This window comes from Phaethon aethereus, assembly GCF_964289735.1.
Source record: "Phaethon aethereus genome assembly, chromosome: 3".
NCBI lineage: Eukaryota > Metazoa > Chordata > Aves > Phaethontiformes > Phaethontidae > Phaethon > Phaethon aethereus.
This window is the reverse complement of record NC_138576.1, coordinates 40,803,720-40,875,808: the sequence shown is the minus strand read 5'-3', so window position 1 is coordinate 40,875,808 and position 72,089 is coordinate 40,803,720. Positions and strand designations below refer to the sequence as shown.

The 72,089-nt window shown below is 38.1% G+C and overlaps 1 protein-coding gene across 2 annotated transcripts; it reads left to right on the top strand.

Moving 5' to 3' along the window:
* Window positions 1-17,837: 17,837 nt before the first annotated feature.
* SNX14 (sorting nexin 14) lies at window positions 17,838-70,422 on the top strand. 2 transcript variants are annotated; one of them, XM_081998441.1, is made up of 28 exons: window positions 17,838-17,957; window positions 18,805-18,881; window positions 18,994-19,072; window positions 26,519-26,562; window positions 31,777-31,864; window positions 35,795-35,879; window positions 38,129-38,285; window positions 38,572-38,647; window positions 39,461-39,505; window positions 39,602-39,682; window positions 39,827-39,941; window positions 41,826-41,981; window positions 42,239-42,363; window positions 43,403-43,461; window positions 46,960-46,986; window positions 50,746-50,878; window positions 55,589-55,790; window positions 56,760-56,843; window positions 56,976-57,076; window positions 57,374-57,485; window positions 59,230-59,270; window positions 59,424-59,543; window positions 66,561-66,684; window positions 67,207-67,371; window positions 68,420-68,515; window positions 69,221-69,312; window positions 69,413-69,469; window positions 70,235-70,422. In XM_081998441.1, the coding sequence occupies exons 1-28, from the start codon at window positions 17,853-17,855 to the stop codon at window positions 70,271-70,273; spliced, it is 2,685 nt and encodes an 894-aa protein (XP_081854567.1). In that variant the 5' UTR covers window positions 17,838-17,852; the 3' UTR covers window positions 70,274-70,422. The 2 variants fall into 2 exon arrangements, with proteins under 2 accessions (XP_081854567.1, XP_081854568.1); XM_081998442.1 differs by lacking the exon at window positions 46,960-46,986.
* The last annotated feature ends 1,667 nt before the right edge of the window (window positions 70,423-72,089 follow it).

The window sequence follows — 72,089 nt, the reverse complement described above, 5'->3', positions numbered from 1 at the left end:
GTCATATGTTGAAAATGCTCATGGCAAACAATCATTTTGCATTCCTGCAAATAAAATTGTTTTATACTGTAAGCTGGAGGCGAGTGTAACTTATTTTTGTAATAAAGTTTTTATTTTTTTTATGTGTCATTAATATAAATGTGTGTTAGTACAGAGACCTTCTGGTTAAAAACTTAGAATCGCACACATTTCAGTATGTTTACTTGTATTTACATAATTTTTAGAATAGTGGTTGCCAATAGCCTGTATGTTTCACATTAATTGATTTTTTTTTGTTATCTTAATAAACCATTTTAGTATGTTGTATGTCAATTACTGGGATAGCTGGGACATGAAGTGTAATTTAAAATTGTCAAGTATTCATTGGAATATGTAAATGTGCCTTGCCAGTTTTGAACTTTTAAGACAAAGTGAGTGATGGTGAAATGAGTAGTCAATGCATAAGAGACATTTGCTACCACAGTTTCAGATACTGCCCTTGCTAAAGAAAAGTAACTTTTTCCTCAAATTTGAGCATAAAAGTATACAGTTGCGTTAGCTTCTGAATTTGCAAATCTAGTGTTAGAATATTAGACTTATGGAAAGTGGGTTTGCTAATTGTAGCCTTAAGTATAATTTTGAATAATTTTGAATTTCAATGTAATCCTTGGTGCTGGCATTCCCAGTGCCAAGGAGTTTAAATGCTCCCTTCAAAGAGGTTGCCATGCCTACTGGCACTTTTACTGTCATATGGTTTTATAAGGAACACTGTCAAGATGTGGAAACCAATCTTGAACTTGCTATAAAACGAAAACACTGGGGGCTGTAGGAGATGGGAGGTCCCCAGATTTCTTCATCTTGAAATCTCTCCATTGCTGAAAAACTTAAAACGCTTGTGGGATCACAAGTGCTAGTGACTAGTTCTTAGTCTGGAAATGTGTTGGGGGAGGGGGGAAATATATTTATGCAATTATAACAGTTGATGGAAGTGCATAAGAACATTGCTATTAAGGCACTGCATATGCTGAAATTGTGGGTCATATCCTTAATTTCAGCTCTGATAAAAGCATGGGGGACTATTGCTTAAAAAAAAGGCAAAATTGACAGGAAAGTGTTTTTAATGGCATGCAAGCAATGGTGAGTGAGCAAAATACCAAGATCTTGACAGTGTTCCCTCTAATTATGAACTCAAGCCATTATAACTTTTAAAATTAAATATTATTTGCACTGTTCTGATATTGGTGCAGTTTTTTAGCAAAATGATCAGAAAACTGAACTGCATGTGGTGATTAATATTGTGGAAAAAAACTAAAATCAAAAATGTTATTTTCAAAGCTTTAAATTTGATTGTGTAAAGAAAAAACAATTCATTAATAAGTCTGGAAATACTGGTGAGAATGGGCAAGTGCATATATATACAACATCAGTTTGGTTGCACTTGGGTGTTGGTAAACTTGAAATGTTCTACAGCAATAATGCATCTCTTACGGGGTGCTTTGGTGACAAGTGGACATAGAACACACAGTTCTTTTTGGCATGTTGAAGGCAAGTGTTGACTTAATGTATTGTGCTGCCTCTGTTTGTTCTAATAGGAGGCTTTCTTTACTGAAACACCTACAATGGTTTGAGTATAAGCTAGTATAGTTCCACATTGGTTTATCATGTGTTCCTAAATTTGAAGCCTAGTTGAATTCAGTAAGAAATTGGAAACTGCTGCTGCTTAACACTTCGGGTTTATAAACACTCCAATACACAGCTCTTTAAATTATGCTCTTGTTTTAATATTCATTTTTGTTTGAAGGATTTCATATAGGACATAAAACTGTACTTATAAAAATTTTGGTTTTAGGGGTGGGGGCTTTTTGTTTGTTTTGGTTGGGGGGATGTTTTAGTTTTTAAAGAGGAGATTTGTTATGACCCTTATGAACTTAATTTTGTGTGTTTTTAGTGTTTGGAGGAAGGCTGTTATTACAGATACTAAGACCAGTTTCTGAATTTCTGCATTGTACAACTCTTACCCAAGTACTGTCTTAAAATCTAAAATAAGGAGTAATTCTGTTCTTGTTGGGAGTAAGCGGTATGACATAGTCTAAAATAAACTTAGCCTCCTCTGAAGGTAGGATTCCCAAGTTAATATTTCAGGATAGTAATGTTATATATGGCTGCAACTTCTTCCCTTGTGTCTTTGATAATTCTTCAGAGCCTTAACTTCTCTGTTCAGCCGTGCAGTTATTTGGATGCTTCCATACATGAGTGAGGGGAGGCTTTATGGGTTTTCTGAAAAACTGAACAACAACATGGGCATAAACACATGTAACATTTTCTGCAAAGAGTGTGTTGAAATTTATATGTTCCACAAAATTAAGGCTGTTATTCCCTCCCTTGGGTTACTGAAAGCTTAGTGGAAAATGTTAATTGTTTAAAATGGAGTAGCAAGTTTTGGAAGTAGGCAATAAGGCAATAAACTTTATAACATAGTGTTCTAAGAATTGGAATTGGTAAAGTTGGAGCTTGAGCTTGTGTTCATAGCCTGAAGCTTATGAATCCCAACTTAAAAGTCTGTCTTTGCTGAGTGTCTTACTGAACTAACTCCAGCAACAGCACTTGACATCTCTTGGCTGGGGCTAGCTAGTTGCATTAGTTGGGCAGAGGAAACACCAGAGGTGTTGTACTTTGTCATTTGCTCTGTCAAATAAAAACGGTATGTGGCAACAGGAGAAGGAAGTCGAGGTGGAGATTCTTTTGATCCTTAATATGCGTAGTGGGGGGAGAAGGAATAAATTATTGTTACTTTACAGCCATCTAGTGAAGATAAACGTAAAGCTTCCTAGCAGCTCTCATCTTAAGCTTTTTTTCTGGGAGACCAACTTTCACGTAGTTATCTGGTCAACACTTTGTCAAGTGTTTAATTATACTTGTGTTATAAAATCCACAGGATGAGAGTGTGACTTTTGGTGCTCTTTTGCTTTGATTGTTACAATAGATAGATATGTTGAAAAGTGCCACTAGGACTAGTTTGTTAGTTTACTTGGAATTTGGACAGAGGGGTGATTGTGTCATGTAGTGATACCTTTTTCTTGCCAATATATAACTGGTTACTAATTTTTTCCACAAACATATATGTTTTTAAATGGTGGGCTCTTGAGTGGATGTTGCACAGCTGAGCTCTTCTGGAAACATTGGGTTGCCCTGATAATTTAAAGCTATTTTCATGAAAGCTTCTTTAGGTGGTCAGACTTTCAGGTACATGGTAAGAGCTTTTATTAAATAAAAGCATCTGTGACAGTCTGTCTAAACACAGTCACCATATGTAGGTAATAGGTAATGAAATATGGCTTGAATATTTAAAAGCTTGAATCGCACGATACATTTCAGTTCAAGAGTTGTTTAATTTCTGAATGTTCATTAAATGTTAGTGTCTACTCCAAAGCCGACAGTCATTTAGGTAAAACTATCAGTGTCAGAAATCTGACATTTGGCTGATTAATGGTGACAGTTCAGTATCTCTGTTTGCAGTTAGTGTGACAATAGTTTTACTTGTTTTGGTCTCTAATGTGTAGAAAAGACATTGAATCTTACCACTTATTTTCTTTGCACTAAGGAAGTTACGAAATGCAATTCTTAGTTCTGCTACACAGCCAGTAGAATAGCCTATGCCATTTGACTGCACAGAAGATAATGGTAAGTAAAAATGACATTCTGGTACATAAATGACTTGCAGTACCTAAAATCCAACTTCAGTAGACTGACGACTCATCTGCAGTTATTAGGAAGGTTGTAGGTTTTAACTTTTCAATTTTGGTGTGTCCACTTCAGTGCCAAGTAAATGTTCAATGTAAATCTGTTAAGTGTAATCTGATACTGTTTAAATACTTCAATCTGAACATTTCCAAAATGCTTCATAGATCATTCAGTATGTATTTTTAAACTGATGGGTTAGCAATCATAGTAGTTTAAGGGATTTTCCACGAACACAGTCACTGAACGCCAGAACAGAATATATTGGCTACTGCGTTCCTGGTGCCAGGTGTTGCATTTCCAATATTGCTCTGCTATCTAAAGTAACACTTATCAGATACTATTTTTTTTTCTCTTCAGTCGGATGAAGAATGCACCCAAGTCTGTCACTAGTAGTGCTTATTTAAAAACTATATCAGTAAAGGCAGCTAATTGGGGATTAAAATGCTTCCTCTCTCAGAATTCAACAAAGGCAATTTTATAGATATCCCATTAGTAAATAAGGGCTTTGCTTAAGGTGCAATTTCAGCATATTTAAGAATGAAGCTCTGTATTAGAAAACACTGGTGAGAGCTAGTCTAAAATAAATTACAATTAATATTTTCATAATGCAGCTGTATCACAATTTGAAGGCTATTTTAATCTTCAGTATTACAGAATTTGACGTGACAGATAAAAATACATAGTCCCTGCATCTGGAAAAGCTGAAGTGGCTATTAAAGAACTGTTCCTGTTTCACATTGTGGCCAAAGGCTTCCTTCAGATAATGCAAGGAAACCCTTGTTCTTCCAGTGCAAAGAGTTGTTCTAACAAGCTAACCTGTTTCCAATCTAGAGTTTTCAACAGAATTTGAGTGTTGCATATGTGCTTAAATCAGTATTTAATTTAAGTTTAATTTATTTATTATTATTTAATTATTAATACATATTTAATTGTTAATATTAATTTATTATTTAATTTAATTAATTAAATTAAAAAAACAGAAGACAAACCTCTAATGACAATCACTGGTGTATGTGTGAGTAGTGTTTTTACCAAGAAGCGACCAGTATCTAACTTTGATTTAAACTAGTGTAGTGAAACTGCCCTTTATTCATATTACCTCTAATTTTACAGATGTATGTTAGTTTACATTTGCTTTTGAATTAGTGGGATGCTTAAAAGCTACTTTGAAGAAAACAGTGTTGTTAATATGTTGTTAAAATCTGTCAGAATTTGCAAATGAAGAAATAGGCAGGTTTCATTCTAATGGAAGACTAGACTTGAATATAAAGGGCCGGGGGGAGAATGTCTTAACTTTATTCATTGGAAGTCCTGAAGGTACCAGAAGCTTTAGGTGGCTTTAAGCTTTAGCAGTGAGTACAACAGAAGCTGGATTCATGTAGTTGAGTAACCTCTGCTGCCTTGCTCCGCTATGTTTTCATAATGCTCACAAAACCTCTCAGAAGATTCTTCAAGAAAAAAATCCCATTATGGGATCAACTCCAGTGAGGTTGCTCTGGAAGGTCTTAAATCCATTGGATTTAAGGTAAATTGTGTGTCTGTGTGGTGTTTGTGACTTGGTTTTGCATAGAAGTGATCTTTGAATGGGAATGCTGTAAGAAGTGGCAGTTTGGATTTTTTTCAGTGGTATACTAATCTGAAGTACAGGGTTTGATTTGTTGATGTTCTGAGCCATTCAGGTGGTCATGTTTCTAACCAAGAAAATAATATTTGTGTGGCATGAACTGATGAGTGAGTCTCAGACCTGATAGTTGCTTCTTTGAAGTAGTTGGTCTTTTCTTAGGTTAACTGTTGAAATAGGCACAGGTTTCTAATAGGAAGCACAGAATTTTGTTTTCTTAAGAGCAGTATTTAAACTGTCACAGTTTATTGCCCTCAGTGTAACACTTCTAAGGAATAACACTTTCATTGAGTAATAAGTGAGGAGTATACAGATTAATCAGTGATGCTGTTTTGCCATTAAGCTTTTGAGAAGTGAAGCATCCCAGTTTGTAATGCACTTTGAGGTTGCCACACGGTCACAAATAGCATTGAGGTAAACCAGGTGGTGGTCACATCTCAGCAAGGTTAGCTCAAAGTACCTTCAATGATGGTCCATGCTAAAGCAGATTATTTGTTACTGAAGTATGCTAAAATGCTGCAGTTTTACCTTGGAGTTAAACAACAGCTAGGATAGTAACTCCAGTACAGCTGCAGGTAGACAATGATCCATTCTGATTTTTGTAGTCTCTGGAAGAACAAGAGACACTCATGCATAGTGTGTTTTTAAGCATCTCTTAAATTTTGGAGTCCCTTTGAAGCAAACTTTTTCTACTTTAATAACATGAAGAGGAAAACATGTAAGGTTCAAATTCTGCATGCAGTTTAGAGGTACAAGGACACATTAACTTAGCAATTCTGGTTTTAGAATCAGATGGCTGTGTAGTTAGAGCCCTGTAATCAAGGCATGTGTTTTAGAATCATCATAATTTTTTGACTGAAGAAAGGCCCTGCTATTAAACAGATAAGCTATTTTAGAATCTCTGTATCTAGCAAAAAATTGGGGGTGAGGGGAACAACACCCCCTGTCTCCCTCTGAAAGGTGTTTAGGAGAGGACTTGAATATTCAACACTTTCTACAAGCATGCAGGCTAAATAGGTGGTAAGTGCTGAATTCTTAAATATGGAGCAAGTGAGATGAGTGTGATAATCTTGGAACTTCTGCCTCTTAAATGCGTTAAAAATGAGAGAGATGTCAGGTTTCACAAATAAACTAGAATTGTTTAATGTTCAGTTTAAAAAAAGAATAGACATGTCTTGACTCAGACATCCTGAAGGGCAAAAAGTGTCCCTGTGAAAAGGAAAACTTACATGATTTTCTGTAAATACCTTTGTTTTTTCTAAAGCAATGATGACAACCAGGGAAGTTCCTTCTCAGAGGAATACAAAGGCATATATTTGTCTTGTATTTAAAAGCACCGATAGAACCACAAACACCACCCCACTTGGGAAAGCTCTTAACAAAGCATATTCCTGTTTGCTCCCTGAGAAAACGCAAGGTGATGGAGCAGTTGGGAAAACTGTCTACCTGTGGGCACAAGACAACAATTAAATGTGCCTGAACTACGCTACTGGCAAGTTTGTAGACTAGGGTTAAAGGCAAAATAGCTAGGGAAAGAACCTGGCAAACCACAACGTAGAACAACTTCCTTGAGCTGTGTTACAGCTTTTCTAGGATCATTGCTGCTATTAATCAGCGTGTCCTTCTCCGGTAAAAGGTGGGTATGCTCTAAGCCAGGTACCATCTAGCAGCCACAGCACGATGCAAAGGGAATGTCAGGTGATGGATCTTGCCCAGATTCAAACATCAGGTCGAAAGCAGACACAGGGTCCTTGGATTACGTGTCAAACGGTAAGAAGATCCTGTCCTCGCTGCTGTAATCCTCAGGGCTGCTTTATCTTGGTAGAAATTTCAGAAGAAAAAGTCTGTCTGGAAATATCCCTGTAAGGGAGGTGGTTTCAAACACAGCAAAATACAAAAATGGTGGGAAAAAGCCCAACTTACTATGCCTAATGCTGCTGCTGCTATTCAAAATCTGTTCTGAGAAGAGTGTGATATCCTAGAGCTGCTGTTTACTGTAAACGTGTTTTGAAGTGATGAACAAATGGTCTCGGGCCCCAGGGAAGCAAGAGCCAGTCTTAAATATCTGATATACATGTTCCAAAGATGGACCTTTTTTTAGTATAGGTGAGGAGTTCTTCCATCTCTTTTTACTGGTATAATGTGCCACTTGCTGCCCTTGATAATCCCTGAAAGGTTGGGCAAAAGTAGGGTAATGAGAAAAACAGGAGAGAGAGAGAGAGAGGAGAAAAAAGGGCCTGCTGGTGCCTTCTAATTGAGTGATGTTTGAGAGAATGTGGTGTTCATAGGAAGGCTTGCATGCAAAGTCTTGATTTGAATGTCTCTCAATGCAGGGGACAAAAGGAGAACAGGTGTTCTGCTTGTAAAGCTGGGGTGAATCAATGCCAACTCAGCATCCCCTTTACAGATACCCAATTCAGGATGGACCCAAAGAGGTCCCAAGTACACCAGTTTCTACCAAGTCGCATTTTTTTTTTCTGCAAAAGCATGCAATACAAGCTCAGCATCCTGAGGGGGAGGGAGAGAAGTGGCTGATTGTTTCTTGGGGCCAGGCCAGGACTGTTCACTAAAGGCCTGGTGGTGTGAGTAGCCCAAGTAGGTGTATTGAGCACTGGAGGTGGTCTTCATGTACTCGGAAATGAAGGTGCTTACAATGAACAGTGTGTGCTTGGAAATGCACATCTAGGACCTCAAGAGAGGAGGAGGAGTTAGGAGCCAGTATGAAAGTTGTTAAACTTAGTCTGAAGGTGTTCAGTTTCCTCAAGTCTAGGCTAGAGCTTACATGTCTTAATATGAGAAAATACAACAAAAAATTTTCTTCTAAGGCTGTCAAATGCAAAAGCCTGTATCAGATGCTAAGGTAGGAGACGGCTGAAGAAGGAATGTGGTAAGGTAGAATACACTTGCCAAACTTTAGTTTGCCAGGATGGTCTCTCATTACCAAGTTAAAGTTGAGGATCGAGTACAGGTAAGACTGTATCTTGTTCATCAGCGCTTGGGATATACAGAAGCATTTATTTTCATAGACAGCTTTCAGTGGGGAAAAGTTGTGATTTTCTCTGCAGGTGAGCGGCATCTCTGAAGACTCAATGGGAGATGGAATGTTCCTGACTGTAGAAGTAATGGGAAGTGAGCATCCAGTGGAGATTGGTGCATGTTCTAAGTTCTTGGTGAAACTCAGGTGAGCAGCTTTGAACTAAGACACCTTGGACTAAAGGCACTAACTCCATGTCTCCTTACTGTCAAATCTGCTCTTCCAGATAATCCATGATTTCAGTTTTGTTCCTTTCTTTTGCTGGATTTTAACTATTGCCCTTCGCCTTCAGGGAAGAGAAGAGAATCGAATCATTAACATGTAGGTAGCTTGACTTCCCCAGACCTAAGAAACAAGTGAAGGGGAAAATGGAAAAAGGGGAGCACAGCTGGGCATTGGTCCGCACCACTGTGGTCCAGAAGAACACCAGATACATAGGCTTTTCAGAATGCAGGCCAATATTCCAAGTTTCCTGACTATAACATATCCCAGAAACACACTGTATGTAGACAATACACCACAGTATGGTATTAGGTTAGTAATCTAATCTGATCTACAGTTTACCACATCCAAGCTGGATGGTAATGATCAGTGGAGAACTTACTACTTGTCCTAGATAAATAATGGTTATGAGACTCATATGTGGGCTGCTAAGAACCTGGGTGGTATTGGAGAATCCCTTCTCCGTTTTGCTGTTTTCTGAAGCAAAATCTACTTTCCCAAGATAAAAAGAAAAAAGATGTTTCTTCCCTCTTGCATCTGAACTGCACTGACCCCAGCTTGAGGTCTATCTGAGGCTTCCCAGTTCTGTGTGTGGCATTATGAGCTGTCTTGGGTGCATCTGTTGAAATTCCAAAAACCTTAGTTTTCACTTACAACTACTGTGGGGCGAAAGACTACAAACTGGACCTACAGAGAATACCCCAAACTAGAGATAAGACTGGAAGAGTCACAGCTGCTTAAGGGGAAGAAAATGTCATTCTTTACAGTTTGATATCAAAGACAGTAAGCTGATTTTAATACTAAAATGCCACTTTATTAGTATATACTTGAAAATATGTACATATCTGTGAAAGAGGAAAAACTTAATGCCTAGCATTTTAACCTGTTTTATACTTCTGTAGAACAACAAAGATAAGCCAGGTAGCTAATGCAGTAGCAAGTTACTCAGTCACAAATCAGAAATTGATTTAGGAAGTTTTAAATTATATTAGTAGTTCCCCATACAATATCAGACCTTACTAGCTCTAGTGCTTTTCCTAGCTAGAACACTGGTTACTTAAAATGAAAAATAAAAAGCAAAACTTCAAGTAATGGAGTTCTGCAGAAATTAGCTTTCCTAATTAGAAATTAGGAACTAGTCTTCCAAATAGGCCTAGTTCCTTGATTTCACAATTTGTCCCTTTTCCAAATGGCTCAAAGTTCTCCTACCTGCCTAAGCATGCGTTCTCCCTCCCCAAAGGACGCTTTAGGGAAAACCACTGTGCAAGTGGCAAGTGAGCACCATAACCAGGGACTGCATTTGCAGAGCATCTGGAGGAATCGCAAGTCACTGTTCTTCGCTGCTCCGGAAGAGAGACCATGGCTTTCTGTCCTGCCAAGGTACGTCTGCTAGTAGGTTCATGAAGGGATTGTCTGCTTCGACAGAAGCAGCATTAATGCCAGTGCTAGAGGTGAAGTGGTATATAATAATACACCACTTTTCTATTAAAAATGGCAGCATGCTGGGGGCGAGGGGGGTGAGTGGTTTGGCATATCTTCAGGAAATTGGGCAGCTGTCTGACAAAGGTAATCAGCTATGAGCTGTGAAGAAGCCTGGCCTTGCAGAGCTGGGTACTGAGACTCATTTCTTAATGAGAGAATTTAAAACTGTCATATTCCTTTTTGTAGTGGAGCTTTACCCGTGCTCATGTGCTCAAGTGATACCACAAAGTAAGTAATACAGGCAAGCTGCCAGTGTGCTTCAAAAAGTTTTTTCAAAAAACCTAAAAACTCATCCTTATGTATGAAGAGGAACAGCCCTCTGTTCAGGCTCTCTAATAGTATCATTTTGTGCATTCTACCTGTTAGCATAAATCAGAATTTGCTTTTGTTGTGTATTCCATATTCTTGCCAGGGAAACAACAGTTATGTCCTATTTTTTTTTATTTTCTCTCCAACTATTTTGAAAATGCCTCCTTTTTTGCTGTACATCACTTAAATGGAAAAAAATAGCAAAATCATTCCATAAATCTTCAGCCAACAAATGATAAATATACCGGTTATACAGAAATGTATACACTTCTGTAATGTTTGATGAAAGACTTCACTGAAGCACAAATAACTTTTTGAGAGTGATAATCAATGTTGCTTAACTCTTGCCCTGTGCTGCTTTTACATACTTGATGTTGTTGGAGAAACTGGTTGCTGGAACTAAAAATATCTCTTACGGAATTCTGACCTGACAAAACCACTCAAGGCATCTACTGCTGTATCCACAGAAGCTAATGGAATGGGCTTCAGGATACCAGCTCGCCAGTCACAACCCCGACACCTCTCATCGCTGCATCTGGGTTTACATGATCACTATCGGCAGACACAATGGACATGTTAGTATCAGTAGAATGCTTTCTCTGATACAAGCTAGCTTAAACAGCAACCTTTAGTTATAATTTTTCCCACTTTTGACAAGTTCACGTGTTGATTAGAACTTCCCGAGTATGTGAAGACTAGGTCGGGAATTGTTTTTCACTGTCTTGCTCCCAAAATGGAAAAAAAGAATCCGTCGAAAACTAGAGTTAGGTCCAAATGAGGAAAAAAGATAAATCCTCATAGGCTAAAATGTTAAAATACACTAAAATGGGGCAAAAAAATAGTTAAGGAACAATTTTAAGAAGGTACTAGTTCTAGTAATAATAATTTTGAATGCTATTTTGTTGAACAGTTTTGTTCCCCCTGTTGTAGCCTGTCCCTATGCCAGCACTACAAAACAGAGGAGATAATAAAATTGGAAAAGGATAGGAAGAGTGACAAAGATGATAAAAAGTACAAAAGTGCTCTCATGTGAGGAACAATTCACTGGAATGGGAATCTTCATTTTGGAAAAGACAGTTTGCTCAGGTGGCCAGAGTATTTTGATACAGTGATAAGCAGCAATTGTGCTGAGTAGGGAATGATTTTTCACCATCTCTTTTTATAAAATACTAAACAAAACACACGAACGTTTGGAGAGCTGTATCTTTACACAAGCATAAATAAGTGGTGGAACTACTTGCTGTATGACTTTGTGGATGTTCATGGCTGTTCAGAAAGCAACTTGAAACTTAGGAAAATAAATTCTTTCTCGGGATAGCCCCAAGATTGCAAATCCGAGTAAAAAAAAAAAACATTCCGAGAAAGCATTACTATATTATTGCTGTGCTTTTACAACCGTTTCCTAGGTATGTATTCCCTGATGGCCATCATCACAAACAGGATGCTCACCTAGTTGAACCTTTGCTGATCCAATACAGCTGTTCTACAAATCCATGAAGTATCTATGATGAAAAACTTTCACTAGCTTTAAATTCTCCTGGTCTCATCATAGTTATGAGGCATAGGTGCTGCAACACTTGGCAATGTTTTAACAGAAACACATGTCATCTTACCAAGGGGTTTCTTGACACATCCAGCTGAATCAAGGGAACATGGCTCAACTTCCTCCTCAAACTCCTTACTTGAAAATCTCCCCCACTGACCCAACTCAAAGTTGGTCAGCAGAAATTTCCTTCAGGACCTGACACAACTATTTTCACAAAGTGTGTATCTGGGGCAGGGTTTTCTTTATCCCCATAGTAAGTAAACGGCTTCATTTTCATTTAGACTGAGCTCTTAACTGTGCGCTGGCACTGTTTTAACTATTTGTATTGGTACAGCTCCTTACTTTCACAAGTTTTTTCTTACAAATTATTAACACCCAGCTACCTTTTTTTCCCCATTCCTCCCTGATCAGCTTAGTTTTTTTGTAAGGAATTATATTTTCCAGATCTTTCCACACCCCCCCCCCCCCCCCAATTCAGCTGCCTCACTTAACACTAGATTAAGAGGTTATCTTTTGCTCAGGAGAACTCATATAAAATTTCCATAGATTTTGCCTTTGCCAATGTTGCCACAATCCTAATAGTAATTTCTTTTAAGCATTTTTTTTCAGTGTCTCCTGTATAGGTCTAGTGCCTCTCTTTATGCATACTCCTTAATGGTGTTTTTTCTGTTTTCTTGGGTTTTTTTCCCCTCAGTTTTGCAGGCCTCTTTCTTATTGTCTATAGTCATCTTCTACATCTGGCAGCTTTCTGTTCTGTATCCTGCTCCTTTAATGTCCCATAAACTGTACTTTACAACAGGACAAGTTATTTTAATTTCTAATATCTACTTTCTCTCCAGTATCTAGTCTGTAAATGAATATATTCAGAAAAATCCTTTTCACATAAACAATTTGAAGAAAAGCTCTGTATGTATACACCAGTGTTGCTCTGACCCTTATTTCTCCTTGAGAGTTACAAGTTCCTCAAGGCAAAACTGCCTCTAGCACATTGCCTTTTTTTTTCTTCTTCCCACTGGTACATTTTCCTAAATGGACCTTGTTTGTCCCAGTGAAATTCTAGACATTCAGCACTCCTCAGCACCTCTTTGGTTTGCCCAGCATGGTTCCTGTTGGGCATACTAAACCGACCCTCTGGAAACTGTCTCACTTGCAGTGGGTTCTTTTACTTGAATTTCCTTCCCAGAACAGTCTCCTTGCCTTTTTTCCTTTGCAAGTCTTTATGCTACCTGGAGCCAGTCAGTGACTTTGTGGCTTCAGTCCTAAACACAGCCTGATGTAGGTATTTTCAGGTCTTCTAATTACATTTTTTTTTTAAAGAGACTGTAAAATACAAACACCAAAAAAACCCCACAAAACAAACCAACAAAAAAAAACCCAACACAAAAACTCCCAAACTTTTGGGAGGCCTGTTATAATTGAAACCCCTTAGTCCCTCCCCTTCAACTTCAATTGCCTGCTGAATCTGTTTCTAAACAAACAAAAAAGTTTCAAAATCTGTGTAATGTCAGTTGGCAATTCATCCCCTTGGAATTGTGGAGACCAGTGATCTTTTAGAAACATAGAATCATTTAGGTTGGAAAAGATCTTTAAGATCATTCAGTCCAGTTGTAAACCAAACTCCACCAAGTCCACCACTAAACCATGTCTTTTAAATACCTCCAGGGACGGTGACTCAACTACTTCCTTGGGCAGCCTGTTCCAATGCTTGATAACCATTTCGGTGAAGAAATGTCTCCTAATATCCAGTGTAATCCAATCTTTTGAGAAGTATGTCACCCATCTTTTTGTAAACAATTTCTCCCTTCTACCTACCGTTTTGTTCCTTGCTCTTCTGGAGCAGCTGAGCTCCCCTATTCTTCTAGAAGACAACTTGTGTGGGATTTTATCTGGGAATCCAAAGCCCCTGTCACTGTATCCAGCAGGCACTTTTTGCCCCAGGTTATCATTTCCTCATCTGGTTTGCTTTAATCTTATAATACTGAGGGTTAATGTACAGTCCATAACATGGCAGATGAGGAAGCAAATTTAAGAACCTGCACCAGCCACTGGCCACACATGTTCCCCTACAGCTGGCAAGCAGGGGCCTGTGTGGGTGGTGCAGGGAGCTGACTTCCAAATGCCCCAAATCTGGTCAAAAATGGTCCCAAATCTGACCCATTATTAACCCATTAGCAGACAAATGAATGTGACTATTTATAACAGTTAAAGTTAATTTTACCTAAGTGTTGATAATTGTCATCTGACCCAAATCAAACCAGAAATAAGAATCAAATGGTTAGCTGCTACTCTTCCCCCAAAGTTTGAATGTTCCTTCAATACAGAATTGCCAAGAAGCACTACTAAATGTCGATTTTCACCTTACGTTTTTTGCATACAACTGAATTAATCTGAACTCACAGACTGAAACCAGTAACTGGTGATGGATGTGCTTTAAGTTCTGAACTTAAGTCTAAAGTGCCTACTAATACTTAATTGGCTTCGGATCTGTGTCACCAACTTCAGTTTCACTTTTTTTATTTAAGCTTAGCTATTTGCTAGATATTTTAAATGAACTTTCTTTAATGTTTTCTGGTAAATGGCTGAAGTTACAGGTTAATACAAAGCCTTCAATTTAAACCTCTGGGAAGGGCCCACAAAAATAATCGGGGACTTGTAGGGAATAATTTCTAAAAGTAAATTAACTCCTTGTTGGGTAAATATGAAGGATTACAATATGTAAGTTAGCCTGGACAACTGCATCCTTGAGAAAGATAAATATATAATGCTTTGAAAATGAGCTATTATAGACTGACTTTTTTTTTAACCAGACTTGCAGAGTAAATTAAATGAAATCAGCTAGTGAGAATTGTGTATTATGGTTCACTGCCTGGTTTATAAAAACAAGCAAGTTTTTCTTTAAGATTAAAAAAAGGCACTTTGGAAATAGAATCTCAGCCTCATAACTGATATTATTCAGCCAATAGATGTAGTTTTCTATTTTAACTTATGTTGAAAAATCTACACTAATGTATGTTTTAAATGCTAGAATATGCATTCTTCTGTTGCTATTAAAAAAAAAACAAACTGACTCTGTAACAAAACTTGAATGACCAGTGAAAGATCCTTCTACATTTTAAATACTAAAATAAAATCTAGCTTTCCAGAATAACCCAGTCCTGGCCATGTTGCTTCAGAGCCCTTCTCCAGATGGATGTTTTGCCCTTCAGTTCTCCAGTTAACCAGAGAATCTTCCTAGGAACTTACGTGAAGAGAGAAAGACTTGCTATTGCTGGGAATAGATGATGTTCTTCTTTCTCACATAAAATCAAGAGACTTTTGAAAAGCTTCGTGTTGTTAATATCTCACTTTTGTTCTTCCATACTTTATTTTGTTGGAAAACAAACCTTCGCTACATCTTTCAGTGTAGCAGAACAACCCGAGTAGTCACAGGGGCAAGGGTTACAGATGCGCAATGCTAGCACTGCTGTCTCTAGCAGAGCAGGATGGGATAAAGCAGGTTGCTGTAAGCGTCTGCCCAGCAGACCTAAAGTCTGAGTTGAAGGAAATCACACAGGTTCTCAGATGATAAGGTACAATTAGTGCCAAATGTGAATGTGTCAATTTTACACTAAATTTACACTAAACACAACCCTGAACAACGCAGCTACAAATTAAAGAAACTTTCCCTAGAGCAGAGAGCAAATGGAAGTGCAAGTTTAATTTCTGTTCCTGCTGGTTTGGTGTGCAATGCCCTTCCTACATTAGATACATGATGTGGCGAGATCTTTTATGAAATATTTTAGGAATTACAGATTTTTAGAAGTTTTTCCTTACTAAAACCATTGCAAAGTAAATTACTAAAAACCACAGGCAGTAAAGCCGAGGATAAACTAAGCAGGCAGTAAAAAACCACATCTTCTGAGGAATGTATTTCCTCTGAATAGACCGTACAGAGATTTGCTGTGTGTATGCACCTTATTTGTTGTTTTTTTCTAATAGAAAACATGTTGACTGACATGAAATAATACTGTGCAGATGCTCTTAAAGAAATTCAAGCTGATCCTGGGCTTTTGCCAAGCTCTCTGAGAAAGGTCAACATACTGAAGTCAAACTGCAGCATTTCACCTGCTCTATAGGTCAAGGGAAGTGTTGCATAAAATGAAAAACATCTGAGAAAAACTCTGAAAGCTATTTTCAGCCTTAAATTTCCAGATATTGACTCACCTTCTAAATTCGGATTTTTCCTTAACAGCATTGAAGATTTGTAAACATGACTCTTCTGAACATATTCAGTATTTCATATTGATATTGCCTGTTGTGGGGCTAGGGCAATGAATATAAAAAGCAACAGCAACTTCTCAAAACAACTAAAAAATAAAAGGAGGTGTTTCTCCTTGAGCAGTTCCTTTTAGTATTTGCCACTCAGAAGCCCCTCTATCAGTAAAATTTCCTAGGGGAAGTTGTTTAAGCACTTCTATTTTGTCCCTTGAACTAGTCTTCCCATAACCAGTAGTGTCATAGACTGAGTATCTACAGACGTGCTGAAAGCATTCAAGCAATCTGAAAGCTTGTGACTTATGCTGTAGCTGAAGGCAGTTATTTATGTGAAGCAGGTTTTAAATTGTTCTCACTAGCAATAAACTGCACTCCAGAATTAGTATCTTTTCCATATCTTAACCTTGTATACTTAGAGGGTTCTGTTACATTTCCTACCCTGTTGCTTTTCCTTACAAGCAATTCTGAAGTTGTTAGAGATGTTCATATGGTTTTAGTGTCCCAATCACTAAATGATTTAGTTCGGTCATCATCTAAATATAGAGCATTTAATCAGACGTAGCAGTTTCTGGCTGCTCGGTGCTTGGGAGCCCCTGCTGTCCAGAACCTAAGTATTTATAACTAGGTAAGCCTTCTGTCATCGGAGATCTTCTATTTACAGTACTTCAGCACAGTATGTTACACAGCAGAGCTCGTCACACATGCCACCCGAGCGCCTCACCGGAGGGCTGCCGGCAGGATCTTCTCTGGGAGCCGGCTGCTCCTCCACGATCCGACGCGGCTTGGGAGCTCGGTCCTCCTTCGCCCCCCCTCTCCCCTCGGCCGGCCTTGCCGCCGCTTCTCTCCGCCAGTGATCGCCATGCCCCGGGGCGCTGCGGCGTCCAGGCCCCCCACCGCCCCCCCTTCCCTCCCTCCCTCCCTCCCTCCCTCCCTCCCCGCCGCCGCTTTCCCCCCCACCGCAGCAAGGCTGAGTCTCCCGCAGGCCTATGGGCGCTGCCGCTTCAGCGGGGCTGACGCTCGCCGCGCTCGCCGCCCAGGGCCGCTGCTCCCCGCTCCGCTCCGGCCCGGCCGCTTCAGCGCTGCCGCGGGCGGGCGGAACGCGATCCCCGCCTCCGAGCTGCGGCGCCGGGGCGGGGGCAGAGGAGGGGCCGGAGCGCCCGGCCCGGCAGCCGCACCGCGCTCCCAGCCCCGCGGGGCCGGGGCGCTCACCCACCTCCGCCGCCACGTCGGGCCGCCCCCTCCCTCCGACAACATGGCGGCCGCCGGCCCCCGTGACGTCAGCGCTGCCGTCACGTGCCCGCCGTCACGTGCCCGCCGGGACCGGAAGCGGCGCGGCCCGGTCTCTTCACTGCCCCGGTTGCTGAGCCGGCCCGGCGCGGGGCAGTGGCGGCTATGGGCTGGGTGCGGGTGGCTGGGCAGCGGCTGCGGCAGCGGGCCCGGGGTGCTGAGGTGCTGCGGGAGACCTGCCGGCAGTACCCGCTCTTCTGCTGCCTCCTCCTGGGGCTGGGCGCCGCCACCCTCCTCCTCAACCGGTAACCCGGCCCAGCCGGGAGGGCTGGGGCGGGGCGGGGGAGCCGGGCCCGGCCCGGCCCGGCGTAGCACTGGTACTGTGTCATGCAGTCACATTTCCTTCCTGTTTGTTTATAAGGTATCTTCACATTTTAATGATCTTCTGGTCATTCGTGGCTGGTGTCTTCACCTTCTACTGTTCGTTAGGACCGGATTCCCTCTTGCCTAATATTCTTTTTACAATAAAATATAAACCCAAGGTAAATATGTTTGTTAACGCTCTTGTGCTTTCTTTAAATTGGGTAAGAATTGATATTGGGTAGCAAGTCTTCTGTAATTCTGTCGGCTTCTGGAAATACTGCACATCAATACAGTTTGTATCTGCCGACTGATGAATGTTTTGTAGCAAATACGTGATCATTAAGACTTTAAGTTCTTCATGTATTTGTGCATAGTCCCATCAGATCTATGGCTGTGAGGCTGCTTATTGGGAGTGTTTGCAGATGTTATTTTCTACTTTGCTCGCTTTTCACTTTTGGCATTCATGTAGCAAGTAGGTGAGAAATTATGTAGTTGTATTTTCTTTTATTCAGGCTCCTCCTTTTGTAAAGATGCTCTTCCTTTGGCAAGCCAGTGCTAAGTCATCTTTGCTGATTGTAGTCAAACTGCTTTAAGTGGTACTGAAATTCAAAGAAAAAAAAAACATTCCCAAAGGAAACTGCTGCTTTCTAACTTAAAATGGTTTAATGCAGAATTTCACAGGACTAAAAATGTTACAATTATAGTAGTTCAAGGCTATGAGTAAGGTGGGTTCTGTAGAGGAACCAGCTGCTCTGTTATTACACCAACTGATGTATGGGGAGATGATTGGAGACGTGGAAGAGTACCTGTCTCCTCAAACTTTGTTTTAGTGGAAGCAATTTTTCTGTTTGCTTCAGTTGCTGCTCGTACCATGCCATGCTATCATGTTTTCCTGCTGGGAGAACAACTTTGTCCTTATGCTGTTCAGTTCTCTGTGTAGTCTAAAAAGAAACTCACAAATGTAGCAGTATATTAAGAGCTTTATCATTTTGAAGAATGTAAACTTGTCTAAATATCTTCTCTTAGCAATTAGAATTGCCGGAGCTATTTCCCCACGGTCACAGTTGTGCTGTATGTGGCAAGGTCAAATGCAAGAGGCACAGGTAAATTAAATACGTGGTGCCAGTAAGCTTAGTGTTGCTTAAATTTTGCACATAGTACTAGGAAACTTGTAATTAAATATTATTATATCAACTTTTCCATGCTCTCCTACAGACCTGCTTTGCTTTTGGAAAACTATCAGCCATGGCTGGATCTGAAAGTGCCTTCCAAGGTTGATGCATCACTCTCAGAGGTAACTGCTGCTTCATCTCTTTAGTACCTTGAAATTAATGAAGTTTTTATTGCATATCTCTTCGACCTATTACTGCTGGTTCAGTAGATAGTTCAGATGTACATCCCACGTGTGCTAACTCGTTCCTGTAAAAGTCAAATCAAAAGAAGATATGCTGGGAGCAGAGAGGCCTACTCGTTGACACAGGTGTGATTGTTCCTGTAGTGGTGTGCCTAGAACATAGAAGAAACATATATGTAAATTGGGAAGCATATAGGAAAGGACAGTTGTAACTAAGTGACTGAAAAATATGTCCGATTCTCGAAAAGTTATGGATTTGTGCCTGCTTAGTTTGTTCAAGTGGAAGTTAAGAGGTGATTTGCTCCACCTATAAAATTTCTGTAATAAAGATGGTGTGATGCTAGCTATTTAAAATCATCAGACACAGCTGTAACAAAATCTGTCTAGAAAAATAAATCAGTGGATTTATTAAATGAATAGCATGAATACCTGTTTTTAATAAGACTGCAAATCAGAAATTTTGTTTTTCTCTCTTCTCTTTAGAAAGAGAAGAGCTATCTAAAGAGCTGTGTTTCTTTGGGTTTGCTTTTTTCCTTGGTAATTGATAAAATCTTTTGTCCTTTTTCAAAGCTAGGAAAACACACAAACACTTACCTAGCGTAATCTCCATTTATTCAGAATTCCAGAGTTCTGTGGTAGGAGGAAGAACAACTGGCATCTCACAAGTGAGGAGGTTATTGCACGTCAGCTCTTGCAATTTAACAACATGGTGTATGAAGTCAAAACTGTGTGCAGTTGTGGTGTAAGCTAACACTTTAATTCAGCTGTGCATAATGGTGTCCCGGGCATGGCCCTCAGCAAGAGTAGTAAAAGAATGAAAAACTTGAGAGAAGGGAGGGATGGACAGTTTAGGAATGCTTTTAAAAAAACAGAGATAGCAACCTGTTGACTTCTTTTGGTTTAATGTAATGACTTTCTCTGCAATTTCAGAAACAAACATTTATTGTTTTAAAATTACTTTATTCATTTTTTCTAATAAGTTTGGTCTCAAATGTATTAAAATAATAGTATTGCTGAATATTATTTCAATAAGCTTATATTTTAAGCGTCTTGTTTTAATAATGGGATGTAAAATAAATGCTTCTATGCATGTAATATTTTTAGAATTTTGGGTAGCAAATAGCTGTGACAATTTACCAAAGGATGTAGTAAATGCTGAAGAACTGGAAGTTTTCCAGTGTAACTTCAGAAGGAATTTAATGCTAAAAAAGGTCCTTGTAGTATGTTATTCATAAGAGACGCAAGTAGATACCATAGTTATCTTCTAAGACTGATCTTAGATGTTTCCACACATTGGCATTTTGTATTTGCTTGCTGTTGCTGTAGTTCTGCTTTTACCAAAGTGGTGTGGGCTTTTCTTTGCTGTTTCTTTTTACTTCAGTGACATGTTCCTGGCCCTGCTTTATTTAGCAGTATAGACCTGTCTTTTGTATATCTATGCATATCAGTTTTGGGCCCCTCACTACAAGAAGAATGCTGAGGTGCTGGAGCGTGTCCAGAGAAGGGCAACGAAGCTGGTGAGGAGGCTGGAGCACAAGTCTTATGAGGAGCGGCTGAGGGAACTGGGGTTGTTCAGTCTGGAGAAGAGGAGGCTGAGGGGAGACCTTATCACTCCCTACAACTACCTGAAAGGGTGTTGTGGTGAGGTGGGTGTTGGTCTCTTCTCCCAAGTAACTAGCGATGGGATGAGAGGAAATGGCCTCAAGTTGCACCAGGGGAGGTTTAGACTGGATATTAGGAAAAATTTCTTCATTGAGAGGGTGGTCAGGCATTGGAACAGGCTGCCCAGGGAGGTAGTGGAGTCGCCATCTCTGGAAGTGTTCAAAAAGCGTGTGGATGTGGCGCTTCAGGACATGGTTTAGGGGACATGGTGGTGCTGGATTAATGGTTGGACTTTATGATCTTGAAGGTCCTTTCCAACCTTAGTGATTCTATGATTCTGTGATATGCTGTCTTCCTTATTCCTTTCTTTTCTTTGAGTATTTAACTAGAGGGAAGTGCCAGACCTGAGTTCTGTGCCCTCCTGGGGCAGTGAGCCAGGGTAATCATCTTTGATGGACCCAAACAAGCAGTCTGTTCGAGCCACTGTTTTCACCTGTGTAGGATACTATTGGGAATGAGGAATTTCATTGCATCATTCCCCATTGCAACTCTTCAGTACTGGTCAAAAGGGTAGCAGGGGTTCTGCCCATGCCATATTCCTCTTGATCATCTGCTCTGGGGATGCAGCATGTAATGCATTCCTGGAATTGGATAGCCTGCTTAGGGTTGGAAGGCAAGACTGCTCTTACTTTCTTTTGTGGGTTAGTCATACATTAGAGGGAAGCTGATACAATGAGAACCGAAATAAGATTAATGAGATTCCAAAAGAGCGTGGAGTGCAGCCTGCTTCTGAAAAGCAGATTCTTCAAATACTTGGAATAATTCTGGGATTTTTTTTATTCTGGATTAATTTTTCTAGTTCTTCCTTTGCAGGTTGAAGAATTTTGGCAACATCCTCATTTCCAAATGTTTCTAATTTGAATCAGTTGCGTAGTCCTTAAGCTTGTGTTTTCAAGTGTCTACAGAATAATTTAATACACACTCGAATAAGAAGAAATCCAAGTTTGTCTCACAAGTATGGATTTTTCTCTCTTGGACTGTGATGACAGTTTGTCTCACTTCACAGATTCTTAATTTTTTGCAGCTTTGTTTTGTTTATCTGGATGCTGTACATGGTTTAGAAGAACAAGAAAAATCTGTGCTTGGACTTTCCTTCCCCCTTCATTTATGTTTATTATTATAGTTGAACTCCAAACTGCCTCAACCATGCATCTATCAATATTTGATAGCTTGGGCTGTATCCCGTGCAAAAATAGTGCAGTGACCTAAATAAAATTTTGTTTCTGTTTTCCAATTCATTCTGCTGTATGTTGGTTTACCCAATGTTTTCTTTCTTTTTGAACTAGGATGTGATATCTGTTGTTTGGTTTTAAGTTGTATATAATTTCAGGTGTTACAGATTGTATAAAGGAGAATTTGATTCTATTATTCAGTTCACGAACTCAGGTCTTTCCCTGCAATTCCATTTTTTCTGTTTGAGGGACAGTTGCAAGTCAAATCTGTGGAAAGCTGTTCAGCTACTCTTGATCAGCGTCATGAAAGAAATGCTTTAGTGGATCAAGATGCTGTCTGTTGATCTCGTAAATTTTTCTTTATTCATAAGTTCTCAGGTTCTTGACTTGATTACAAGAACAGATTTTTATCTCTCTTTTTTTCTTTTTCCTAAAAGTGAGAAATGGACAAATGCATGACCAGAAATCAGTTGTCTGAACATGCTGCTTGACAGTCCTGATCGCTTGTAGCACCCCAGTGGCCTGCATGCTTTCTTATTGCGAATTGCTTGTTCTACCCTCAGGAAGTGGTCTCAGCTATGTAGTTGAACTGTCTTTTAAGACTTTTCAAATTGTCTTTGTGGTTTACTTATTAAATCCTTGCTCCTTTCCAATCTAATTTGGCCTGGTAGTTCTGACCTCCACTCAGCTCTACAGTTCCTCATCTTGACAACTGGGGTCTGTTCTATGGCAATCCACAGAAAGCTTGTCTCAGCAGCAGTAAACTGACTAGCCTGTAGTGTTGCAGTGCATGCTAGAATATAATTTCTCTTTGTTTTTTTTTCTTCAGCTGCTGCTTATATTGCTACCTGCTGCATTTGGTTTTACACTTGTAATCTCTTTCCAGTTCAAAACTGCTCACACGTAGTAGAATCAGTCATTTTGCAAAGTGCTTGAAAAATAGGTAGGCTTTAAATGAAATGACTCATTTGCATTTAAAACCAGAGAATAATACCTTACAGAAAAGGAAATAGCTTATCATTAGCTGTCGTTCTTTGAGATGTAGTATCTACTCTGTTGGCATGTGTGTGTAGCGTGAGCAATTGAGCTTAAGTAATATTGTTGGTGTTGCTAGAATGGGAGTGGGTACACGTCTTGCTTTCCTAGTGCTTTATGAAAGTGCAGTGGGTGATGTGACAGGTTTTTTCCTGACTTACCTAATCACACTGATACAGTCTCAGGGCTCATAGGGTTCATGAGAAAACTGCACGGACTGTATGCCTTGAACTCCAGTTACTGGCAGACAATTGCCTATTATTCCTTGAGTGCTTGTATTTTGCAGTATGGATGATTTCATGCTGTAGCGCTCTCTTAGCTTCAGTACAGCGCCTCGGTGCAAGGCAGCATCATACATAACTGCCTCTGCCATGCCATGTGTTTACTAAGTGTGCAGATAAGGGACTGCTTGCTGTGTGTCTACGATCAAGGTATTTTTTATTAAGGCCGTATAGAGAACTTGCGTTCTAGTGGAATGTGTCTTGATCTCTGATATCGGCACCAGCGGTGTGTGGACTTCAAGTGTATTTTGAGTTAGTTGTCTGTCTGTGCATGCTGCCTCTAGGTCTGTGGCTAGTGGCATTGTCCTGTAGAAGCATTACCATAAAGCCCTTACCGTGTGGAAGTGGTACATAACAAGAGAAACGCTGGCAAGTCTGTGAAGCGGTTCAAGTGGAAGTCAGTTACTACAAACATGGGATGAATCTCAAGGACACCTTACCCAGTGTGGGATGTGTCATCAGGTCTTGCATCTTTCCTTGCTGATTTAATAACCACAGGAAGATGATTCTCATAACCATGCATATTTGGCTTATCTAGCAGTAAGAATGAGATCTCTCACTGTTGGAAACAATTCTAGCAGCTTTAGAAGGCTCTGGACTGTAGGTGAAGAGTGTGCCAACAAGTTATGTTAGCATATGATGAACTGAAATTTCAGTCACACGTGCCTGATGGACAGGCTTTCAGTTCCAAAGTAGTGGTCATGGATAAAGAAAGCTCTTTCAAGAGGAGTACATTGTACTCCCTTTGAGTACACTGTCTTGTGCTTGAAGGCTATCCGAGTACATTTTCCACTCCAAGCACAAGCCAGTCTGCTGTAATTGCTCTTGATGGGGAGGCGCATAGCAAAAGTGGAGGGAGGAAGAAAGAGGATCCTTTAACAGATGGATTCACAGTATGGATTTTTCTGCTGGCCTTTGCTTTTGAAAGACACTTTTTGGAAAGAGTCTGTGGTTTGAACCCTGAAAGAGGTTTGTTTTGTTAGAAACTCTGCATGAACAAAAATATGCAATACCTGCTAGACAGAGATTTCTGTGGAGTACATTGGTTGTTTAAATACTGGCAGTGCTATGGAAGGCCTCAGGGAAATTGTTTTGAGTAGTCTGATCTATTGCTCTTAAGGCCAATGAGTTGCTCTTTGCAAACTCAAAGGTCTGTGTTTGCTGACTGGAGCTGGGGATGTGATCTCCCTCCTGTTGTCTGAAGATTAAATTCCAAAGAAGATTCTCTGGGCTTTCTTGATCTCTTCTGGCCTGGGAGGTAAAGCATCTGTTGTCATCTCCCCCCACCCTTCCACCCTGCTTTTAATGGAAATAAGAAATTTTGCAGGGATGACGATGACGACATTTAGCTTACTCATCCATCACCAACACATGATCATATTGCAATGTCAAGATCTATTCCTGCTACAGCATGTAGGGGTAAGAGAAAGACACTGATGACCATACGATGGTCCACAACACAGACATCTAAAGTTATCCCAAAGTGGAAAAGATCCCTCTTCCCCTCAGAGAGAGGGTGAAGGAACAAAATTTCTCCTTCACCCTTTAAAACAAAGGGAGGAAAATCACTGAAGTCAAACAATTGCAAAAGAGTATCTTATCAAATTTGAGTAGGCGATATTCTTGGTAGTGAAGACAGAAAAAGAGTATTCATCAGCTGCTCAAGTCTAAAGAGTTGAGAGGAATTAAAAAGGCTGTGGTGTGCATTTTACTGAGTGTGCTTATATGAGTATCATGAGTAGAGCAGAGGCATGTACTGCCCTAAAGAGAGTATAAATTTAGCAAGTCTTGAATTTTGCAGTGCATACAATGTGAATGACTGAAGCAGCAAATCTTACAAGAGGAGTAATACTTATTCTCATAAATTACGCTTGTATATCAGCTGTTATATTCAGCTTTCCTTTCAAGCAGATTTTACATTTTTCTTTGAATATAGTGGCTTCTTTTGCAAAACATTTCCTTCTATAGAATGTGGCACAGCAGCCTCACATAGCAACACATGTATTCTCTCTTACTACCCTGATCAGCATTGATGCTGCTGAGTACAAACTGATCTCTAAAGCAGTGATTCCAACTGAGGGATACGCTGCAACAGGAGAGGGTAGTGCAGAGTGTATCTTGGGGTTATAGTGAAGGAAGAGAAATCTCACGAAAATGTCATCCTTCCTTCTCCTTCCTCATGTCTCTTTTTCCTGGCACTGTCTGACGTTTCCCCTTCCCTTCAGAAGTTTTCTTTTTGCTAATCATGGTGCAAGGACTGTAGCAGTCACTTGAAAATTTTGTGTAGGTGTAAGGAGAGGTGCCAAAGCTGCAGTCTGGCTAGCAGTACACCTTATGGATATGGTGGTGGCAGCCCACTGACTGAATGGGACTGTCAGAGGTGACATCCCATCCTGCTGTGGCGTTGAAAGCCAAGTTGAACCATGGCATGCCTGTAACATGGCTGCAACAGCACTGGTTTTTCCTGATTAATCCAGGTTTTCTGGCATGGAAAAGGCAACCATGGGCTTGCCTGTGAGGAACAGGTTTGATGGAAAGGGTTGAGAAGATTCTCCCACAGAGACCCATGTAGGTGGGATATACAGGGGCTAGGAACAGGAGAGGGAAGGGCGTGAGGACACATGTAGGACAAGAATTTTGGGAAGTGCTCTGGTTGGGGCTTCAGGAGATGGCTGGGCCATAGGGATGTGGGGAAAGGAGAATGGCTTTAGAAATTCCTTCTTAGGATTCTTCTTTTGCCTGCTTTCTGAGTGGTGAGCATACAGGATCAACTGTTCCACTTGGAGGGTGGGGGAGAGGTGGAAGAGGTGGAGGTTTGGATGAAAAGGGATGGAGGTGTAAGTCTAGGGATGGGTAGCTGTGCGTCTGGGAGACTCCACGCTACATCAGAAAAGAACAGGGACTGACCTGAAAAATTAGGGTAGGGCTGTTTGAGGTACGATTACATTTTTCATAGTGTTCACCTCCAGAGTGGCCATGCCACTGTGCTTCACATTGTTGATGTACTAGTGGCAGCCAGTTCACATTGATATGTGATGAAGCCATCACTTTGTTGCTATTTGCCCAAAGTACTGATTATTGTGCAAAATGATTGATCTCACAGTTGGATCGCAACGTACTTATTTGGACATTAAAGTGTTATGATGTATGAATGATGCTCTCTGAGTTTTGGAAGGTGTTTGTGTTTGTACGGTAAATTGTTTATTTTGTAATGTGGTTGTCTTTGTTCTGCACAGGTGCTTGAGTTGGTGCTGGAAAACTTTATTTATCCATGGTACAGGTATGAGCTTTATCTAAAAGTTATTATTTTTGAATACCATAAATGTTTGGCAAACTGTTTAAGAAATAGTCACCTGAAAATAAACATTTCTGTTTCTTTAGTAAAATATAAAGCATACTTTCAAGTGCTGCAGTTTCATCATTTTATTGACTCTTAGCATTGTAGAACAGATCTTTTAATAATTTAGACATGATAGAGGTGGTTCTCAAATTTGTGTTTCATGCTAAAAACACTTCTAGGTTATTAATTTTTATATGTTAATTTTCTAGTAACTCTTACTTGGAAGTACATATGGCTTGATTAAAACCTCTGTTAAAAACTCACACCCCCCTCCCCCCCCCCCAAATTTATTTCCAGATTAGAAGCATACTGATCTTTAATATTGGTTTAAAAAGAAGAAAAAAATCATGTTACAGTTTTTTTAAAACTAAAACTCCACTTTAATATAGAAAAGGTATTTTGAATACATGTTGTGGCCACCTTCTTGCAGAGCATCTGGTGATCTGCTGAGTTTTAAGGCTGTGAGTGCGTATGCTGAGCTGGATAGAGTAGTACTGTGTAAATAACTTTAAGATAGTGTATAAAGATAAAACTATGGCTAGTTGGGGGTTTTTTGCCTTGTATGTTTACATATTAAGTAGTGCATCAGCGTATTTAAGAAGAAACTAAAAATATTTATAATTGATCATGCTGGCATTAATGTTAGAACATTTTGCCTTAATTCTGAATGTGACTTCTTCATTGGATGTAAAGGTTCAGTTTTGTGCTAAAAGAGATTTATAGGTTTTTTTTCTTTTACTTTATGCTGGTTTTTTTCTGTCTCTCCAGGATCTTAAATTTTCTGGACAGACTTCTTTACCTGATTGGTTTTTAATTGTGGCTGGTATCTGCATGTCTCACATCTATCTTTGTGTGATGAATATATTGAAGTATAAAACTTTACTGCTTATGCAAACAGCAGAGGGAGCTTTAGCACCGTGTATTGTGAATGATCAAGTTGGAACACTCAAGGTTTTTAACTTTCAAATACAGAAAACTAGAGTGCGTTCCCTTGAGCTGTTTGATAAAGTAACAAATGTAAGGGCACTATCTTCTTTATTTCATAATTTGAAATGAGATAGGATTTTTTTTGCTGCTGGAAGGTGTCTTCAATGTCTTTGCTTTGGACTGACAGGGAAACTGGGATTTCACGTTACTTACATCTGACACCCAAGACGGTGGAAGTCTGGTATACATAGTATGGCGAGAATAGTAATATGCGTAGCTAGAAGTGCAGTGCAAAATACACTTGGTATGGAGCCAGCCAGCCTAGACTGCTATATCTTGCCCTCTGGTGAGCTGTAGAGATGTTTCTGCACCGCCTTTAGTTTTACATGGCTGCACCTCCAGATCTTGTACTAGCTCCATAAATTCGCACCATGCTGATCAGACCTAACAAGCTTTCCATGAACCCGAAGTGCTGGGAGTTCAGTGAGCTATAGTGCAGTGGTATCTGAGTAATTCTGCAGGAAACGACCTGATCCTGAAAGGCTTACTGCTTTCAGCTTAACAGTAGTAATGTCAGATCTGGTCTCATTCCCTCTTGACATTCAGGTGTTTCTGTGCTTTTCTTGCATTTCCAGCAACAGCCGTGCAGGAAGGCCTGAACTGTGTCTACGTGCAGCCGTTTGAGGTCTGTCTCGTAGAGCATGTTAGTTCTGACTTTTCCAACTTAGGTGTACCTACACTGTTTGCATAGCTCAGCTCACCCTGGAGAAAGGACTCTTGCATTCATGAATTTTTGTTTTTGAGCTAACAAACCTCACTGACTGGATAATTCTTCGCAGAGCCAAATCAGAAGCCTTTGCATCCAGATTATCCTTATTTAGCAGCGTGGGTAACCACCAGCAGACTTGCCAGACTAGGTTGGTAAAAGAGTTTGCTGCTTTCCCTTGCAGAAAAGTCTGGGCATAATTCCTTTTTCTAGCTACCCTCCTTTCAAGAGAATGTAATTTGTGCAGAAACTACCTCTCTCACTTTTTTTGTGTGTGTGTGTGCCCTGCAAGCTGATGCTGTCTTGCAGCACCTTGCATGCTCTGGACATTAGGCAGGTAACATGATGTATCTCGCTCGGAAGGCCAGGAAGTGTAATGCTTACCAGAAATGTATTTTGCAAAATAAAATCATAGAATTATTGCTCAGGAAATAAAGTGCTATGAGCAGGGAAAAGCTGTGTTTTCTGTTTGTTTCATTAATAAACTGTGTAAGAATTTGTAATATTTTATTAGCAGGTTAAAATTTAGAGGCAAGCATCCCTAAACTTGGATCAGTTTAGGGGAATGAAGACTAGTACTTAAAATCCAATGAACTCTACTGAAATAGGTAGTTATACCTATGTGTTTTTTGTTCTGTATTTTTCAAAGTATTCACACTGGCTATGTTTCAATATTTTTGCTTTAAGAATTTTTTCAACTATATGAGAAGAATAGAGCATAGTTGTAAGTAATCCAAGTTTGTAGAGCTACAAAACACTGGTCTGAGTCTATTGTTTATGCTGTACAATAAAACTATATAATATCTTGCTTATACTAACCTCGCTTTAAATAAGAGAGTTTAAAGTTTGAATGAGTCACTCTATGATTACTAAATCTTTTTGATCATTGAAGCTACTGCAACTCCAGATTAGATTAGAGTCCACTAATTACTACATTTTTGTAATACATTACTCTGAAAATATTTTTATTTTGTGACTAAAACCAATGTTTTCATATATGGAGTTGCTTCTATTTTAAATGCAAGTAATGCAAGGAAAATTCAGGATTTTTGTTGAGTTACAAACCATAGCTTTACAGTTTTATCAACTTGCAACTTATTTTCTTCATCTTTTTTTTATAGGAGCTGGCCAAATTTCATAAAAATAATTGACACACAGGGGAAAAAAAAATCACTTCAGTATTTGTATATGGTTTTCATTTATCAGTAGATCCCATAAGACTTTGCATGCAATAGCAATTGGGTGTATCTCTTTTGAGGAATTGGACTCAGTAACTGTTTACAATTAACAAACTGAGCCTTTTTCGTTTAGCAAATCTCTCTGTTATACTGACAGTTGTGTTTAAGTTTTCCCTCAAATTCTGGAAAAATGCGTCCAATTTTTAAAACGTTTCCAAGTAAGTTATTTGGACCTTCCACTGTATAACTAGAGACTTGCGATTTTACAGGTTCTTGATGTTTTTTTTCACCAGTCTTCAGTCCGCCTGTGATTAAGTCTCTGCAGACCTATGGCGTATTGTGAAAGTACGTGGCATAAAGTCATGTCCAAGTAGAATTAGCCAGGATACTGGTTATCCAAGTGTCAATAAAATAACAACTTCTAGGTCCAAGTTACTTCATGTATCTTGTTGTCTGTCAAATACTAGAATACAGTCAAACAATTTGTTTACTAATCCCTTGGCTTCCTTTGACCGTGTGGGTATTTGCTAACCATATTGCTTCCAAAATGTCAGCTGCTGATCTTAAAACAAACGAAACCTTCCCCTGCAGTATTCTTATCTGCGTATGAGTAGCTGTTGGAGGATGGTTGTATTCCTTATGCCAGGCTGCTTTCTTTGAGCTGTTTTTTCATGCAATTAGTTGCATACTTGGACCATCATGTCACCAGTACCTAGCAGTTCATCTTCAACATATGTTCGAATGCTATATAACCCAGACTAACATTTCTTTAAAAAGTCAGCTGCTGATGCTAAATAGTGTAAAATGATGTTATAGGAATAAAATTTTTATTTTTAAATACTCTGTTGTTGCTTGTACTGATTTTTATTAATGCAAGTAATGTTTGCATTTGCTACATATGCAAACTCATTTATTACCAAAAACTGTGACGGCTTTTACATATGGGCATTAGTTAAAGCAGGATGCAACTTAGTTTATTGTATCATTACTCAACTATTATAATGCAGTTTTACCAACACCTTTAGTCATACTCTACTGTCCGTATATGCTTAAATGCTGGTAGATTTTCATTCTTATTGTTGCATTTTGTGGAATGCTGTTATTGTGGTCTCTTTCCACTCAGTTCCGTTGCAGTTTCTGCATCTAAGACTTAGTGTCTATTTCCCATTTTCATTGTTTCCCAAAAAAGACATGGAATTAAATATTTTGCATCCTGAATCAACTTTAGATATTTTTACCATGATTTTTCACTGAACATCCTTTATTGCAGAAGATGGAAGGTGGCAAGCCAGAAAATAAGTTTAGGTGATAGAGTGATTTGGGAATCTGTTAAAATTCTTCTTTATTTCCAAGCAGAAACCATGTTAAATAATTTCAATTCTGTTCCACGTGGCTATAGGTTAAGGTTCTTGTTTTGTTTTCTTTGTAATTGATGGTTTCATGTTTCATGCTACATCAAAAGGAGATAAACTTTTCAAAAATTAAGTTTTGTCATCTGTTGGTTTCCTGTGCTATGCTTGCTTTTCTCTTCTAGGAAATGGCAGTCTCTGTCTAGACCAAAAATAGGCCAAATTTTACATTTAAAAAAGAGAATATTATTGTATTAAATGGCACCTAAGTTTTAGACTTGTTGAAAAATACCTGTGAAAGTTTTCTGTTGGAAGAGGCTGAGCTGAAATACAAGGGCTGAACCTATTTCATTAAAAGCTAAATGAGAAATTACAAGTTTTATAAAAAAAACTTAAACAAAAGGGGTTAACAAAGCCAGATTTGTACTAAAACAGAAGAAATTTTTTTGATAACTTGGAGTGTAGAAGGTCTTGTAGTATGCAATACAGAAAATACAATTTTGACTAGCTTGACTGTGGTATGTGCTTGCAGTACTCTTATTCCAAAGGCTTTGCTGATATTAATAGTTTCACATCATGCTGCTGAACTAGGAAACATTCACATTTGTGGAAACTGAGTTAGATTTTACTTGTTCAAAATCATACAGGCAGCATATTAGAGCAGGAAGTGGTATATAATTCCAATTTACTGACATATTTCTTAAGCCAGTGTTGTGTGCACAAACACAGAGGGAGTGCTGGGTATTTTACTGGAATAGACAACTGCTTACTCTCTGCCCACACTTGGTAGCTTTCATTTCAATTAATACCAGTTGAAGTGTCAGTGTTGAATGTTCTTATTTCAGCTTTTAGTAATGACAAATGTATTGTGGTTGGATTAATATAAATGTATTTTATTCTGTTTTCTTACATGACATGCTTTACAACACTGCAGAAATATAACTGATGATGAATCCTCAGTGGATGAACTGAGAGGCACACTGCGTTTTTTTGCATCTGTATTAGTTCGGAGAATTCACAAGGTAAGGTGACTTAAAGGTGTTAACACTTTTTTCCATCAGAAATAACTGATATCCATCTGTAGTGACTTTAATTTTTTTTAAATGGCAGTTCCAAAGTTGGTCTTACAGAGAGTATAGGCAGTTTCCATCTAAGTTTCTTCTTTATGTTCTCTGTTCCCTCCTTCTGGAGCTTACCCCATTCCTGGTTATAGACCGTCTTTGAAGATTCATCATTGGAAGTGTTCAACATGAGGTTGGACACGGCTTTGAGCAACCTGATCTAGTGAAAGCTGTCCCTGCCCACGGCAGGGGATTGGACTAGATGATCTTTGAAGGTCCCTTGTGACTCAAGACACTCTGATTCTTGCAAATGGATTTATTTTTTTACACCAGTGCAAAGCATTATTAACACCTTGGGATGATCTCTTAGCTGTCTTTTAGTGACTTAATCAAGTGAAAACAATTTTGAGAATTATTGAAGAAGAACTATTAGAAAATGGTTAGCAATGTACCTGTCTTCTAGCTTCTGCGTGCTTAACTTCTCTAAATGCAGACAAGGTCCTTACATTGTCTATAAAGAATAGATGGTCATTAAGTGAATAGCTTACTGTAAGAATTAGTACACGTATGGTTCTTATTAATGTAGTTCTTAAGAAACATTCTGAAGGCTAAAGATTCAAATTTTTTTATTCGCTGTGTTTAATACATTAGCACATATAGTCTGTTTTCTGATAAAGTGCTTCAAGCCTGTTTGACAGGAGCTGCTTCTAAATTTCCGGCTGTTCTAAGCAGGAAGAGTTGCTAACTCAGTTTCCAGATTTACTCAGTGCTGGCCCCTCTGTTGGAGCAACTAGCATAAATGTGTGTCTTTTTTTCCCCCTCCTTAGTAACAGCAATATTTCCCAAGCTGCAAGTTGTATGTGTACTCTGTCATGACTGATCAACAGCCTGATTCTGTCCTTGTTATATATCAAATCCAGATGACTTTCTTGTTTACTCTAACTCAAGTGTGTTGCTTTTTAAAGTGAACATGGGGGAAGATTAGGAAATGTCTGTGTAGCACAGGCATTATATGGAGGTGTGAAAGTGGAGTAAATATTTCAAAGTGAAAATCTAGAGCAAGGTCTTAAAATTTAATTTGGAGTTGCAATCCATGCAGGTGTTTGTTGCATTGTTCGTAGATCCATTGTTGATTCAGAAAATGATGATGTCTCCTCTGTTGATCTTATAATAAGGTATTAGTCGTGTTAGCTCAGATCAGCTCTAGCATCTTTAAGTCGAGTATTAATTTACCATATCTGCCTTTGACAGTAATGAAGTAAATGTAATACATTCAATTCTATGTATCTGGGTAGACAGTATGTGCAATAAAAACTCAGGACACGTGCAAGTACTGTCAGGGGAACTACAAAATAAAGGCCATAATAGAAATGCATTTCTCTTTACAAATATTTAGGTTTATTTGTATCCATCCTACAGACTAATGTAATTTATTTTGTCTTTGTGTGAAGTGGTACAGATATCTCAGGCAAAAAGATACTCATAGTAACTTTGTGTTTCCGAACAAAATTGAAAGTTGGCCTGCGCAGTCCTGCAGGGGAGCATGGTGTCTCATGCTATGGTATTTTTTTCAGCTCATACTTTTTTTTTTCCTGCTGGACAAGTGTTTCTGTGTGTGCACACACCCACATACAGATTCAAACAGCCTGGACTAGTAGCTACGATGTATATACTGCTGAAAATGTTGTGCGTAGAAATCGGAGTTGATATGGAAGCTGAAAATAAAATACCAACTTTTTGTCATTTTAGGAATCCTAGTTTAAAGCTTCAGTAGTTAGCTGAAAAGGTTATGACAGAATGTTTTATAGCCTTTCAGTTCTGATAGTGTCCTTTATAACCTCATTTGAGGAGAAATTCATCACTGATTGCGAAATAAAATACCTTTGCCAAACAGCTGTACTTTGATTTGGATTTATTATTAAAAAGCAACAGTTGCAGTTAGTAGAGATAACATTTTTAAATTCAGGAACTACTATGTATAAGAAAAACCAGACTTTTTTCTTTTTTTTAGGTTATATCTTTATACTTTTTTGCCAAAAAAACTTCTACTTTTGAATTAAGACTTAAAATTATCAATTGCTTCAGTGAAAAAAATTGCTTTGTTTTCTGTTTAAGGCTGCCTAGGTGGATTTTTTGAGGCATGGTTGTTGGACAAAGTAACAAGCACTTCAGGCCAGTCAGGTCTTAAGTATATATATTTTTTTATGTGGATCTTCCTTGTTGTGGCCATTTCTGGGTTGGTTATGGGTTTTGAAAGGAAAGTGAAGAGTTTCCCTGTGTACAGTGTGGTGTAGATAGCCCTGCATTTGGTTGAAATTTTTCTCAAAAGTCAATAGTGTTTACTACAGTGTTGATAACAATTTGCTTGCTGTACTCTTTGACTTACCTCTGCAGGAATAAACACTCCCCTATCCCTCTGTTCCATAGGAAACTCTTGATTTACTGAAGTTTCTGTTGAAACCTGATTCCCAAAGGACAGGGTTTTTCACTGATGAGCAGAAGCCCCTACTTCTTGCTTATATATAGGAGTTGACCTTAATTTAGTTAGTTACCTCTAGGTAGTTCTAGAGTTCTAGTCAGTTGTACTGGCTTATTTGGGCTGTCCAGGTCAGGTCATATCTGTGCACCTCAAATTTTACAGGGGAATGTGCAGGAATACATGCTATTCTCCTTGGACGAATGAATCGAAAAACAACTTTTCTCCCAGCTCTGGCCTTTGCAATTACACTTTTTCTTTCCTTGTCTGTCAAGAAGAACTTTCAAGCTTCTGTTTCACTACTTAAGGTCTTTACTTGACTTAGTGTTGAGGAGGGACAAACTCTATTAGGAAAAAAATATGTTCAGAAGTCTTACATTTTGAACATTTGCAACTGCATGTTTCTGTTTCTGAGATGTCTTTTGTTCTTCCTTAAAATAAAGGAAAGGCATGCAAAGTTTAAATCAGTTTCTAGATAAGTTTCTGTGGAACCTACTGCAGCTGACAAAGAAGAATGCCTTGAAACTGTACAGGCTGGGCACTAGCTGGCTGTGGAAAAAAGCTCTGCTGCAAAGGACCTGGCCTCATGGTAGACAGTAAGCCAAGTATGAGCCAGCAGTGTGTACTGGCAGCAAAGGCAGCCAACAGTATCCTGGGCTGTATTAACAGGAGCAGAGCCAATTGATCAAGGAAAGTGATTATCTGCCTTTACTTGGTGCTCTTCAGATGGCATCTAGGATATACTGCATCTAGTTTTGGGCTCCCCATTACAAGAGGGACATTGATAGAGTGGAGCAAGTTCAACGAAGGGGCCAGCAAGGTAACTGGGTCTGGAGCATTTGACCTGTGAGCAGGAGCATGTGATACCGTTGTTGGCATTAATGGTCATCTTGACTCAGTAACTCAAATTTTCTTTTGGTTCTGCCATCACCTGAGCTGGGACGTTTTCTGCATATACATATAGAGGAGGCTTTTGCTTTGCTTTTAGTAGTTGTGAACATGATTGTTGAGGGTTAAGGCACACAAGTACTAGAAGCAGAGCATAGTTAACTTGCTTTTTTTTTTGGTGGTCAAATCTTCATGTAGAACTAGGTGTCATAAGCTGTGACTTGCAAATGAAGTTGTATTACTATAATTATTGCAATGGAAGAATCATAATGGGAATAAGTTGACAATAAATCTGTTAACAGTATTGTTTATGGCATTTAGTTCTACATGATGTTGTATGCTGTGCCCAGAAGAAGGAGCATACTGTCAGTTCACCTAGAGGATTCATGGATTGTTTCTTAAGTGTTCATTTTATGGTTAGAATGGGGACATATAAGCAAATTAATATGTTTGATAGTTGTTGTGTATAACGAATTTTGGGAAAAAAACTAGAACAATTCTGGTTTTATTTTAAAACTATTCTTCAGGTGGATATTCCAACGGTTGTAACAAAGAAAATGCTCAAGGCGGCAATGAAACACATTGAAGTCATAGCCAAGGCCAGGCAGAAAGGTAAAGACTTAATATGTTGTCAGTTTCAAAGGGCAACCATAAATGTTTCATTTTGCATGTTTGTTGTTATATTTGCTAAATTGTTTCATCCCCACTGCTGTCACTTAAAAAAAAAAAAGTCATCCTTTTGCATTTTTCTCCTGGAGGTTGCAAAGACAAATAGGGAAAAAGTTACAGTACAAATAATCTCTCCATTTTGATTTTCATTTCCCCACATTGAAAATACTAAATTTCTTTCTTTGTATGGTAAACAGGAATGTGTTTTTTGTCTGCTCAGAGCAATCAAGATCATCTAGTAATTCTTCTTGAAGTTTTTTCCTCTGTATTCCAGATAAGCAATTATAAATGAAAGGATTTGCATGTCCATGCACTGTACTGTAACTGTAACTCTTACAGCTAGAATGATTTCGCATCTGCACACTAACATGAGCAGTTAGTGGAGTTGTTCAATATGTTGAAAATAAGGTTTATGCTTATAAGCCATGGAGAGACTTTGAGCAGTAGCATATTTAATTATTATCCAAATAAGAATATCTTCACAAGCCTAATGTAAAAATTATATTAAAACTGCACATTGAAGTAATATTTGGAAGATAGAACACTTACTGATGGAAAATAGTTACCTCTATTTTTCACTAGCTGTGTTCGACAATGCTCTATCTACTAAATGTGGTTTCATTCAACTTTTATGCATAGATGTTTACTTTCACTGGAGTCATGAACTTTCCTCCCTTCTCTCAAAACATCTGCCTGATATCCATAAATATATGGCATTGGTCCTGTGAGTAGTGGGTAATGAATAATGTGAATAATAAGATATAGTGTGATCACATTAGATGTTTTTCATGGTGCAACAACAATTTCAAGATACTAGATTATCTTGTGGTGCTGTTTATGCCAAATTTCATATTTCCTTTGATTTCTACTGAGGAGTTGGAAACACTTTCCTTTAGCAGGAAAGAACTTTATTTTAAATGTATGGCATTGAAAATACAGCTATTTTCTTCATTTTTTTTAAAGGAAAAGACTCATTCCCTGAGCTGAAAATAACTTTTAGTAATGCCTTCTAGTAAATGTTGCTAACCCAGCCACTGTAATAGGTGGTTGCTTTCAGGCATTGCTTTGGTTGCTAGTTGAGCCTAGCCTTTTCTGTTTGTTTATTTTCTATATCCTTTTTCAGATGATTGCTTTAGGGGGCATTTCCTTTTTTCCTACTCTTCTTACCCTTACGTCTCTTAGTAATTCCTCACTATTTGCACAGACACCTCTATGATTTGTTACCTGTCCTTGCCAGAGAGTGCGTTCCTCCTCTGCTTTTAGTGACACCAACTAGGCAGATTTATCAGGCAAGGTACATTCCTGCATTCCCTATATTGGCTCATACCACTTGTAGTTCTTGGTTGTGAAGAACAAGCTAGGTGGCTTCTGTACTAAATGTGCTGGAAACGAGCTTTAACCTTCAAGACAACAGGTATGTATTTCGTACCTGACCTGTGCCTAGTGTGGTTCTTGGCATGCGGCTGTGCCGGATTGCTAAGTGCAGCTAGGTGTCATTTATTACAGCTCAGTTCTTGCCTTTGAAGTGATTTGAAGGAATATAACATTGTTGCTTCTAATTAATGTGTATAACTTTTAACCTGATAAAGCAGGTATTCTTTAAACTTCATACAGCTACTTACAAGAGGCAGCACTCTTGCAGATCCCCATACTGGTTTTGGTTTGACTGATGCTGTGTTTAAAGTATATGTTCCTTCACATCTGTTTCTAAGTGTTCTAAGCAGGAAACAGATATAACAGGATTGAATAAAAGCTTACATTTACGTTTATTTCAAATTGCATTGTAGGCAAGTCAATAGGTAGAAGCCAAATAAATGGGAGACCGTGAAGGAGGTCAGGAAAAGAGCGAGTAGAGGCAGACTTTGGGCAATGGAGAATGGATTTTTTTAGAAGAATCGATGTTGAGTTCATCAATAATTCTAAATGAGAAAACATTCTGTGAATTATGCAAACAGCATTTGTTTGGTGAAGGAATTCTTATTTCAGTGTGAATTTTTATTTTTACATAGCCAGGCTTCAGAGTCTAAGCCAAGGTTCTTTTACAAAGTTTCAACATTGTTTCCCTTTGGCAGTTGTGTATGTACTAAAAGTACTAACTTTGAGCTCAAATGAAAAGCAATCGCTTCTTATTTCACAATAAGAAAAAGCTGAAACAACTCATAATGCTGGTGGGTGTGTTTTTTTACTTGCAGTAAAAAATGTAGAATTTTTACAGCAAGCTGCTTTAGAAGAATATGGACCAGAACTCCATGTTGCTTTAAGAAGCCGAAGAGATGAACTTCACTACTTAAGAAAACTTACTGAACTTCTTTTTCCTTATATTTTACCCCCAAAGTCAACAGAATGCAGGTATAGAATTTTTTTAGAATTTATTCTTTAAAGTTTCTGCATACTATGTAGTATAATAATTTTGGAGAGTGAAAGAATGAACTTCAAAGTAATTCTCTTTATTCTGTCATCTTAGCCCTTTGCTCATGAGGTTTTTTGATTGGTCTTTAAAATATTCTAGCAAGCTTAAGGTATTATTAAATTCTGAAGTATTTCCCAGTAAAATATAATGGCATTGGAAACTTCACTTAGAAAATTATGTAATCTAGTATTGGTTCTGATTTTTTCTTTTTTTCTTTCTTTTCAGATCCCTGGCTCTTCTGATAAGAGAGATTCTGCCTGGGTCTGTTTTCCTTCCCTCAATGGATTTCTTAGCTGATCCTGTAAGACTTTGGAGCACAGGAATAATCTTAATTTATTCAATGTTACTCTTTTCCTACTAAGTATGTTGTGGTAAAGCAAATGACACACAATGACTGACTTGCTGTGTATTTTGACTGTGTAAAAGAAGAAGAAATCTTGTGGGCAGTGTTTTTGTTTGTTCATTGTAACCACTTTGAGTGCTTATCTGACTAAACTGGCTAAAATACACTATTGGCATGATCTCTTAAGAATGTATTTTTCATGAAGGACTACAATTCCTGTCAAATGGGAGAACACTGTGCTAGTATAAGCATGGTCAAATTGCTATAGCTACATTTAAATAAGGGCTCAATTACTTGAGCTCTAGCTGTATATATTATCTTAGCAGTCTAAGTAGACCAGCCTTTTTTGCAGCTGTATTGAAATCAGTTTTTTGTCCTTATTTCTGCAAATAAGAAGGCATTTATTTCTAAAGGTGGAATACTGACATTTTTTATTTTTTATGCATGTATTTTAATAGGCAAAACTGCAATACTTATGAAGGTGTCACCTAGCTACAAGCAGAAAGTACTGTAGCTGTGGAAGTATTAGTAGTTCATTAATCTTTGTTTCATTGCGTAAAGCATGTTTCTCTGTAGGTCTCTTCAGAAATTCCCTGACTTTTAAATACTTGAAGAGACTGTTTGAAGGTTAATTCTCAAACATGTGTTGCCAGGCTTGGGTTTTTTTAAAGCATTCACAGGTTTAAACTTGGGCATAACATAGTAGTGAAATGATTTTAATCTAATTTGTTGAGTTTCTTTAACATAATTTTGTATTGTGTTTTCCTGCAGGACACTGTCAACCATTTGCTGCTGATCTTCATTGATGATAGTCCAGTGAGTACTGACAAAATTAAAAAGTAGTAATTTGTTCACCTATTAAGGAAGCTTTCTCACCCAACTGTCTCTTGTCATTTTATTTTTTTTCTACAGCCTGAGAAAGCAACTGAACCTACTTCTTCATTGGTTCCATTCCTTCAGAAATTTGCAGAGCCAAGAAATAAAAAACCGTCTGTAAGCCAAGGCAACATTTATTTCCTTTCCTGCTTTGAACAAGTGTTTTACTTTACCTGTTGCTTTTGTTCTACAACTCCTTGCATTATTTATGTACTCATTGAAAGTTTGAAAATTGGCTGACTGCATTTTTAACCTACTAAGGTCCTGAAACTGGAGCTAAAGGAGATCAGAGATCAGCAAGACCTTTTATTTCGGTTTATGAACTTCCTGAAACAGGAAGGGGCAGTCCATGTGCTGCAGTTCTGCCTGACTGTAGGTAAGATTGCATACGTGTGCTGAGGTGTGTTTGATCTTTAAAAGCTTTAAGCATTTGCATGTTGAAGTGACTATTTAGACTTGGAACTAGGTAGCATTGTTAAGCAAGAGATTACTTTTCAGGATCATGTTTGCTTACTTTAATATGTCCTGATTTTTGAGTGCTAATCTTGGCAATGTTAATGTTGGCATGGACTGTAGGTCTTCATTTTATTTCTGTTTATTGATAAAGATTGTACATTTTAAAATAGAATATTCTTGTAAGAAAAAGTTCTGGCCACTGATACAAAGTAAAGCTGCCTTTTTAAAATACGTGGTTACTAAAGTATTTCTAAAATGAGCTGTTCATCATGAAAAGCTTCTCATGTTCTTTAGCTCTAAAATTCTGATTTCTGTAAAGAACAAAAACATAACAGAAAGATTAAAGATGTTGAAACCTTTATTTAGTAACCTGTACCTTGGTTATGAAGTGTGCATTTGATTTTACCATTACAGGAGTGTTTGAAAAGCCTTCTGCTTTCCAGTTATAAGGTTTTCTGTGAAGTTTCTGTAAGTCAGAGTGGTTTGTTTCAAGTTTTTTGGTCAACTAGTAGTGAATTACTGGCTTACCAAAAGAATGGTATTTTTGTTTTCTGGGGTTTTTTTAGTAAACAAGTATTTTCATGTTGCATAGCAAATAATGGGTGTGTCTTCATATCGCAAGTCCAAACATACATCAGGAAGATGTGAAATTAAGTTAGACAGACTTACTTTATCTCATGAAATACTGCAGAAATCATTAATCATTACATAAGAGAAGTATAAATAAACTCTGCGCATGCAGCTTCTTACGTGCTCATAATCACTTCAAATATATTCGCTTTTTGTCAGGAAAAACTCTTCTCACCAAAAAACCAAAGTGATTACTTACTCAGTGCTGGTGATACCTGCAGAAGGTTCTAAGCTGACTCTTCTAGAGTTCTCTAGAGCCTTCCTCTAGGAGGAAGGTTACTCAAATTGTGGCTATTGCCTATGATCAGCATTTTTTCTGGGTAAACCTTAGCATTTTCTTCCTTCTAAACTTCTCTTGCATTCTCATAGGTGGCAAGTCTGCTTATAAAACAAAGAATGAGATTTAGGTGTCTCAAGTTATGCTATCCCAAACTGTCTACTTGGTTCTTTACTTGATAGAAATTTTTTGGATGAGAAGCACTTACTGAAAAAAATAAACCCCAAAACCCAGAAGAGTCTTGGTAGATTCCCTCTAAAGAAGTTTGGTTTTGTCTATTTAAAAAATGAATCAAACGCTACCTTATTTTTCCTTCTTTCTGGCCAGTAGTCATGCTAGGATGAGACAATAAATCAAGTAGGATTGCACAATAATTGTGCTGAATAGAATTTTATTTTGTCAGGGGAAATTAATTCTCAAGTTAGTCTGATATTAAAGATATTGAAAATACTATGATGGGCTGGGTCTTAGGAATGAAATAGCAGCAGAATAGGTACATGGCTAGTATAAAGGACTGTGGGGGCTCTGTGTGTGTTCAGCATGAACTGGAAATCATGATAAAGGAAAACTACCATCTACAGTTTGGTAATTTAGGAAGAAAAAATATCCTCCTTGTGCCAGGAACAACTTCATGGATTTATCTTTACTGTGATAAGGAATAATTAGTGGTAATTGCAATATTTTTAGTAATAATTCTATAAACAAATCTGAATTATAGTTAATATGAAGGCAGTGACCTTATTACCTGATATTTTGAGATATCTTCTATTTCTATTCATTTTAAGTTTTATGGATTACTATATCTGCTGGAAAATTAGTTGATGTTATAGGTTGCTTCAAGATCCTGTTTGTTTGCTGAGTTGATCAAAAATGCATTTTCTTTCCTTTACTTCTCAGAGGAATTCAATGACCGAATTTTGCGACCAGAACTATCAGATACTGAAAAGGTGTCTCTTCATGAGGAAGTCCAGAAAATTTACAAAACTTACTGTTTGGATGAAAGCATTGACAAAATTAGATTTGACCCTTTTATTGTGGAAGAGATTCAAAGAAGTAAGTTTGAATTTTAAAGGAATAATTTCCACTGGAATTTAAACAGCATTCTGTAATAAAGTGAAGACTAACTCATCTAAGCATGATCAATCTTTACTTTTGTCATTGTTTTAAAGATTGTTACCCCCCTTGCTGTATTGTGCTTAAGCCTTGTTTATTTCTATTTTTTGTCAGACTTGCAGTTACTTGCAAAATAATCACAAACTCAGACCAGAAAAAAACACAAACTTGATATGCCTATATTTATATTTTTTTAGTTGCTGAAGGTCCATATATGGATGTTGTGAAACTTCAAACTATGAGGTGTCTTTTTGAAGCTTATGAGCATGTACTTTCCCTGCTTGAGAACGTTTTTACTCCTATGTTCTGTCATAGTGATGAGGTACGTATGAAAGATTTGAAGAGTAGTCTTAAAGCAAGACTGTATTTTTTTAGGATACCCTACTTAAGTCATGTGCATGTGGAACTGAAAAATGTCTTCATTCTCCACTTGAGTTAGCATGCCAGAGCTGGGACCAGTCTCAGTAAGAAAATTTAATTTATTGTAGTTCAACACAACATAAAAAAATATCACTGTTATTACAAAATCCTCTCCAGCCGTTCTTTCATGACTGCAAATCTGGTGCAAAAGTAATCTGCATGATAGACAGATAACACTACTAAGAATCTCTTTTTTTTTACTTTTTAAAATATAACGATACTTAAAAAAAGGTGCAAAGGTTGTATTCAGATACCTTCAACACTATGTGTTCCAGCAGCTAAGTCAGGTGTACGTTTTCAGGAAGGTCATTCAAAGCAATTTACTAGGCATTTAAGATTGTTCTATGACTGTGTTCTGAATGCAAGTATAAAAAAAAAAAATCCCCACACTGAGCTGACAGCTGCCTAAAGCCTTCTCATAGGAAACACTTTAAATGCAGGAGTGAGTCTGAATTCTTGGCCCTTTTAGAGTTTGTGTGTAAGTCAGGTTGCATATTAAGCGTCTTGCATTTATTTGAGACAGAATATTTCGATGTCTTCTGGGAATGGGTACTTCACTTACTTGGCATTATTCTTAATAAAGTGTATTTCTCAAAAATGGTACTGATGGTCATCTTTCCCTTAATAGCTATAATGGTTCAAAAGCTTGGGGTTTTTTAACAAGGAGAAGACATGGATGTTGGTGCTTAATTTTAGTTTTATTTCTGTTTTGGTTTTTGTTTTTTAATCCCAAGACTATGTCAGGTAAAGTAAGTAGCCCTGGGAACATGTATTGCAAATTTGGTCTGTCCTTCTTCCAGATGAATATTCTAACTGCTGGATAATGGTCATTTTGCCTTTTACATCTGTTCTTGTTTCATGAATTCTGCAATGTTGTTGATAGTAGCCCTTCACCACAGTTAGTCCAGTGTTTTCTTTGATGCCTTATTTGTCTTTTATAGTACTTCAGACACCTTTTAAGAGGAGCAGAGTCACCAACACGCAATTCAAAGTTTAACAGGTACATATGGTAGAATCTTTACGTGTTTTTCTTTGTTTTTTAGTTAAAAGCGTCAAAATATTAAACTGTAGGAATTTTGCCACTGCCTGATTAATTTCACTAAATTTTTAGCTCAACTTTTTTTTATGGACAAATTACATATTGAAGGAGCAAGTAATATTATAGAAGATGTCTTAGACCTCAATATTTGAGAAGGAGGAAGGGAGAAATAAATGCACAGTTAGAATAAGATAACATGGAAATGAAGCGGTGATTTAATTGACTGTATGTATGAATACCATTTTGTTGGTGCAAAGCTGGGTCTTGTTGGATTTCAGGTCTTACAGGGATAGGTACAGTGTACCCTGAGTCTAACCAAGCTGGTCATGCAATGGGAATCTCGTCTTGTTGTGACAAGGAGGATTTGCTGTTTTCTCCTAGGTTGAATGTGTTTTCTGTCTCCCAACTCTTGCCGTTCATTGCAGAAATGTAGTGTCTGATGCCTTGTTTCTGGGTTTGGGCTATATACTTAGAGACCACCTTCCGACTCCTTAGGGCCTGTGGAAAAGGAGAAGAGCATCTCCTGCAGTATGGATGGGTAGTCTTCCTCTGTGGAGTTGGATTGAGTAAGCTTGAGGTCTCGTCATTTTTTTGTCTTTCATTTTATCCTAGATGGCTCAGTCACAGACTAGCCCAACTGAATTGCTCTTATGGTCTAGCCAAAAGAAGGGAAACTTCAGTGAGACGGTTTTTAATTTGGATAGGCTTCCTTTCTTGGTATGAAATAAGATCCACGGTACTGTAGACAATCATCTTATTACTCTTCCAGAGAACTAACAGCAATTTAACTTTTTCTGCTTTCATTAGAGATGCACTTAGCAGCAGCCCTCTTGATTTGCAGCATACTGTGAGGTGTATTATTGTGAGATTCCTTTCTCCCCTGCTAACGTTCTTCAAAAATACATAAGTGTTCTCTTTAATATATCTCCATTGGTGACTTCTATTATGTAGTCTTTATAGTTCTTGTAGATCCAGTTTTGGTGTAGTGCTTTCTCAGGCTGGTGCTAACAAGGTTCTGTTTCTTAGCGAAGAGGCATGGAAGACAGCTAGACCAAACTGCATTTCTCCCCTATGTGATACTCCGCTAGGAGTGGTGACCTTAAAACACTCTCCAGCTTCTGTTGAAGATGGCTAATGGGATTTTATCTAGACCTTTGAATCTGCCTTCTATCTTTCCTAAAATTACTCCTGTCAAGGGTTGAAAGTATCCTGTCAAACGCTTCTTAAATCTAGTTAAAGTATGAAAACATTTAAGTCACCTCTTTGGTGCTTTGCTTACCAAAACAGAAAGGGTGAAATTATAGGCAGTTTCTACCTGGATTTTTTGAAATACATCTCTGGCTACAAAATAAGCAAATTTTGTTTGGTGACTGTTATAACATGTTTCCCTGGAGTTCAAACAGCATCCATAGCATTACTGAAAATATATCTGGCTTACATTTTAGAACAATTTGAATGCTCTGAGTATATGTGAGGTTTATTATATGACATACTGTATGTTCTTGAAGTGGTGCCTCAGTGATTATTTCCATGAAACGGAGGTCCTATCTGAAAGTAGTTTGCCTGTTGGAGTTTTCCTCTGCAGAATCTGGTACAGACAGTCACTGCCAAGGTGGGTGAGGCAGGGGGGAACCAACCAAAAAAAAACCCAGGAAAAAAAGTTACTGATGAAACTATTCCATATGTTATCCATATGCACATACCTTATCCTGCCTTCTCTTCCCTATTCTAGCATTAGTTCCAGTTAGGAGAAATTGTATGCAGAGAGATGAGTTTTGTTTTCAGTATTTTTAATGCTTTGCTAGAGATATTGTGTGTACTGCATAGATACCGCTGTTTAAAAAGTCAGATCAAGTAGTAGATGTGAAATCTCAGTGGAATGTACATGTGGGGAATGTGTTGAAAGATTTTGCTTGTTGTAAGACAAGAAAATTATAGACCAGTTTCCAGAAAATACAAGTGGGAAAGTGGGAAGAAGTGACTATCAGAGTGTAATTTCTGGTTTGAATCACTTCTTTGAACTGTACCAAATAATCATAGCTTTTTGTGTACAGATAGGACAAATAATGTGCTATGAAAACTGCTAAGGTAATAGATTAGAAGTACCAAGTATTTCTGGAGTGTAAGGAGGTCACAGGGAGGATATTTTGATAACTTGATAACTAGCTGTGATTGTCAACAGTTTAACTCTGTAACTGGTAATTTCCCCCTATGTTTAATGTGTGTGAACAGTGAAAAACTGGTGTTTTAAGTTCCAATTCTGGCCACTTAATTTTGGGGCTGTGGAAGAGAAGACAAGAATTCCCTTTCCCTCTCTCATGTATGTGTTTATAATACATTACTACGTTACTTAAAGGTATTCTGTGTTGGAAGTCTAACAAAAAAAGAAAAGCCATTATGTGAAATAAACTCTCGGGCTTCTTGACAGCTGTATATCTGCCTTGATTTTCTACACACCATGGCCACATATAGAAATAGACACATCCTGATTTCTCATCACTGGGATAGCAATAAAATTAAAACATTTTTCAAATAAGGGACCAAGTAGAAAAAATATTAACAATTTTGGGGAGTGTTTAAGAGTAAACTCCACAGAATTAAGTCTGTAAACAGCGTGTGCAATGCAATTGTTTGTCACCATCAGTTCCAACTTAGGTTATGTTTCCAGTTCCACAGTTAACATTACTAAAGACAGTGTAAGATGCCTTAGAATCAGTTCCCCTTGTAAAACAAAATCTAAAATGTGAATACTTTAATCCCGCATCAGTCCAGAATTCCATAGCTCCAGTGAATTAAGATCATGTGTGCAGTGATTGTGTTTATGGTTAATCCATTTAAACATCTCTGTTGGAATTACTGAGTTGAAGGCTGAGGCACTGGTTCCATGTACCAGGTTATGTGGAATGTAAAAAATACAGGACAGTTCTTAAAATCTATGAAAAAAAAAATTTACAAAAAGATATTTTAATAGTGGTTTTTACTATATCTAAAACATGGGGGCAGGGAGTGATGTTATTACATAAAATAAGTCCACAGCCTCTTATTTGTACTGTCTAAATTAACTAGATTCATGCATGACTTCTGAACATAGGTTATTAAAAAAAAAAAAAGTTAGCTGCCTGTTTGGCACTACAAGTGACTTTAAGAATTAAAGTTGCTCTCTATAAATTGTTAGCCACTTGTGCTGAATGTCAGTGAAGACCTGAAAGTTTTAATAAGTGAGGTTTTAAATTCAAAGGCCAAGATTGCGGTGATGAAATGTGCGGGTAACATTCACATTTCACTTTGTTAGGACTTTAAGTCAGGAACTCTTCATTGTACCATGTTTCTTATTGATCTGTGGTGATGGTCAAAGCCTATTCAGTTTTGTTGGGATAGGTCTGCCAAATTTGGGGTTTATTTTTCCTTTTAACATTATTTTCTCCTGGGCTCTGAGGTAATTTGTGCCTGTTGTTGCAGAAGTAGCCTGAGTTTGGATGACTTCCGGTAAGTCTATCTAACACTCAATAAATGTTGTGTGTTAGTTCTGCTGTGTCTATCATGACTGCATCACACAACCTTTAAAACAGCAATTAACTGTTCATTTTATTTTTAAAAAAACATGTGAATGTCTTCTCTGGACTAAACTGCTTTTCTCCCCACAGTAAGCTTTACTCCCCATGTCCTCTTCACAAGTGTTTAAAAATTGCTTAATTACTAATTTCACAAGCTTGCAATATATTAATATTGTCTGCTGTTAACAATTTGTCTGCTGTTATTAGTTTTTAAATATATTTGCATAACTTGAAGCTTTTTTTTTGGCGTGTGACTGCTAGCTGTTCCAAAATTTCCTTTACTCCGTGTCACATTTCCAGATTCTGTTTGAGGTTTTACCTACGTGACTGCTTGTTTTATCTTGCACAGCTGTGTCCAGGATGATCATTGCCTAACATTGTGTGCAAATATAACCATTTTATGAATATTATCAAGCACTCAAACCCATCAATTCCCCAAAATAGTTTTCTCTGCAGCTTTTCTTGTGACTGTTATAGGTTTGATTACAACATATGCTGTTTTTTATAATGTGCTCTAGGTAGTCTGTGGTCACTCATTAATGCCTTAACAGCTGTTCAGTGGTTTGTTTTCTCATTATTTGTGCCTCTTTAAATAGTTGCTATCCAAACTCAGAAAACAATTTTTTCATTATGGACTTTTCCTTAGAATTTATCAGTATTGCATATATTACTGATACCATTCTTGAGTCTTCAGGGAAATCTATCAACTTCATTTTACAGGTTAGGAATAAAGGTATATAGACACTTTTTATCTTTTATGTGCCAGTTCAGTGTATTGAGTTATAACTTGATAGATTGTTGAACAGTGAGGACTACTTGAGTTATAAGTGTATTTAAGTGCAGTTCTGTGAGCTCAGCATTTCCCCCAGCTGGGTGTAGGGGTTTTAGTCAGCCAAAAGAAAACGGTACTCGGACTTCACATGCATGTAAATATCTTTGTCTATACATGCAACTTGTCTGGTACTTGACCTGCAGAGGTTCACAACAGCATTCTTCAGCCGCATACCCCTGGCTGATCGCTTGCGAAGATCTGTTCAGTACGCTGAATGAGGCAGGGATTCTGTAGGAAAATTATTTTGCAACCATCCATGACTAAAAAATGCCACAGTGCACAGTGGCACTAATGCAATCTTTGGCCTGCAGTTTCCAGCTGTAGAGTGAACAAAAATTATTATTTTTTTATTACGCATGTGTGACTTCTGGAGTGTTTAAAAAAAAAAAAGAAAAAAGTAAAATGTATTCCAACCTCTTGTCATCACATCATTCATCAGGAATGTTGGAACCTGTAGACTCTCCACTCCAGGCCCCGCCAAGAAAGCAACTATAGAATGACAGTCTAATAGTGCTGTTATGTGGATCAGCACTAGAGGGAGCAGGATACTTTCCCCAATGAATTTTGTATATATATTCGTTGACAGTAGCAGAATTGATATGTCTTGAAAGACTTGGTCTCTAAACTGGCCAGCTTCTTTCCTCTTGCCTTGCCTTATGCCTTGAACTTGACCATATCCTAGTCCCATCTCTTCCCTTCCACCTAGCCTCAATTTTTTTCCTATTTCTACTTAGCCAGTGAATCTATTAGATTTTCATCCTGATACCTGTGTTTTTGTGTATTTTTTTCTTGCTCAGCTTCTTCAAAATTTTGATCATCCTGTTGTCTGTCCATCTCTGCTAACATCCCCAGATTTTTTTCCATGCTCATCTAATCTGGTTTGTCCTTGCTCAAGGATTTTTTCTAGACCAGTCCTATGTTCTCTCCATATGTTACCCACCCATGTCTCTGTGTACCCTTGTATTCACCAGTTTGTGTTCTGAATTTGTGTCTCATCCGGTGAAGAGAATCCCATCCTAGTTTGTTACTTTATACCTGTTCCAGTTTAGTGATTGCTCTGTACTCATTAGGCATGACCTTTGGGCTCAGCATTAGGGCAGGAAGGGATGGTTCCCAGCTGTCGAGTTGAGTCCTGGCCCCATACAGCTCAGTACTGCAGTTACAGGCAAAGCTGTATTCTGCCTTCAGTTGGAGCATGATCAGTGCAGGGAACAACTGATCTGAGCCTCGAGTACTCTTACCAAATCTTTAAGCTTGTGCAAATTAATGTTTTTGCTCAAAATCTTGAGAACTGTACAAGTTTTCAGAAGAATGATGAAAACTTTAAGAGTCAAGCCAGAGTTCTGAAGTATTACCCTTCTAGAAAAGCTGTCTAGTTTTGCCTGAATAAGGTTTGTATTTTGCTAGCCCAGTGTTTAAGCTCTTGAATGAGAGTCAGGTAGGTCCTCAATGTGAAAAAGTTCAGTTCAACACAATAACATGTAGAAGTAGTTATTTTAAAATAGACTAAAATTCTTCAAACATGGATTTAGGCTACAAACAGCCAAGCAACTTTATCTTTGGTTAGCAGAGGTAAGAAAGAAAGATGATGCCTGTTTGCTTTGGAGCTGATAATAATAAGAGATAGAAAAAGCAATAGATTTGGAAAAACAGTGGATTATTTATGCAATTTTAGTCATGTACACAGTCTGGGTAAAATTATAAACAGGAAGATTGTTAGTAACACGCACATGTATGTTTTGAGTCAGCAGCTGATGTTGTCAACACAATCTTATGGGCGATGAAGATATTTTACCTGCTGGTCTCTGCTGTTCTGTTGGTACTGGTGTTCAGTAGTTAATTTTTTGTTTTAAATGAAAAAAAGCCCACAGGATACTTCTTGGTCCTCTAAAGTACTAATTGTGTTTTTAATCTCAGTAATCTATAAAGTTCTTTCGAGTCTTTGATTCTGCAGTCCACTGTATTTTAACTCGCCTATCAACTGTATTTATTGAATCAACACAAGTAACCTCAGGCTGATTCCCTATTCAACAGAAATATTTTTCTTTCCAGAATTACTAGTATTTCTACATAAGAAATCTTCAGTGTCAGGTCTTGTGTAAGGGCATAAGAATCCTGTAAAATCTGTTCTCTCAGTAAAGAGTGCGCTTTCTGCCAAATTATCTTTCTTTTTCTGCACCTTATTGCTTTTTGGATGCTTTGTCATAAGATTTTAAAAAGTCTTCATCTTTCAGTCAGACTGGCTCTTCAAGCCAGGATTCTTCAGTTGCATCTGTTTTCTCTCATGCTCAGTCTTGCTTCTTGCACATTCCTTTTGTCTGTCCCTAATGCTTAAAAGTTGAGACCTATCTTGAATCATACATGATTGTAAAATTCTGGGATGTTTATGTAAAAAAAAAAAAAAAAAAAAAAAAAAATGCAGCTAACTACACCATTTACAGTACTTGGCAAGAGTGGATAAATATTTAAATATGAGTACATGGAAAAGGACAGAGTTAGTGACCTTCTTGGTGTGCATGCCTATAGCAATACAACAGTTTCTGCTGTCAAAACAAAATTGTTTTCATATCTAATTGTTTATTCTATGTCCTGCATTACTAGGATACTATTATAAGACTGCTAATGTTTGCTCATGGTGAAACATATGGGAATCCCATATCTTTTAAAAGTGTAATCAAAAAATTTTGCTCATCAATCAGAGAACAAATTTGCCATTAATTTTAGTTTAAGTGGAATTGTAAATATATTGGCTACTTTTTTATAGAGTTGTTTCTCTTATCTGCAAATGATGTGCAATGGCCTACTGAGCTGTTGTGTAATAATATGCCTTGTTGTGAACTGTGGCTTCTGTAATCCTAGGACCACACAGAAAAGAGGAGAATCATTTGGAATCAGCAGAATAGGCAACAAAATAAAAGGTGTATTCAAGAGTTCTGCAATGGAAGGGGCTATGTTGCCTAACTATAACTTAAATGATGGAGAAGATGACTTTGTGAGTAGAAACTTTAAATATGTCTTGAAGTCTTTGTTGTTGCATTTTATTTTTTCTTCCTTATTTGAAAATGTTAGGTTTCTGCCTTTGCTGCTGTCTTACTTCACTGCAGGGTTTCTGTGTGCTGGCTTCTCATTAAGTTGCCTTGTTTTCTCTGTATTCATTCACAAGCCAAGGCCATGTCCCCAACAACTGAGCTTGTTGCTTTAGTACAGAGAAATACTAAAAGTAGCAGTGTCAGACATTTTTGTAAGCAATGAATTTTTCTCTAAAAACTTGCCATGTCATTTTATAATTCTGGATAATAAAATATGCATAGGATTGCATCCATGGCTTTTCATCTGAAGCTTGCCACAAGACCTTAAAACCATTGGTAAAGGAGTGGAGAAATTGCTGTCCAGTGGGTCTGTGATGCAGCATTTTCTCTAAAGATCATGAAGCAATAGTCTTTTCTCATTTGTTCTGGGTGTCTCTATCAACTAACATTTTTCTTTCATGCTAAACGGCAATGAATAGAGCCAATGGTAGAATTATTGCATGGGACATTGGTATCTGAAGCACAGCTGAGGGACAAATGGAAAATTTTAAAAGGGAATGAGGGGGGCAATTGGTCAGAAGCTATGGGTAGTCATGTATTTTTTACAGTGTGTCTGTCGGTTCAACGTTTTGTACCTGTTCCTAACAAACAAAACACTTAAGCATTTATCACCTTGATAAACTGCCAGCTTATTTTCCACAGCCTGAAGATAAAAGTGTAAATAAGAGTTTTATATTATTCACCTTGTTCAGAATTGCTTTCAGAAGAGGGTGGGAAGGACTCAGCAACTTCAAACTCTAGATAAGGTTGTTTGGTGGTTTTCCTTAAGAGGAGGAAAAAAGACAATTTTCTGTACAGGCAAAATCTTCATGTAAGTCATGTCTTTAAGGGGGCAGAACTGTTGCAACTGATTTCTTGGGCAGTTAAGTTCTTGTTGTAACATCTCTCTTTTTGAGGTGAGATTCTAATGAAAATGGGTTAATTTCGCAGCATTGCTGTCATAGATTCTGCTAGCCAAAGGGTGTGGAAGTATAATTCCCCTGTGGTAAAGGAATTGGTTGAAGTATAGTTGAAGCTGTGGAGCTCGGAGAAGGAACATGTTTTTGTGCCAGAGCACAAGAAGTGACTTGTGAGAAGTTGATGAATTTGGCAAGAGAGACAGACAATATAGAGCCTAATCCTTACTAAGAGGTTAGGAGCGTGTGAACTTTGCTGATGATCCAATACAACCTGGGAAGGGCTGAGTGAAGAAGGCAAACCAGGAGGTTATGGCCCCTTTATGAGCAGTTCAAAAACAGCTGACCTCTACCTGCTCTAAGCCCTTCTGCTGACTCCGTGCAGTGCTGGGAGCTTAATCACTGTATCAGCCGATAGGATAGATGGTGGGAGATGAGACCTGCAAGCAGTGGTAAATTAAAGGAAGAAAGAATCAGCAAACTTGGCAAGAACTATGTTTTGATCAAGTCTGTTGCGTAAGCATTTAGTTTAGTCAAAAACTACAGAATCAAGTAAGTCTGAGTGTTTCTAGAATGGTCTTGCATTTTTGCAAGGAGGCCCTGGTGGAGCTTGTATATTTAGTGGTAATGCGAATATACACATTTAGTCAGGATTATAAACTGTTAACTGCAGCAGTTGATAGCTCAGCCCTCAGAGGGTGAGGGAGTGAGTGCAGATTGCACCCAGCTCATACTGTCCCCGCTGCAGAAACTGAGCTGTTGTTGACTTAGAGTTGCTATCCTGAAATGATGTTCTGCTGTTTCTACCCAGTGGTGACAACCACATAAAGCCTGGGGAAGGGGAAAAATGAGAGTAAGACCTCATACAGAAGGTTTTGTAGATGTAAAGCTACCTGACAACCCTGTTGTTGTGGTTCGGAGGGCATCTGTCCTATTTATTCTATTCTTCGATGGACGTCCATCCTGCAGTTTGTGAGTGCTAATTGTTCATTCCAGTATGGGGTTATTTTCATTTGCTTTGTGAAAGAGCACAGCCTGTGATTTAGCTCTCAAATTGTGACCTACCTTTGTTGAGCCTGGTCTCTGTGTAGCAGTCACTGAGACTGCTCTTTGCCTGGCACAGTTTATCTTTTTATCAAATAAATCAGGTAAGCGGAAGCAAAAAGGTGGTTTGAAAAGAAGAGATTCAGTTAGTGGATCTACAGAGATCTGTTTTGGAAGACAACGGTCCACACTGTAACCATTTTAAGGATCGTTTCAGTACTATGCAAAGGCAAACCAAAATTGAGAAAAATTTGCTCATGTGTGTTGAACCATTTATGCTTCCACTGCAATTGTCATAGAATAGAGTCATTAAGGTTGGAAAAGACCTCTAAGATCATCAAGTCCAACCATCAACCTGACACCACTATGCCCACTAAACTATGCTCCGAAGTGCTATGTCTAGACGTTTTTTGAACACCTCTGGAGATTGTGATGCCACCACTTCCCTGGGCAGCCTGTTCCAATGCCTGACTGCTCTTTCAGTAAAGAAATGTTTCCTAATACCCAGGCTAAACCTCCCCTGGCACAACTTGAGGCCATTTCCTCTCGTCCTATCCCTAGTTACTTGGGAGAAGAGCCCATACAGCCTCCTTTCAGGTAGTTGTAGAGAGCGATAAGGTCTCCCCTCAGCCTCCTCTTCTCCAGACTGAACGACCCCAGTTCCCTCAGCCGCTCCTCATAAGACTTGTGCTCCAGACCCCTCACCAGCTTCGTTGCTTTTCTCAATGTGAATATTGTAGTGCAGACACAGCCAAAATTATTTCAGGGATGCGGTGTTGTCTTGATGCATTAATTAGATTATCCCAATACAGGCAGTTTGTGAAGCCACCTTGGCTGGGCCTTGGAGGGGAATTTGGCTTTAAATTATGAAGCTAAGGGAAAAGGACTTGAAAGTGGGGTTTGTACTTTCCAGTTTGCTGTAGTTTCACATGTTGTAAATTTGTACGTTAAAATCTCCTATTTTAACTTTAACAAATGGTGGTACTCTCAAGTCTCTATGTGAGACTTACTAAAATAATGTAATTTTGAATTGTCACTTAACTCTAAGCTATCTCAACATAATTAATAGCTCTGTAAATTGTGGTGGGAAAAGCAAGGCGCTGACTGCTGCTTGTGGCCGGCACAGGCTGGAGGCAGGACGATGGGCTTGGGCATTGCTCCTTGTCAAGCAGTGCCTGCTTCCCTGCCAGGCTGCAGTGTTTTAGAAGCCCTTGCAGGCTGGCAGCAGGCTTGAATCTAATTTGATTCAAACAATTTGAGTTTTATAAGGAAATAGGACTACTCTTTCTTTTTTTTTTTTTCACCTGCTTGCTTATGGTTGTGAACATACAAGAACTTTCTTCCCCAGCGCATCTTTAGCAAGGGCTAATCTCCACACAGGTTCTCCATTCTGCTTTATTTTTGTCACCCACTGAAGTCTAAGGCCAACCCCACCCTTCTTTCTTGCAGACTCTGTCTCTGCATTTGCAAAAATAATTATCATTCCTTTGGGTTAATTTTTTTATTATTATTCTTTTCTGTGTGGTGAAGATTAGCATCGGGTTAAGCATTCTTTGGAGAAATAAATAGCTTTCCAAAAGTAGCCGTTGAAGCTTGGATTTTTCAGTTTAGATACTTAAGATATCTTTCTGGTTTTTGTGGTCCTAAAAGATTTGTAGCGCTTCCTTTGTCATTGCCAGGGACCAGAGAATTCAGTGTGCTGTGTGGTACTTGAGTGGCTCGTTACCTATGGGCAGCTCAGCTTGCCTGTGATGAGCAGTGTCAGGAGTGTAAAGTGAATGTCGGTGGGGTGCTGGGACTTCAAGTTCAAAAGGATTTCTTCAGTCTTCATGTGTCACCACTTCTAAGGTCTACTTGCCTACGAAAAAATCAGCATTATAATTTATGGTGTGGAGTCTGAGTTTATGAACTCCGTGCGCTGGACCTGCCTTACACACAGCCAGCAAGGATTAGCTCCGTGCTGCTCCCTGGTGCATCTGTTTCTGGGAGTCTGATGCTGAAACTGGAGCTCATGGGGAATGCAGTTAACGCCTACGATGGCTTTGCTTAAAAAGAGCTGCGGGAATAACTCAATCCCAGTTGTGGCTGTGTTGCACCTTGTGGAGCAAGTCAGATTCATGTGACCACAATGTACTCCTTTGCACTCGGCTGTGGGGCTGGAACACCTGCTAGCTTGGTGCACTGTTGGCTTCTGTCTCTTCTTGTGTTTTGATAGCTTCTTGGCCTGACCTAGTAAGCTCAAATCTTCGGTTTGGGTCCTAGTATGCGGAAAAATCCAGGGCTGCTAAATCTGCTGGACCCAGTTCCTGTAGGATTCAGGCTGTGTCTAAGGCTTTGTTCCAGCTGTCTCCTTTAGTACTTCTATTCCCTCTCTCTCTTCCCCTCCCGCTTTTGTTTTCTCCCTGAAGTATCAGATATGGAACTTGATAGTGCTATAAAAACTTTCAGATCTCACTGAAAGTTGCTAACTTCAAATTAATTTGCGGTGGGTCTAAAAACAGAAATTCATCTACATGAAAACTCCATTAATGAAATGGGTTTTTTCTTCTTTTATTACTTAGTGACACATACTTAAAGACTCAATTTATGTTTCATTATCATACGTAAGTTTTGCAAAGGTAGACTGAACCAATTAAGAGAAAACTGTAGATTCTGATGTTTGAATCTTTACAGATTGAAGAAGGCGTTATGGTGATGGAGGACGATTCTCCTGAGGAGGCTGTTAGTACCCCAAATACACCCCGCAACCTTGCTGCATGGAAAATTAGCATTCCATATGTAGATTTTTTTGACGATCCCTCCTTGGAAAGAAAAGACAGAAAGGAGAGAATTCCTGTGTTCTGCATTGATGTAGAGAGAAATGATAGAAGGGCAGGTATGCCATGTTGTGGATAAATAAAATGTCATTTAAAATGAACTCAAAATATTCTAGTGTGCTGTATTCTGATGGCTGTTGCAGTGTATTTTGTATACATGTTCTTCGGATTTTGAAATAATGACTTGAAAATTCTGAGGAAACATGTTTGTTTGCTAAATGACCTGGTTTAGTATTTGCAAGTCAAGAACTGACTCCTCAGCATGAATCAGTTCCATTTAGACTTCATGCTAAAGTTTGAGATTTTCTCTTTCCAAAAAAATTGATCCTATGATTCATATTAATAAACACTTGGCATATTTTTTCTTTCACCCACTCTTTGGAAGAAACTTTGGAATAATGAACAATAAGTAACTTTTCATGTAACCTTAAGATATAGTTCTTTGGAAATGAAAACACGTTGCTTATTAGAAACCATTCTGGCTTGCCGATAGTTTATCAGTATCTAGATAGCAGTACATCCATATTGAGTGGGGAAAATAGCATCATCCTGGGGTGCATAGTTAGTGAATCCTGGGGTGTTTGTTAGTGAAACTAATACTTCCACAGTAAGCAGGAAGTGTTTGAGAGTTGTTTAGTGATATCGTCCAGGAGGAAGAATGTATTCAACAGTATTCAACAAGTATTTCTGTAAATCATTTGGTTAAAAGTTTGAAAATAGATCTAATGTAGTAATAAGTGATACATTTTGAAGTTATGCAGTGCTCCATTGTTTAGATTTTAGGGATCCCCTAAAAGAGATGATAATTTCCATGCTAGTGCCATGTCTGTCTACCAGGTATGCATTTTAATTTAACACTTGAATTACCTGGCTGGGTTTTTTTTATGTTACGGCAATATGGGGGGGCTAGTATCATTGAGGTTTTTCCTATAATAATCCAACATACGTTTGCTGTTGCTTAATTCACCTCTCAAGTGACATAAAACATGATTTATTTTTTATGTTGGCTTGTTTTTTTTTCCCCCTAGTTGGACACGAACCTGAACACTGGTCTGTCTACAGGCGGTATCTTGAATTTTATGTGCTTGAGTCGAAGCTTACGGAATTTCACGGTATGTTCTCCATCTGGAAAGCCACTTTCCCACTGCTGTTATTATCATTCAGTACTGAGCTGAAATTCAAAATAATAAAAAACAATGTTTGCTGTGTTACAAGAATAATTTAATCTCCTTTATCTTTATTAGGTACATTTCCTGATGCTCAGCTTCCCTCAAAGAGAATCATTGGCCCCAAGAACTACGAGTTCTTAAAATCCAAGAGGGAGGAGTTTCAGGAATATCTGCAGGTATCAAACAAACTTTTGGAACAGAGACTATTCTAAAACTAATAATATAAAATTAATAAGAGAATACCTGCTATTATTTTGGTTTGCTTCCAAGTAACTTGGGTTATAGAAAGGATTGAACTGGGCAAATAAAACTTGTTAAAATTTCATGTGACTGAAGAGAGAAATCTTTTGCAAATGAAAATATCTATGGTAATATAATGCTCTTTGAATATCTCTTTTTTGCTAGAGAGAAATGATCTTTTTAAAGACTAGTTTTAAAGTACTTATACTTCTTTCTTTCCTTCTGTCTGAAAGAAACTTCTGCAACATCCAGAACTAAGTAACAGCCAGCTTTTAGCTGACTTCCTGTCCCCTAATGGAGGAGAGACTCAATTTCTTGATAAAATGTTGCCTGATGTGAATCTTGGTATGTACTATGCTAGTTGTTTATACTGACAAATAGTAATACTGTGGATACGGTGACTGAATGGTAGTAGTAATGGGTGGATGTGTAAGGATATGGAGATGGGAAATAAGAACTCTGCTTCTTCACAGCCCTTAATTATGGCTCAGCAAGCAAGATATGCTGATACTTTTTCCTTGAAGAAAAAGGACATTTTGAGATTATGGAAAATGTAGTCGCTTTTGAATCTTTGTCAGCAAGCAAGGTGATAAGATTTCTCTAATGAATTTCAGTATTGTCACAAGTGAAATCTGCACAAGTCACTCATTGTTTACAGGTGTGATGGTATAAACAATTTCTTAATATAAACTACCTTTGGGTGTTAGTTGATCAAAACCTGTTTATTTTAGTCTGAAAATTGCAATATTTAACATTTCTAGTATTAAGTTCTAGTCTTAAAGTTCTCTTTTTACATGAGCTACTTAATAGAATTTGAAGCAGTGGTGTCTGTGATATTAGGCAGGCCAAACGGAAGTTGAGAAATTCTTGATGTCTAATGTAACATTTGATGATAAATCCAAAAGGTAAACTGCAGTGTGACTTTACAGCTTGGCTGCAATGTAGCTGTCTCAGGCTGGTGGGCCTGGGCTGGTAAGGCCAACCTCATGGCCATTCTGTCTTCGTGTATTGTAGCACCTGAGGTTCTGGCACCAGTGTGGTCCAGGAAAGCTGTGTCTGAACTGTGCCTCTGCATTTCTGCTTCTCCTGGTCATGGTGTGAACCTGTGGGGCTGGCTGTTCTCTTAGTGTGCTTACTAGGTTGTTGAGTGAGATTTTGGTGGTGATCCTCTGGTTAAAGGGTTTGGTTTTGTTTCAGACCTCCCCTCTAGACCCAACTGTACATTGTTAAAAAAAGCATATAATTATGGTGCTTACTGTAATGCATCTCATGTCTGAAACTATGCTTCACTTTCCTAAACATAATTTAACAAATCTTGGCATCTCAGTAGAGCTTTTTGTGAGAATGAGCAATTTTATTATTATCATTTGATCATCATGTATACTTTCCAATGCAAGTTCCAAATTTAATGACATGTAGATAAGAAAAATAATACTGTAAATGTAGTGCTTAAAATAAAACTAATCCTAGACACTTCATTTTTCAGCATTCAAAGTTACTATGCTGTATCCTGATAACCCTAAAAGGACAGAAGAGATTATTTTTAAGACCACAGCTGTAGCCTGTCCAATTTATAAAACTTTGCTCACCAATATTTTCAGGACTGGATCCTTTTAGAATCTCTCCAGATTAGTGAATTTTTTCAGGGAGAAGGGAGAATCTCAGTTTTTGTGATAAGTATTTAGGAAGGATGAAGAACTTAAATACAGAAAATTGTGCCTTTGCTGGTGTCTTATAGTACTGCTGTTATGGTGCTATAGCTATTTATGTTTGAGCTTCTAGAAAAATTACAAAGGCAGATCTGGAGTATTTGGCTTTTTAAAAAAAGTATTCAGATAATCATCTGTATGTTTTTCATATTTTAAGTATCGTTTCTCAAAAAGTGCCAAGCACTAAGTTATAAGATGGATATGTGGAAGACTTTATTTTTGTAGCTTTTTGTGCCAAATTAAAAAAAAATACAATGTTTTTTTAAATCTGTATTTTAAATTAAGTACTGGACAACGAGTACATAAAATGTAGCAGAGCAAAATGCCTTTAACATCAGGCAGTGATAACAAAGTTTTTGTTTGTTTGTTTCTAATTGTAGGTAAAATTATAAAATCTGTTCCAGGAAAGCTGATGAAGGAGGTAAGTCTTCCAGGTTGCCACCATTTTAACTTCAATGACTAATTTTATGTGCTACTAACTTACAGATTAGTCAAAAAATTGTTTGGAAACTCAGTTTTTAAACTTTTTTTCCTATAATTATGCAAATGACAGGTTACTCATATCTTATTTCAGAAAGGTCAGCATTTGGAACCATTCATCATGAATTTTATCAACTCCTGTGAATCTCCCAAGCCTAAACCAAGTAGGCCTGAACTTACCATTTTGAGTCCCACTTCTGAAAACAACAAGAAGGTACAGTAAGTCATCTTCCTTTTACATTTTAGAGGAGTGGGGAAAATTGACCATACTTTGAAAATGCAAAGAATAAACAAAAAATAGATATGTTTCGCATGAGAAAGAATAGTAGTGCAGAGAGATTTGTCCTCTTCTATCTTTGAATGACAAAAATGAATGTCAAATGAATGACTTTTGGGGGTAGGTTGTTGGTTGAGGGCTTTTTTTGTTTTGTTCGTTTTTTTGTTTTTTTTAAATTCTTACTATATTTGGAGATGAGAATACAGAGTAGAGAGCCTGAGAAGTGCAGAGAGGAGGAGGAAAGCAAAGGTGTAAAATGGGGAATGTTTTAATACCATAAGGCAGCTTACTTTTTGAAATGAGACAAGCTTGAGTGTTTGACAAATGTGTGGCTCGTCAAAGTGCTACAAGCCAAATTGTCAAGGTGCTAATACCTGTTTATCTGCCTTTAAAACATGAGTATACAGTTTGTGGACATCTGGCATACATAATAGGTTAACTATATAACTTAACTGTAGTTTCTCTCTCCAACATTGCCACAGCTAAAGCCCAGCACTTCCAATTATAACTTTTTATTTGACTGTAGGAAAAGGTAGTTCCTTTCTTAATCTTCCCATGTTTGTGGCTAGAGACAGGTAAATCTTACTTGAAAGAGTTCTGTTAGCTTCAGGGGCTTTAAAAGGTCTTTATATTTCTGTCTTGGATTGCTTTAGAGTGTTAATGTATCTGTGGAATTTACATAAGAATATTATTTCTGGACTAGGATTTCAGAGACTCAAACTCAGTGTTACAGAGTTGATGTGATTTGGGACAGAATATTTAAAATGTGCATACACTTTGACATGTGAGAGGTTCTAAGAGAAAACTCAGTACTGTGTGCTGTTCTGCTGTCTCTTTAGCTTTGGGAAGAGGAGTTGAAACTGGACTATGTAAGCTGGGACACTTCATTTTGCAGAATGATAAATTGGAGATCTGTGATAGTCTAAAGAATAACGCATAGCGTGAGAGAGCAGGGGGTAAAGATTGGGGTTTTTTCCCCTCTCTCTTGTAGTGCAAAAACTAAGAGGTATTAAATGAAAGTGGTAGGAGCCAGGTTCAAAACAAAAAGTGATATCTCTTGCAATGGTTAATAGATTTTTGGAACTCCTTGCCAAAAGATGTTGTGAATACCAGAAGTTTAAACAACTATAAGGTAAGACTGGACAAATTCACAAAAAAGGAAATATATTCAGGGTGAACACCTAGAGAGAAACATCATCCAGCTCTTGAACTTTTCTTTAGCTGAAAACAGTTGGAGACTGGAAGAGTATTGGTGAAAAGTACTGTCTATGCCCATTCTCTTCTTGCAAGAGCTAGAAGCCCAGGATCCATTTATGGTTTTTGTTGGTGATGGGCTGTTAAAGTGGACCTTTTGATTTCCCTCACTATGGACATTTTTATAGCATTATGACACTTACAGAATTTGCAGCTACAAAACTTTTATACTTAAGTGCAATGGGAGTTAAACCTATTAATTTGTTTAGATTTCATCTTCTAAACCTGAAGTCTGAATTACTACAGCCAAATTGTAGTGTTAGCTTACATGTACACACACACAAAATGAGTAGCCTTCATTTCAAGCCCTTTCTTACCTTGAACACTCTTTCCAAGGTTAAGATATTTTGCTGTTGTAAGATATTTTGCTGTTGCTGTCTATTCAGAGGAGTATAAATGCAGTTTTAAAAATCAGATGTGGAGTTTTTCACTTGTGCTAGAAACAGTGCATGCATAAATACTCAAATTTTTTTTTTATAAAACAGCTGACAGCATAGTGTGAACAATCAGTTAATTTTTTACTGTGATCTGTCAAGAACTACTGAAGTTAGTAGTTTTAATACATTTAAGATGCTTAAATGAAATATTTGAGCAACAAGCTTTGCACTCTGAAGCATTCCTATGAAGACAGGGTTCTTTCTGTAGTTTGTTTGAAAAACTTTAATAAAGGATCAAAATTTAAAGTGGTGTTCAAAACCATTTTGGGTTCTACAAGGTTAAAAAAATGTATATAGGATTGCTCAGTTAAAATGCAAACTCTGAAGTGTCAGTATGTTATTCTTGTAAAAGAACATGTGTACAGAAATTCAGTCTGTGAAATGAGGTTTTCCCAATTCTTTTCAACCATGGTGATCCCAGGAAGGTAAAGAGCTGGCTGCATTTTGGCTTTCATTTTGGAATGCGGAAGTTTCCTTGAATAAAACATAGATCTTTACTGCTTTCTGTTTTCTGATGCCATTTTCAGAAACAGTATTGTGGGGGAAACCTCCTTATCACCATTGACTAAGTATGCCCAAGTATGCACTCCATTGGAGGCAAGTTTGTAGAGTCCGTATCAAAGCTGTTGCTAGAACTCCTCAGGTTGTTTTGACGTGAGATAAGAGTTTCTTTGTAGAGACCAAAAAAGATCAGGCTAGCCCCAGCTGTCCATTCCTTCTCACTGTCTATTGTGAGAGTGAGTTCACTGGTTTTCTAAGCAACTTTATTCTAGTTAGCTGTTTTATGAATAAGTAATAGGTTCTACATGTATTTTAAATTTTCTTTTTTCTTTCCCCAAATAAATCTGTTTTGTTTTGGGGAGCAATTTGCTGCAAATGGATGGGAAGTTTGAGACTTCGGTGTATCTCCTGCAGAGCTATGGTTGTTACTTAACGGTGGGTGCTCAAGACACTGTGCTTTGGGGGATGCTGCGAGGCAGTGCTATGATCAGATACTCAGTATCTGTTTGTGCTCAAACTATACTACCAATTTTGACCAGCAGAGGCATGTATGCATAAGGAATTCACGTGCTGACTGCTTTCTCACTGGTTTCCCATCTATCAGCTTAGCCAGAGCGCACACGCTTATTCCCATGATAGCTAATAATTAGAAATCTGATATCCCAGGTTGTGCTGTGTTAGGGTCTCTGCTGAGGCTTCCCATGCACATTGTGAAATTCATCCCTCTTGCTGATTTGTTGGGGTACTTGTGCCTTCTTTGGAAGACGGTTTTCCCTTTCTCAAGTCAGCCCACACTTGGGAAAAGCTTTGTGCCACGTGCCACGACACTGCACCATTTATATCTTGTCGCTTCTTGGATTTGATTTGTAAGCCACGCTGGTTTCATCTGCCAGCCCGTTTTAGTTCAGGTCAGTGATGGTTTTTGGAAGCAAATCTCCTGATTGTCTCCGCTTATCGCATTTTCTCTCATACTAGGGAGCTGTCTTAGAACTCATTAACTGAATTTATTTCAGATGAAACTAAGCTGGAAAATGCTGTCTAGGAATGCAGGCATTAAGAGTGTTCAGTCCAAAGGTAGATTGAGGTAGCACCCCTCCCTACCCCAGAAATACATCTGGCATAGACTTCAGCTGTTCAGTTCTGCAGTTTCACTTCTCTTGTGCTATGTGACATCTTTGTGAAGATAGAAGCACTGTGCTGTAGCCTGGCACCCTTACCCAACAGAAGCTGGTGATAGAGATGAATGCTAAATCGCTAGCACGATGAGCTGCCTGTATGGAGTCAGTGAGGAGATCTGCCAGGCAGCTGAAGAGTCAGAAGTTCGGCACTTTGAGTGCCCATCTCTGAGAAGAGCATGTTACCTCATGGCAAGAAAGTTCTTCAAAACAATTTTTTTGTAAATGCTAGAGTCTATCTCCAGCTGATGCTTGTATTGCCATAGTGTTCCCATATACCTTGCCTGACACAGATCTGTTTATTCAAGTATCAACATGTCGGAATCTGCTGAGAGTACAATACATGTTCCCCAGTGCTTGTGCTGTCAACTCTCTTGCCGTGAACAGGGTACATCCAGACTACCTCTTCATCAACAGGCTGAATAAGAAATGCCTGAAAGTCTGTCAGGGCAGGTGAAAGCTTGAGTTCAATCAGAAATGTACCTACTTTTTCTGAAAAATGTTCTGCCTGCTGCTTCCTTTTGAATATTCCTGGTGTGTGTCTATATTTTAAATATTGGTGGAAAGACTTATAGTTAAAAATGCATACTGAACATGGGTAGTCAACCCCAGTACAGCCAGTAGCAATTGCATTTTATCCTGTTTCAGATCCACTAGACTGAAAGAGTTACCAATCTCCCTGCTTAAAACAAACAAGTGAACAAAAAACACTGCTTCCCCCTTGTAGGAGCACCAACAGGATTTCTGGCTTTCCCAGCTATGTTTCTATTCTGAAGGTCTAAGCAGCTCTACCATCTTCTGAAGGTACTTTCGTCAGACTTGCTAGAATAGGTCAGGACTTCTCAGCTGATGCAGACTTTGCAAAATATGCCTATAAAAGCATTGTTCTGCTGGCTTCTTATGACGTGCCAGCAGCAATAAAAACTGCTTTTGGAACACCAACAGTATAATGTATGTTCATGCATAGTTACTTGGAGGAAGACGCTGACTGATGTGGTTCAGACACTTACATCCTTTCTTCTTACCATTTTGGTATAGTCATCTGTACTTTGCAAATGATCAGGAAAAATGGTGGAGAGGTTCATGCCCCTGGCTGTAGATATTGTTCATAATTGTGATATTGCTTCTATAAACTTCACACCTGTGCTGGAATGTATGGGTGTATATTTGCATATGCACTCACTATTGAGTAACTTTCTTTTTTCTATCAGGCACCTTATGTAAGCATTTGTACTTATTTTGCTAGCTTTTCCTATCAAGGTACAATAGATAACCTATTGTACAAGGGATTACTTTGGTCTCTTTCTTAATACAGGCTTTTTATCTTTCATGTGCTTCAGAGCTTAGCTTCCATTATTAACCTATCTGTGGAATTTCCTCATTGAAAACCTTTTAAGAATATTTCATGGTCATAATCACAGTAAATGTTTAATTTTAAAGATACGAATAACGATAACATTGGAGTTTGTCTTGCTTTTCTTTAGTCAATTACAACAGTGAGCATTGTATCATGTCTCGAATACATGTGCAGAAACATTTAAAAACAAAATCAAGTGCTTATCTGAATTGTGAATATAATCTCAACTTTTGTATTAGATATCCAATTGTATGTTTTTCATTTGGCATTCCTCTAAGCCAAAATCCTGGAAAGTGCAAAACACCTAAATAGAGATTTAATGCCACTTTGTGTTACGATTGCTGCATCCTTCAGATGTGCATTGCTAATGACTGTAGAATACATACTTGCACTGGAATACTTCACAGAAACTGCTCATTGGCTCAGTATTTTGGCATGCATTGATCTGCTGTTGCTTTCTGAAATGCCATGTGCAAGAGTTTAAGCTTTCAAAGCTTGACAATGATCAAGGAACCATTATATTTAAGGTGCAAAACAAGATTATCCATGTGCCAAGGTACGTACTACATCCAAAAGATACTGCTGGTTTGGGATGGAAGTTGAAATAACTTTTGGAGGTCAAAAAGCTTTGCCCTCAGATGGCCTTCACGTTTGATTTTTTTATTTATACGTCACCTACTGGACTGTTGTTAATGCTTTAGTTTGGCCAGTGCACACTCCTCTGAACCTGTATCTACATTGCACAATGGGCTGCTTTGAGTTGGCTTGGCATGTATCGCCTCTGTCAGGTCGTGGGGTGTATCTAAAAAATAAATGAGGCTCTTGTTTAAGTTAGTGAGTCAACTAAGGCTTTCCCAGGGTCCTAGTTTCAATATTGAGGAGGATATAGACTTCAGTTTATACAGGGTTTTCTAAACAGCATACCAGGGGTGCTTTCATACAGTAGGTGTGAATAATTACCTGTTCTTTTTAGGTTTGTTACCTTCCTGGATACCAGTCATCCACCAGTGCATTAACCACATTTGCTCTTTCATGTAATTTATGTAATAACCTGGTGATGTTTAGTTTGAGTGAGCTTTGTGAAGATAATGCCAGCAGTTCAGCACTTAACAAAAGAGAGGGCCTAAAGAAGTACAAGTCAAAACCTGCGTCTTGCCAGTTTTCCTAATGTAATTTTTCCTCAGAGTGCAGAGCATTCTGTTTAGAGGCTTGCATGATTCAGAGCCTGTTTGGATGTTTTATGGCCTTATTTATTTCAGGGAGAATTGCTCTACAGAAAGTGAACCACATATAAGCAAATTACTTCCTGTTCCTTGGAACTATTTTTAATTTGGGAGTGATACAGAAAAATCTGTGTCAGTAGCAATCATCTCAAACGAGGCAACACTATAATTACGTTGCATTTGCTTCTAGTTCTAGGATTTGTTTTTAGAAGCTTGGCATAAACTTTTGAACTTTCTTTTCATAATACAGAGTATTTTGTATAAATTCTTTTTTATCTTTAGAGCAACAGTTTCGGGGATAAGATAATTTAAAATAAACTGTTAATGGTGACTGCTAGGTATTGTCAAATGTGGAGAGCCTCAGGATTCAGAGAATGCCTCCTTTCCAGCTGCTGAAGCCTAATGACTTGGGGAAGGGAAGGAGTACTGCCTAGGTGGTATGGGACTACTTATGGGATAAGGTCGAGATAGGACGAGAGGAAATGGCCTCAAGTTGCGCCAGGGGAGGTTTAGACTAGATATTAAGAAAAATCTCTTTGCTGAGAGAGTGGTCAGGCATTGGAACAGGCTGCCCAGGGAGGTGGTGGAGTCACCATCACTGGAAGTATTCAAAAGACATGTAGATGTGGCACTTCAGGACATGGTTTAGTGAGCATGGTAGTGTTGGGTTGATCATTGGACTTGATGGTCTTAAAGGTCTTTTCCAACCTTAACAATTTTGTGATTCTGTGAAGGTACCAGGAGCAAAAGGGCTCACAAATTAAGACTTAAAAAAAAAAAAGGTAAAACAAAAACTGATTAGTTCTTTGAAAGGTCTGGAGAAAAACAACTTCTAATTATAAAAAAAAAAAAACAACCCAAAAAAACCCACCCCAAAAAAACAAAACAAAAAAAAAACCCACCCAAAAAACCCAACCAAACAAACAAAAAAAACCAACCAAAGAACTGGTGGTTATGCTTTTTGCCTTTGAATGCAGTGTTTTCAGTCTTAATGTTTCTGTTTTTAGCTTTTCAATGATTTGTTCAAGAATAATGCAAACCGGTCTGAGAATACAGAAAGACGACAAAACCAGAACTACTTCATGGAAATGATGACTGTAGAAGGAGTCTATGACTACTTAATGTATGTTGGTAAGAAATGATTTCTCGTAATTATTCTTATACTTCCTGCCAAATATGAAGTTCTTTGGTAAGAAATAAAATTTTATTGTAGTACTCGTATATAATTCAGTACTTGCAAGCTTAACAGTATACAACCTAGGAAGACAGTCATTCTTTAAAAGACTTCATTGCTGTGCTAAAATATCATAATTTATCCTTTATTATTGCTCAGTTGTTTTGTTATATCTCCTCCTTTCTGCATCTCAGAGTAAAAGCTTATGGGACTAGGTCCCTTCCCTCTTCTCAGATGTGCCTAGGCTGTTTGTGCACTCTGGGAACTAATAAAAATAGTTAAAGGAAATATTTGATAATCTGGAGAATACCGATTTTTTTTTTTTTTTTGTGTGTGTGTGTCCTGTCCCCCCCCAGCATTGCACTAACAAAACCGAAATATTATTCGTTTGCAATTTCTTTCTCTCCTTTTGAATAAGTGATTCTTTTATCATCGGTATTAGGAGAACCTTATAAATGTGTGTTACTGTAACCTTGCAGGTAGGGTAGTTTTCCGCATTCCTGACTGGCTGCATCACCTCTTGATGGGAGGAAGAATTCTTTTCAAAAATACATTGGAACTGTACACAGACTATTACTTGCATTATAAGCTAGAACAGCTATTTCAGGAGCACCGGTTGGTTTCTCTGATAACACTGCTGAGAGGTTAGTAAAAGTTACATCTTTGATGTGAAAATATTGCTTTAGTTTCATATTTGAAATACCTTCTGTGAAGTTTCCAAGCAGTAAACTTTGCAATGCTTGATGAAAGCTAATGGAATTTTAAAAACCAAGTGGGCCTTATAAAAAAATTCTAAAAGCTAGTTGTGGAAAGGTGCTGAGACAGCCATTTTGTCTGTCAATGATGATTACCAAACAAAGTATTATGAATAATGATTTGCCAAGGTGTGCAAAGAACAAGAAAAACAGAATAAAGGTGGTTTAGTATATCAGAGCATGAGTATTTCATGCAGTCTTTAAATTACTTTTCACTTGTGTGCTACATCACAGTCCTTTACTGTTAATTTTTCTTGTTCCCTTTGTGGTGGGCTTTTGAGAGGGCTTGAGTGTTCTTGACCTTCAAATAAGGGAAGGGGAGAAAGGTTAAAAAAAAATTTAAAAATGACCTCATAACTGTAGAGAAGGATTGTCTGACTACAGTCCTATCTAAACCACACATCTGGCCAAAGCTCTGGAATCAAGACATCTCTGTCCTTATCAAGCCAAAAAGAAAGCTTGTGAAAGACAGGAAAGGAAAGCCTAAAACCAAAACTGAGTTCCTAATATTTCTGATGAACAGCAATTATTGTTTTCTTACTTGTAGGTAAATCTGAAATTTTTGGCAGTTCCAGACAGTGTTTTAGCACAAGGTATAAATACTGCCTCTAGTTTTGAAAGTATAAGGGAAATTAAAGTAAGGAGATCATACTAACCCAGAGCAGAATTGGTCCAAACCTAGAAGATAATGCTTTAAAAATTTGAAAAGAATGGAAACAAATTGGCAAAAGATTATTGTCCTCCACACAGATGGGGCTGGATCCAAATCAGGCTAATGTAAGCAAAAGACCATTATCTGGCAAGGCTAGAATTCCCTTCCAGTCAAGATCATACAGAAAAGAAGTTCAACTTCGAAGCCATAATCCAAAACACATTTTATATGTCATGATGCATAGCTGCCTAAAGATTCTTTTTTTTCAATGTGTCTTTGCTGCAGATGCTGTGTTCTGTGAGAATACCGAACCGCGTTCCCTCCAGGATAAGCAGAAGCGAGCGAAGCAGACTTTTGAAGAAATGATGAGATACATTCCAGGTTCTGTATTTCATGACTCTCCAATGAGTATGGTTAATTGTTCAAGCAGATATATAACCCAAATACAGTCACGTTAGCTTTACAACTCAAATAATACTTACGCTGCTGAGATTTGAGCTGACTAGAACACTGCTACTAGGTGTAAAAACCCAGGAGTTCAGTTCTATCACGTAAGTGTAGCTGACTAAGGTTGGGAAAATATAGGGATTAATAAAGACATGAAGGAAATAAAGAGCTTTACTAATATACTTAATACCATACTTTCTTCATCTTTAGAATGCTCCTATGTTTTGTATTTTATCTGGATGAAATCTGGCTTAAAAAAGGCACATCATGAAGCCAGGCGATAAATATGAGTTCTCCTTATGCTGTATAAACTAGGGAAGAGGGGCCCATTTGCTAGGTTATTTAGAAAGTACTTTAAAAATTTCAGCTTGTCGTTTATTAAACAATGTATTAGGACAACACGTGGATATTATAAGAAGTGTAATAATTACTTAGGTGTGCAGCCCTGAAGGAAAGGGAGGAAAAAAGGAGGAATCAAAGGAGTGATTGTTTTTTTCCTGTTTACCACTTTAGACAGAAAAAATTTGAACTATTTCTTTAAATTAAACTTTTTTTTTGACGGGTATTCTATGACTGCATTGTACAGCTGTTTTCCCGTGCTTCCTGATGACTTGTGTATTTGTTGTGTATCTGGTCTAGATTTAATAGGCAAGTGCATTGGGGAAGAGGCTAAATATGAAGGCATCAGGCTTCTGTTTGACGGAATGCAGCAACCAGTGCTCAACAAACAGGTAACTCGTAACACGTGAGAAAATTCTATAATGCAGAGTTAAAAATAAAAAGCAGTAATGTTGCCTTGGAGTCATCTTCATTTTCTTTATTTTCCTTTAGTTAACTTATGTTCTGCTGGACATTGGGATTCAAGAACTCTTTCCAGAGCTGAGTAAGGTATGTGCTAACTGTGTTCAAGAGCTTGAATCTTGAAGGTATAGCCTACTACACATAACCAGTGCAGATATATACTGGATCTCTTGATACATCTTGTGTTTAATGGCAGTGTGCGTAAGCGAACAAGGTCTAAGGGTAAGAGGTGAGAAACGCCTGTTGTGAGTTTTGCCTTTGATACCATGTACAGCCAGTCCCTGGGAGTCTGTCAGACAGGATGCAAGGACAAGCATGGTCAAGCTTTGGAACAGGCTGCCCAGGCAGGTTGTGGAGTCGCCATCTCTGGAAGTGTTCAAAAAACGTGTGGATGCGGTGCTTCAAGACGTGGTTTAGGGAACATGGTGGCGCTGGGTTAATGGTTGGACTTGATGATCTTGAAGGTCCTTTCCAACCTTAGTGATTCTGTGTGATTCTGTGCGACAAGGGAGAGCTGAGAGAGAAGAAGCATTCCTAGCAGAGGAAGGAAAGAAATCCAGTTGAAAAAACTACCATGCCAGTGCCATTTCCAGAGAAGATGATTGCTGTCCTAAGAAAATTGTATTTAGCAGTTGGGAGTGGGGAAGGTGAGAACTTCCAGAGAAAGAAAGAAAATAACTATTCTGAGAAATAGTATTAAAAACCTGAAAGCAGTAAACTTCCTCCCTCCAAACTCTAGTTTCAAGTTGATGTTTTCAAATATTATTAGTCATTGCAGCTCAGTTCAGTAATTTATATGTAAATACACATTTTCAAACTTAATAAATTTTTTTCTCCTTTACTGTTTGGCAGGGTCCAAAGGAAGCTAGCTCTGTGTCATGTTGGATGTGAATGCAGGGACTTTGCTGGACACCCAGTAGAAACATCTGCTGTGCACCATTGTAATGGACATGTGACATTTTAACCTTGCATTGTATATTTTCTTGTAAATAACATAAAATCTAAGTTCTAAAAAAAAACTCTTTATGCAATAAAGACATTAAAATGTAATATCAATTACAAGTAAGTTATATATCTATACTTCTTATTTAAAATTTCTTCTAGGTGTTATCAGTAAAAGTCAAAAGTCAACTTAATTTCCACAAAATCTCTGCATGTGAAATTACAAGGTGACGTAAAATAAGACAGCTGGGAGATCAGCCAACGTATGCTTTGCTAAAAGAGCAATTACTGTTGTCTTCCTTGAAGGATACGTGGAAAAATTGTTTGGAAGAAGTTGTAGAATGGCTCCCATGAAGTTATTTTTAACTGTCCTAACAAATCTTACTGATTTTTTTTTTTTTAAACAAAATTACATGATTGAATGTTGCATACACATAATCTCAGAGCTATCTTTGGCCTTTGTGCTTTCTGTGAGCATGGCAGATCATGTGTGTAGTTTATTTAATATCTGACCTTCAAATCTAAAGCACTCAAAATAATAATGGGTGTGAAAAATAGTTTGGACTTTTACCTTAGACTTTATTTTTCTGTGATTTGTTATCTGAGGGGTTTTTTTTTCTGACATCCTCTTTACGGGTTTAGAAAAGAGGATGTGAGTGTTCATAGCATTTTCTAAAACTTTGGTAGTATGAAAATATGTGGAAGATTTTTCCTGTAAACCTTAGTTTGTTGGCCCACTCTTCTATGAAGAGACATGTTTTCTCCTTTAAAAAAAAAAAAAACCCAATCTAATGCAGTATTAATGTTCTTTGCCAGCACAATTTGTGTTATCGTTCTGTATTACTTTTGTGTACTGTGGTGTTTTGCTCTGGGTATGCTGAAGGAGTTATAACTCTCTAAAAATTGGCATGCAAGTACAGCTCAGTCCCTAAATGTATCCTCTGTTACTGGTTTTATGTTGATTTGGGGAGGACCATTCTGTGAATTAATAACTTTAGGGGCTGGTATTGACACATCCTCACTGCTATAACTAGTAGTGTGTCATGGTCAGTTGTTGTTTGTTTCCCTCTTCTAACAGAACTTACCTAATGCAGCTGTGTAGTCCACATCTTTTCATGTGCAACCCTTGGATTTATGTGGAAACCAATGGCGTCTTGAGATTTAAGCATACTGAATGTTTATCTTAATGCACCTTCTCCTTGAAATGTGCAGGTGTGGTGAATTTAAGAGGCAAGTAGCTTTGGTCTAAAAAAATGTAGTATGCTTTCCAGAAGAGCAAAGCAGGTTTATTTGTAACATTGAGAATCAGTTTAATACAGCAATAAACAACATGGAAACACATTGAAGACAAAATTCCAAATGACTTCATAAATGAGTACAAATGATTATTTTTCTAAGCAATCACTTCTGGATAGTGACAGAAATGTATATCTAGCATTTAATCTGATTTCTGATCTGAAGCTCATTAGCCTCTCTCTTACAACTGTTTATTATTTAAACACAGCCTTCCAGTAGAGGAGACAGGCTTCTGATGTTGGAAAAGACCTTTAAGCTCAAGTCCAACTGTTAACCCAACACCACCATGCTCCCTAAACCATGTCCTGAAGTGCCATATCCACATGTTTTTTGAACACTTCCAGAGGTGGTGACTCTACCACCTTCCTGGGCAGCCTGTTCCAACGCTTGACCACCCTCTCGGTGAAGAAATTTTTCCTAATATCCAATCTAAACCTCCCCTGGTGCAACTTGAGGCCATTTCCTCTCA

Bases quoted from the DNA above. Each gene is read 5' to 3' on its own strand.
- SNX14 (XM_081998441.1), top strand. From the start codon at position 17,853: ATGATCTTCTGGTCATTCGTGGCTGGTGTCTTCACCTTCTACTGTTCG. The intron at 56,844-56,975 runs GTATGTTCTCCA...TATCTTTATTAG, and splicing joins GAAGCTTACGGAATTTCACG to GTACATTTCCTGATGCTCAG. The intron at 59,271-59,423 runs GTAAGTCTTCCA...ATCTTATTTCAG, and splicing joins CAGGAAAGCTGATGAAGGAG to AAAGGTCAGCATTTGGAACC.